At 41.3% G+C, this 72,089-nt stretch overlaps 1 protein-coding gene across 2 annotated transcripts; it reads right to left on the reverse strand.

Moving 5' to 3' along the window:
* On the reverse strand, nucleotides 18,498-52,716 carry YWHAZ (tyrosine 3-monooxygenase/tryptophan 5-monooxygenase activation protein zeta). Of its 2 annotated transcripts, none has more exons than XM_018058313.1 (6): nucleotides 52,556-52,716; nucleotides 49,276-49,580; nucleotides 26,012-26,135; nucleotides 25,110-25,273; nucleotides 24,933-25,028; nucleotides 18,498-20,677 (listed from the first exon to the last, which is right to left on the reverse strand). In XM_018058313.1, the coding sequence occupies exons 2-6, from the start codon at nucleotides 49,567-49,569 to the stop codon at nucleotides 20,618-20,620; spliced, it is 738 nt and encodes a 245-aa protein (XP_017913802.1). In that variant the 5' UTR covers nucleotides 49,570-49,580; nucleotides 52,556-52,716; the 3' UTR covers nucleotides 18,498-20,617. The 2 variants fall into 2 exon arrangements, with proteins under 2 accessions (XP_017913802.1, XP_017913803.1); XM_018058314.1 differs by lacking the exon at nucleotides 52,556-52,716 and adding an exon at nucleotides 52,046-52,067.

The raw sequence follows: 72,089 nt of genomic DNA on the forward strand, positions 1-72,089 counted from the left end.
CCCACTCTAATCTGCTCCCTCTTGTCCACTTGCAGTTGGAGCCTGTACTAGGTTGCTAGTATTGATGTAACAAATATAATTGAGCTTCAGTTCCCAGAGGAGATTGGTTGCAGGATCCAAAATCCTACAGTCAACCTCCTACACATGCCATTTTGTATCCAAGGATCAACCAACTGGGATAGTTTCATGCTATATTTGCTCTTCAAACAAATCCACGTATAAGGGGTCCCACCTCGTTCAAACCTGTGTTGTTCAAGGGTCAGCTGTACCACAATCTGGGTGACTTAAACCACAGAGGTCTATTGCCTCAGTTCTCGAGGCTAGTAGTCTGTGATCGAGGTGTCAGGAAGGTGGCTCTGTCTGCGGATTCTGAGGGAGGCTCTGTTCCATGATGCTCTCCTTGCTGGGGGTGGTTTGCTGGCACTTTTTGGCATCTCTTGGGCATTTCCTGTTCCATCCCATGTCTACCTTTATGTCATCTGGTATTCTCCGTGGGTCTGTCTCCACATCCAGGTTTCCTCTTTTTATAAGGACACCAGTCATATTGGGTGTCCTCTAATGACCACAACTTGATTATCCATTCGACGATTCTATTTCGAAATAATTGTCCAAATAGGGTCGAAAATATCCTATTACCTCAGTGTGAAATATAGAAGCGTATCAAATCAACATGTTGTACTCCTTGTTGTTGTCTGTTGTTCAGCCGCTCAGTCGTGCCCAACTCTCTGCAATCCCATGGACTGTGGCACACCAGACCTCCCTGTCCATCACCAACTTCCGGAGCTTGCTCACACTCATGTCCACTGAATCAGTGATGCCATCCAGCCATCTCACCCTCTGCCATCCCCTTCTCCTGCCTTCAATCTTTCCCAGCATCAGGATCTTTTCCAATGAATCAGCTCTTCACATCAGGTGGCCAAAGTAGTGGAACTTCCACTTCAGCATCAGTCCTTCCAATGAATATTCAGGACTGACTTCCTCTAGGATGAACTGGTTGGATCTCCTTGCAGTCCAAGGGACTCTCAAGAGTCTTCTCCAACACCACAGTTCAAAAGCATCAATTCTTTGGTGCTCAGTCTTCTTTACAGTCCAACTCTCACATCCATACATGACCACTGGAAAAACCATAGCTTTGACTATACGGACCTTTGTCAGCAAAGTGATGTCTCTGCTTTTTAATATACTGTCTATGTTTGCTGTACACCTTACATTTACACAATGTTATATGTCAATTATATCTCAATAAAATTGGAAAAAAAGAAGCAGCAAAAAAAAAAAAAAAAGACTCTATTACCAAATAAGGCTCCATTCACAGGTGTGGGGGCTTATAACTTCAACACCTTCTTGAGGGACACAGCTCAACCTGTAACAGAGCCCTTTACACCAGATCTCTGCCCTGATTCCTGTCCTTCTTCAGAAAGCAGACTCTGTATTCTGTTTGCTTCCTTGGCCCACCCCAGAGGCATCCCAGCTCACTCCCGGAGCTCCATGCCTATTGGCACCCAGCTGGCTCCAGAGGACTCTCAGGTTAGCACCCCAATGCTGAAAGCCAGGGTTTTTGAACAGTAGAGTGCCCTGGGTCACTGTTGCTAGTCTCGTCAGCTTCTACACAGCCCAGATCCCTTCTGATCCGCTAGCCCAGCTAAACTGCTGAATCACACAGAGCATCAGTTAGTGCGATAATCAACATCAAGAAAGTGTTTTTGCTACAAAGCTCTTGTTATCTCAGAAGCTAAGAGAAAAAATAGAAAACCCTGGATTTTCTCAATCTCTAGGGTAGCCACCAGAGCAAGCACAGAACTAGCTCTGAAAGAAGCTGTGTACCAGCCCAGCCCCCACCTACCACTGGAGTGGCTTTGAGCAAATCACTTAGCTCTCTGGCACTTTCGTCTCTCACCTGGAATGGACGTGCACTGAACTAAGTATTTCCAAGCTCTTCAGCTCTGCGATTCAAGGCAGACAGGCGGGGATCAGGCAGGAAGTACATGTGATACATGTGATATCTATTTTTCCTGGAAGCTACACAGGGCAGATAAAGTCTCTGTGGTCTGTTGGTGAAACTTTAGGGCCCAGCATACTGTCTGGGGTGGGTAAGGTGCTCAAACTCCTGCACAGCGTGCCTTTCAGAACTGTCTCATCTGGCCTGGGACCCCATGACCTGCTGCCTATCTGGAACACTGTCCGGAGAGCTGGACCGAGGGGCTGGGGTGAGGGTGCAGCTGCCTTGGGGCTGGTACTGCAGGCTAAGGGCCAGGTCAGGAAGATCTAAACCACAACCCACTCCAGTATTCTTGCCTGGAAAACTCCATGAACAGAGGAGTCTGGCGGCTACAGTCCCCAGGGTTGCAAAGAGTTGGACGTGTCTGAGCATACATGCACGCACCCGGGCTGAGTCTTGGCGATGCTCAGATGGAATGGCAAAGGCGACAGCAGAGGACCAGCAGGCACCCCGGGGCCCACAGGAACCAGCTCCTAATTTTACGTGGGGGCATCAGGGAGCCTTCGCAGAGGGCCTGAGATTTGGGTACTGAGATAGGCATTTTGTTGTGTTGTTAGTCATTCAGTCGTGTGACCCCATGGACTGTAGCCCGCCAGGCTCCTCTCTCCATGGGATTTTTTCAGGCAATAATACTGAAGTGGGTTGCCATTCCCTTCTCCAGAGGATCTTCCTGACCCAAGGATCAAACCCACATCTCCTGGATCGTAGGCAGATTCTTTACCATCTGAGCCACCGGGAAACCAAGGAGAAATTAGTGTTTGCCAAGGAGAAAAACAAGGAGGGCATTCCCATCAAAAAAACAGCATGTGCAAAGGCACCAAGCAATGATGGGAGCTGGAATATTCTGTCACCAGAAGCAGTTAGGTCGTGCTGGAGGGCACACCTCAAGGTAGGAAGGAACAGAAGGTAGGGTCAGGGTGAAAGCTGTGAACTGTTGTTTAGGTGCTGAAGGAGGAGGCAGGAATGGACCTGTGAGATCTGCGATCTAGCTAGAGCATGACCTGAGGTCAGGTGACCGGGAAGCGGAATTACTACAGTTTGAATATTTGTGCATCCCTACACTCTTTTGTTCACTCCTAACCCCTAAGGTGGTGGTATCAGGAGGCGGGGCTTTGGGAGGTGCTTAGGGTATGAGGCTGGAGCCCTCCTGAATGATACTGACCCAGAAAAGACCCCACACAGCTCTGTGGCCCCTTCTGCCATGTGAGGACACGGGAGCCTGATCCTGGAAAAGGGGCCTCACCTGACATGCCTGCACCTGGTCTCAGTCCAGACCCTGATAAATAAATCCCTGTTGTTTATAAGCTACCCAGTCTCTGGTATTTTGTTCTATAACCTGAACAGACAAAGGCAGGAGCCAAGAAGAGAGTGAGCTTCAGAAGCACTATAGCAGGCGGTGGGCCCAGGGGCTTGGTGGGTGGTGCTCCCTGGCCCTGGGACAGTCCCTTAACCTCTCAGGTCTCTTCTGTGAGATGACAGGGGATCTACAATGAAAGGTATTGTGATTCAATATATGAAGTGTCCAGAATTGGTAAACCCATGGAGACAGAAAGCAGATGGGTGGTTGCCAGGGGCGGAAGGGAGCAGGTGTTCAATGGACATTCTATTTCCTTTTGGAGGGATGAAAGTGGCTTGGAACTAGACAGAGGCGATATTTACACAACTTTGTGAATGTGCCAAGTGACACTGAATTGTTCACTCTGAAATGATTCACATTGTGTAACATGAATTCACATCAATAAAAAAAATAAGAGGTGGTTGTTTTTGTGGAGCATAAAGAAGTGTTTCTTGTAATTTGGGGATTATTTTTCCCCTTGTAGAGAGCTTCAAAGAATATTTTTCATTTGCCAGAAATGACACATACTGGCCTGTCATAGAAGACAGTGTAGAATAAGAGAATAAGTAATTTTCTTTGACAAACTCGGTAGCGTTTCCAAAATGCTAAAATGCTTTTAATTGCATTAGTTATTGTGATGTACTCAGACTACTGGTTCAGTATATATATATTCCTAGCATTGTAAATGTCTTATATGCAGGTGAAAAGCCACTACTGTAATGCACCTAAAATTTGGAGATTCCACTTGAAATGCTGTAGAGAATTGTTCTTTTATCAAGCGCATATTGACTAAAGGGTAACATTTTGAGGACTAGACATCCCACATGTTACTGCTGGGAGGTGGGGAGGAGTGGCTAATAGAAGCAAGGAAGGATGAAGCTTGCTTCTGGAGCTTGGATGCTTTATTCAGCATTCTCAGTGGTACAAAGACAAGGGAATCATGGGGACTGCTTTGGTAATGAAATGGATGAGCTGAGGAGGGATTCTGGGGAATGGAGAGAGCGTGGAGCTCAGAGGCCAGATTACTATGGTTTTGTGCAGGGTTATAGCTGGGGAGAGCAACCAGGGAGCCAAGTGCTTCTTTGAGAGGGCAGAGCCGCCCCAGTTCCTAGAGAGCTGATGATGTCCTTTTAAAGCCTTGCCCTAAATTTGCTAAGCAGGCAGTCCTCGGAGCAAGGTGAGAATGCTCAGAGGTGGGACTGAAAAAGCCTTCTTCAAGGATCATCTTAGCATTTCACGGAGACCATCACAGCCTAAATTTCATTAAGGTGGAGATAAGTGCAAGGATTCAGATTACAAGTACAGGAAATACCCCCATTCGAGGTCAGGAGACCCAACTTCCAGTCTCAGTCATGTCACCAACTGTGACGTCAGGCAGGTCACTGAACTGGTCCGTTGCCCACGTGAGAGGGGCCTTGGAAGCCCTCTCCAGCAGTCAGCTCTAACTAAGTCTGTGTCATTCTAGAAGAATACAAATAGTCAGGTTGACCAGGTCATCTATGAGCTAGAAGCCTGGGAATGAACGGGTTCTATAAGCTACAAAAGCCATGCAAAGGTAAGAATTTTTTACTGGAGATGGGAAACATTAAGATATGCTTAATTCTCTCAATCATCTATGGGGCAACAGATATTTAGTGAGCTCAGTGCTGGGTGCTGAGAATACAAAGAAACATAGGATAAGCCCCTGACTTGGAGGAGCCTTGGACCTAGAGAGGAAACAGCCAAGGACAGTGAAAGTTGGGAAGGGTGCTGGGTGGTGGTGGTTGGGGGGAGTGGTCCTTGTATGAGGCGGCACTCAATCTGAATCTCAAAGAACAATATTCTAGCCAAGGCTGATTTGACTTCAAGGAATAGAAAGTGAAGTCACTCAGTCGTGTCCGACTCTTTGCAACCCCATGGACTGTAGCCTATCACGCTCCTCCATGCATGGGATTCTCTAGGCAGGAATACTGGAGTGGGTTGCCATTTCCTTCTCCAGGAGATGAACCTGGGTCTCCCACATTGTAGGCAGACATTTAACCATCTGAACCACTAGGGAAGTCCTCAAGGAATAGAAATCTCTTCAAATGAGGGATTGAGGGATTGAGGGACTGAGGGATCTCCTGGAACCTAAGCCAGGAAATGAGTTATGTAGTCCAGGGTCATCGATCTGAAATGGAACACTGGAAAGAACAGAGGAGACACATGGTCTCTCTCTTTTTGAAAAAAAAAAAAAAAAAAAGTTTTAAAACTGGTTTTGGCTGTGCTGGGTCCTCATTGCCGTGCAGGCCTTCTTCTCTAGTGACGGCGAGTGGGGGCTGCTCTGGGTGCTGTGCTCAGGCTTCTCGCTGCGGCGCCCTCTCTCGCTGCACAGCAGAGGCTCTAGGGTGCATGGGCTCAGTAGTTGCAGCCCTTGGGCAGCCCTTGGGCTCTAGGGCACAGGCTCAGTAGATGCGTGGGCTTAGTTTCTGCACAGCATGTGGGACCTTCCCAGATCAGGGATCAAACCTGTGTCTCCTGCATTGGCAGGAACCACCTGGAAACCACCCTCTGAACCACCAGAAAGAACCCACCTCTTTTTCATTATGTCTCTCCTACTCCTCGCTCCCCTCCTCCATCCCTCACTCTCTCTCATTTCTGACTCCCTCTGTACATCTCTTCCTTTTTCTCTGTAGATCAGCTTCTCTGTGGGCTCATCAGCCTGTAAATGAGCCCCAAAACTGCTGCCTTAGGCTCCAAGCCCAGAATCTAGATAAACTTCTAGTACTGTTTCTGATTTGCTTTGTTTTTATTTGCTTTGTCACTACCTGACCACAAGGTACAGAATTCATTTGAATTCTAGAATGATTGATCTAGCTCAGTAGTCCAATCCAGGACACCCAACTCACTAGCCAACCACTGGTCAACTGTTTGGGGCTCAGCTGACCATCTCTGGTCCAATCAACAGAGTGCATAGTATTGGGAAGTCTGTCTTCCAAGGGCCAGGCAAGCTACAGGGGAGAATCAGGCTTGTTTGTTGATGCTGAATCTAGTGGAGAAGAGAGAAGGGAGATGGCAAGGAAGAGAGAGGGCAAGGAAGTAATATGAGTGAAGGACCTTTTGGCATCATGAAGTATAAGTTCCTTTTGGCATCATGAAGCATCTTGAGAGGTTCAGTAAAGGGCGCCTCCATCTAGAGGTACTATAACTGGAAAGGCCTGGCTGCCAGCCTATTAGAACAGGCAGTGGCTGTCAACAGCGACAGCTGGACTGGTGCTTGAAACTGATGCTTGAATCCAGCATTCAAGGCTGAATATCACACGTCTTTAACTATTATGGAAGCTTTTCACGCATCTGCATTTTTACTGAAGGTTGTGGCCCTCTCTTATCAGGTTCCCCTGCTCTCACTTCCTCCTTTACCAAGTGAACGGTTCTCAGCCTGAGGAATAAGAGTCGGCTCTGCGGGCTGGGTCTGGACTGGTTTTCACCTCCAGGCCACCTGTGGAGTACACAGCACAGCTGTTCCTTCTGTCTGCTGCTTGGATCTGAGGGGACTTGACTTGCCTGCAAGAGTTTTGAAGCTGCATTTTCCCTTTTCAGCCTTTCTGGGGATAAGAAGGAGGAAGCTAATGTGGTTGGATGGCATCACCGACTCAGTGGACATGAGTTTGAGTAAACTCCGGGAGTTGGTGATGGACAGGGAGGTCTGGCGTGCTGCAGTCCATGGGGTCACAAAGAGTTGGACACGACTGAGCAACTGAACTTAACTGAACGTGTTTTAGACCCATGGAGGCTGCAGAAAATTCTGGGTGAGTGAGCACTAAAAACGGGGGAAGTTTCTGAAAAGCGTTTCTCAGCCAGCAGTACTTTAGCCCTGGCTGGGGTGAGTCTCTACCATGCTTTGTGTACAGGTGACTCATCTGAATGACTCCTTCTCTCGCTAGAGGGGCTACTGGTTCTTATGGGGCATCTCGTATGTGCTAGACACTGAGCTATATATGACATATATCATCGTATTCAATCATCTATAGTCCACGCTCAGATTCACTGCACAAACTTTTCCATCCCAGACATCCTCAGATTTCCCACAAACATCCCACAAACTTCCCCACCTATTTCATATGGAGGTCTGGATACGCTGTGTAAAAAGCACCATTTGGAAATAAGACAGAGAAGATGAAAATGGCACATCCTTTTCACATCATAGCAGGTAAAAGAGCACCCAAGAGTGTCTATAATTGCCCTGCCCAATGCAATAGCCACTAGCCACTCTGCCTGTGAGTTTTTGAATGGTGGCCTCTGGATTGAGATGTGCTGTTAAGTGGAAACTCTACACTGGACTTCATAGACTTAGCATGGAAAAAAATTGCAACATAGCTTATTAAAGGCTTATTAGCCTATAAGCTAAAGCTTATTAGCCTTTTTAAATATGGCTAATCAGAAATTTTAAATTGTGTCTGTGGTTTGTATTTTATTTCTGTTGGGAGGACTGGTCCAGCAGAATGTACTTAGTGCATCTCATTGTTTCCTATTGATTAAAAGTTCTAGATGTAATGAAGTTACTTGTTAATTTATAAACTTTTTTCCAGTAGAGATGCAGATAATTTCTGTTGAGTGGAACAAATAACCCTTAAGATTTCACCGGTTTTATATCTAACCCAGCAATTGTGTCCTAACATTTCATTACTCAGTCATTGTTAATTCCTAACATCTTGGCTTTTCATATGTTCTTTGTACTGGTCATAACATCTTATTGGTTCCCTAATTAATTAATGAGTTTTAAAAAATCCTTGACACATGTTCATTTTACGTTTAAGAATTTTTTCTTAACTTTTTGAAAAGTTTTTTTTAAAAAATAAGTGATTTTTACTTTTTAGGCCATCATGAATAGCATGCAAGCCACATATATTATTTTAAATTTTCTTGTAGTCACATTAAAAAGTAAAAATTAATTTTAAAAATATATGCCTTTTAATTCTGTATGTGCCAAATATTATCATTTTTACCTATAATCAACATAAAAACATTATCAAGTGTATTTTACATTCTTTTTTCATACTAACCCTCAGAAATCTGGCCCATCTCAGCCTGGACCAGACACATTTCAAGTTCCTAATAGTCACACGTGGCAAGTGGATCTTGCATTGGACAGTGCAGGTTTTGACTCTAAACGTAGAAGTAAAGGAATATGACCAACAAATAAAGTCAGCTCCAGACATCCAGGGTCCACATGTGAGCTGGAAGGCGGTTGTCTCTACAAATACAACCAGAGGCCCCAGGGCAGAGTAGAGCTGTACCTGAGGAGAGTGTGCCCCAGTGCTCAGGAAATACTCATCCTGTCCACCCACCAGCTGGGTCCATCTGAAGAAAATCACCTCTCTTTTGGGTTTCTCTCATGCATGCATGCTAAGTCACCTCAGTTGTGTCTGACTCTTTGCAACCCTATGGACTGTAGCCTGCCAGGCTCCTCTGTCCATGGGGATTCTCCAGGCAAGAACAGTGGAGTGGGTTGCTGTTTCCTCCTCCAGGGGATCTTCCCGACCCTGGGATCGAACCCATGTCTCCTGTGTCTCCTGCATTGGCAGGTGGCGCCACCTGGGTTTCTCGGTTTCCTCGTTTGTAACGTGGAGGGGTTGAAGTTCTCTGAAGTCCCTTTTGTCACTGATGTGCCATCATTCTCTGAACTCCTCCTTGGGAGCACCCTCTGGGGAAGTCAGCCACTCTTGGAAGCTTCTGGGTACTTCTGAGTCTTCCTCTTGTCATCTCTTGACAAGAGGCTGGGAGGCTGGGAAATGGATATGGAGCTGCCCACTCAACCCAGAAGAGGATTCTCCCTTTGGGACGGTGGGTAGGATCTCTTGCTTCATGAAGTTCTATAGTCAATCTTACACAACAGAAGATGAAGGAAGTTAATTCCCTTCTGAGGATTCCAAGAGACTGTGAAGAAAATTAGGAGCCAGGATGTAACAAAGAAGAAAGAGAAACTGCAGGTTGATGGCTCACTTCAGGAGCTGTTAACTGTCGATTTCTGTAGGAGAAATTCTCTGGAGTCTTAAGACCAGGGAATTTGTCTGTAGATGTTCTTGCGTAAATCAATGAGGGGAAGCTAAACGGATATGCCTTCTTCCAGTCCAACAACATGTGTATCCTGTGAGGATCCAACAACTAAATAACAGGGAGATGCCTCACCTGCTGGTGCCCAGAGTGAGGGGCTGTGGGACAGAGGCTCAGGGAGGTCAGTTTCTGTCTGTAGGTATAGGGACTGTCTGAAGATGGGAACTTCTGTGAATCAATGGACAGCCTCCGAAGGCTGGGAGATACAGGCCTTTGAGGTTCCAGGCAAAGTCTGCTAGGAGAAATGTTCCACGTGGAGGCTTAGGACCTGTCCAAGTGCTCCCCTGTTTAGATCACCTTATATTAATAACAGTTGTGCTTGAATTACTGACCACACGTGGGTTGTACGCCTTTTATTTCAGCTTCTCCAGTGACCGGCACATTATCTGGTCCAGAGCAGCTACTCACTAGATGCTGAATTCATGCACGAATCTATCAAACAGTTCATCAGTGGATAAAGCAATGAATAAATAAATACATGATTCTTTCATCAGATGGTTGTTGGACTAAGTGTTTTTTTCCAGGCTTGAGACTGGAGAGTTTAATGAACTAGGAAAGATAGGAGAATCACCCCTTTCTCTGGCGCTGCACAGTCCTTTCTTCTGACATTTCCACAGAGCAGAATGGCCAGGAGCTTGTGAAGCAAAGGCTCCCTTTCCTCCTGGCCCACGACTTACTGAAGCCATCTCCGGACAGAAAGAGGTGGCAGGGAGGGAGAAGCAGGGGCCGAGATATTTTCTGTCACATCTGGACTTATCCATTCAGGCCAGTTCCACGTGTCACATCAAGTCACAGCAGGGTAGGCGCCTTACATACAAGGGCAGCATTATGAGTTGTGAGATGCTAGGGAGGGCACAAAAATAGCTCCTCCCTTGTTGCCTGAAATCCCACCATGAGGAATGCACTGATAATTTATGTCTTAAAGAATAACTCGGATTTTAGGAGTTCTCTATTACACTGCATAAAAACCTGGGTGAATAGGCATCCTTCGTGCTTTTCAGCTCATGTCTCGGGGTCCTGTAGGAAAAGTCATAGCACAAGATGCCTGAAATAAACTCTGCCATCTTTGTCCCTTAATGCTGCAGAACACTGGGCCTTTTCCTCCCTGGAGCTTAAGGGTTTAACATCGGGCCAGTTTCTGGTGAGGGAAGGCGGATATAACACTCTGACTGCAGGCTATTAAGAGCCAGACAGATCCTCGTGGAGGTCCTTGTGTGAACAAGAGCGGACCCCACCAATCCTCAGGGCACAGGACAGGCCCTTTATTATTATAGGTAATAAAGCCTACCGTGGACTAGAACCCTAGGAGCCAGGTACATCTTTAAAATACACCCTAAGCTTTCCAAATTTGCCAATAACTCAAAGTGATACTACTATTATCATTGTCCCTTGAGGCTATTTTTTATATTAAAAAATAGCTGTTAAATATAAAACAGACTTCATTCTGGAAATACGGTCTTGGGAGCAAATTACAAGTGAGACTCATTCTTCTAACACAATATATTTGAACACCTATTTCTAGTAAGTCATTGTTGCTTACTATGTATGTGTACAAAATTGCTTCAGTAGTGTCCAACTTTTTTGTGACCCCATGGACTGTAGACCATCAGGATTCTGTCCATGGGGTTCTCCAGCAAGAATACTGGCTTGGGTTGCCATGCCCTCCTTCAGGAGATCTTCCAGACCAGAACCCACATCTCCTGCATTGGCAGGTGAGTTCTTTAACACTGGCGCCAACTGGGAAGTCAGGTAGGTTTTTGAGAGTCAAAAAGGGAAAAATCTTTTTGTTTGTTAGCACAGATGCCAGAAGGTTCAGGCTTATTTACAATTGTTTGCTAAAGATCTATTTTGCGCCATGTTCTATGCTGAGTGAAGAACAGAATGATCAATAGAACATAGTTGTTGCCTTCTTGCAGCTTAATTCACTGTCCCTATTGGGTGTAACTTGGCTGGGGTGTCTCCAGAATGCTTGCCCTGAGTAGGGAGGGTACACTTTTCCTGATGTCCTCTTGTATGTGCAGACTCTAGCTGAGGATGGTTTTTTCATTGTTGAATTCCTGCTAGAGGTCAGGATAATTTTGGGGTCTCCCGTCAAGAAGGAGAGTGTGGTATTTGGGCAATTTATTTACATAATTTTAAAACAATGAGAATGTTGAATAAATAATGTGCCCTCTACTTTCTTAAGAGAGATTTTTTTTTTCTTTAACAGCATCAGTAATGGGGTGGGGATATCACATGCCTCCTGTTACGATACCCTAAGGACCACAGGTCATTTCAGTGCAACTCTTTGAAAAAAGGGCACAAGCTGGAACTAATGAGAAAACATCAGGGAAAAATAAAGTACACAATCGAGAAAAGAGACATACGAATCAATTGGTCTGCACTCTGAAAACATGCCATGAAAACAAAAACCAAGAAACTGTTTCAGGTTAAAGGAAACTAAGGAGATGTAACTAAGATCCTGGATTGGATCTTAGACCCAGAAAAGAAGTTCCTTTCTTCTGCCACAAAGGTCATTAGCAGAACAGGCAGATTTGAATAAGGTCTGTAGATTATAGTATCACAGATGTAAATTTCCCGGTTTTGATAATTATATAGTTTTATATAAGATTATCTTATTTTCTTTTGTTTTGGCTGTGTGGTGGCTTTCAGGATCTTAAGACCCCTGACCAGGGATTGAACCCAGGCGCCCCCTGCAGTGAAAGCGTCGAGTCCTAACCATTGGACTGCCAGGGAATTCCTGTGACTGTCTTTTTTCTCTTTTCAAATAAACACTCGAGCATACACTGGTAAAGAGGCATCAGCGCTCAAATTTACTCTCAAATGATTCAGAAAAATTACTTAGGGAGAAGAATATGGCAATATATTGACATTTGGAAAGCCTAGACGAAAGGTACATAAAAATTCTTCATATTATTTTTACAACTTTTCTCTAAGTCGAAAATTTTACAGAAGACTATTTCATGTTTGCTACTCTTAAGAATATGCAATCAAAAAAGGTTTTTAACTCTAAATCACCTAAAGTTCCACAACGTTGATCCTATTTCTTTGATGAGAGGACACTCTCAAATTTTGCTAAATGTTTTGAAAGTAAGATGCACAGACTATATTAATCAAAGTTTTAAAAGTAAGATACACGGACTATATTAATATGTTTTTTCTTAATGAAAGACTGATTATAAGGCTTTCTTCTCAGGAAAAAGTAGTTGCTGTTTGGTGTCATTAGACAGAAATATTTTATTTTCTGGGAAAAGTAAAATTCCTCACTGGTGTTTTTGCTTGTTTCTTGAAAGAAAAAATAATCAAGTAGGAACATGTTTTCTCAATTTACTGAGCTGTTTTTTTAGATTACCTGCAGATTATTCAAGTATTATTCAATTACCTAGTCAGTTTTTTTCAGTGTCTTCCTTATTTTCTTCATTTTGGTTTCTATTCTCTTTCACCTTCTTAGTCATATCAAAAACCGTTTTTTCCAGTTTCTTTCAGATGGCTCTTTCACTCAAGCTCTTAGAGCGCTAATCCTTCCACTCTTTTGCAGTCTCACCCTTGTCATTTTTCACTGAGCTGAGACTGTTTTAAAAGTGGAGATGAAGATCTAATTGCACATCCTGTTAAGTTTCTTTCCTTCACCGTGCACTGATGGAGGGATGGGTGGGTAGCTTCGTTTTCCATGTCCTCACCTGGCCCACTCCTCCTTTGGCGGCCAGCTGCGCTGGCTCCAACGGGGTTGCATTAGGTGGGGGCAGCTCTCACAGGACGAGAACCAAAAAATGAGCATTGCTCTCCTCTGACCATGACAGATATTAAAAGCCAACTTTCCTAGCCATCCGTTGATTCTTTGGAGACCAGTCACAGATTAAATCTTGAGCGCTCTCTCTATCAGCTGCTGCTGCTCTGCCCTTCAGCCAGGCAACGCTTTTAGACCAAGTTCCTGGTCTTGATCCTGGCCTCCTGGAAGCATGTCCACGTTCTTTGTCTTCAGAAATCCTGAGATAGCAAACCATTTCAAATGCCATGACTGCTCCCCATCTGCTATCAGCATCACCAGCTAGACATTGTCTCGACTCGAGAAGTCCCAGTGAACCTAGCTTCACAGAGCATCACACAGTAGATTCCAGAAGTTTTTGAAATGCCCCCTCCTTCCTTCCCCTGAGCAGGCAGGTGGTGGTGGAGGGACAGGCCTAGCACTTTAAAGCTTTCTCTGAAGAAACTGTCTTTTTCAATTTTTCTGGCTCTTCAACTTTGATCCTTAAGATCAAGTGTGGACTAAAGTCTCCAAAAATGATTACCTGGATATCTATCTTGCAAATTTTGGGAAAGAAAACAAAGGACCAACAGCTGTATTTCTATTTGACCTAAGTACTTCTGTGTACAGATCATAAAAAAGTCGATTTTGTACTTTAAACTCAAGTCAGTAGACTTTCCCTACAGAAACCAATTAAGAACTCCTGAAGAAACCAAGAGATGAAAAAATATTGAAAAATTTAAGAATTGGCTACACATAAGGTACAAAAGGAGATGCCTCAGTGACTTAGGCCTGAATGCAACATGTTTCCTCTAAATATTAAGGAGTGAGGAAACTCAGGCTGAATTCGCTGAAGTGGTTTGGCTGGTATGACAAAATTCTTCAGACCCCAAAAATTCTCCAGGATAGACCCAGAATGTGCTATCAAAAGTTCCTGGAGACGTTCCTCTTTCATGTTAAGAGACCCTTCATTTCTCACTTGTTTCAGTGTTTCCTGACATACTTTACCGGCTCAGTTGTTCTTCCGGCCAAAGCTCTGGTTCTTGCTTCTTGCTCCTGCACAATTAAATGGAAAGGATGGGAGTTTTAGGGTGTAATGCACGGGGTGGCGATTTTTAAGTATGGACAGCTTCACGAATCTTGCTATTTTCCGTATTTTTAAAACTGCCAATCATTTTACCATTCAAGCAAGCTTTTGACTAGTTTATTGGCCCTCTGTACTTTGTTTCCATTTAGTTCCTTTCCTTTGATTTTCAATGCCCAGAACTGGGTTAATCATAATCCTCGTTTCACCGCTCTTCTTGAATGGATCTCTGAGTGTTTATGAACCCACTGCCCTGCTCCCAAGCAGACAACCAGTGACGTATTCACCCTGTCTTCCCATCCTAGCCCATCCCTCTCCATAGTTAACCTCTTCTACATTTTGTACTGGTCATACGAGTCCTTGGTACAGAAAGTTTTATCACGTGTTTGCCTAGGCAAAAGATCTGCTGTTTTGAACTTTATATTGTACTGTATCATGTAGTTTACTCGGAGAAGGCAATGGCAATCCACTCCAGTGCTCTTGCCTGGAAAATCCCATGGATGGAGGAGCCTGGTAGGCTGCAGTCCATGGGGTCGCTAAGAGTCAGGCACAACCGAGCGACTTCACATTCACTACGTAGCTTACTGAGGCTGTTTTCTCAGTTATTAAAATTCAACCATGTTATTGACAGGACCGTAGTTGACTTACTCTCATGAATGAAGACTATCTCATCGGGAAAATATTTATCCATTTCCTTTCAATGAACATTTGGATCGTCTCCAGGTTTTTTTTCCAATAGTTTAGCTCTGAATACTCTATTTCAGTTTCTTAGGGCACACATGCAAGTATTTTTAAGAGATGTGTTCAAGAGAGAGAACTGCTTGGCTGTAGGGGTATTAATGTTTAACCTTACAAGATAACGCCAAATTGTTGTCCAAAGGGATGGGATTTAAACTCCAATCAATACTGTATGTGACATTTCCATCCACACCATCTCCAATGTCTGGTATGGCCACTTTCAAACTGTTATTAGTCAACTGGAGTAAAATGGTAGATAAACTGTGGTCTTGGTTTGCATTTCTCTGTTAAGCCTCTTTGCATGTATTTAATGATCAGATATTTTTCTTGTATAAAAATATTCTCAATCTGCCCATTTTGCTATTTTTATTATAATTCTTTACCTATCTATACTCGCTTTTTGGCCAGTCTTTCCTCAGTTGTTTCCTTCCACTTCCAGGTGTAAGAATTCCTATACAGTTTAATTTATATTAAAGTTCATATATTGACTGGGCTTTAATGTTTCTAGTTTTCTGGGTCCATCTTTACCAGACTTTTCCTTACAAACTTCAAGGTCAGCAAGTTACTCACTTAAACATCTTATGACCATTCCAAAGTTTGCTTTTAAATCTTTCATCCTTCTGGTTTGATTTTTGCTGCCTGGCTTGCGCGATCTTACCCAACAAGCAATTGAACCTGCAGCCTCTGCAGTCTAAGTGTGAAATCCTGAGCACTGGACCACCAGGGTACTCCCTGGATTTGATTTTTGTGCATGATTAGTTAACAAAACCAGTAGAACTTGCGTTCATTAAAACAAAACATAAAAATTATGTTACCTCTCTCCTCTTGACAGAAGTTTTAATCTAACTGCTCCCAAACTAATTCAGAATCAGTAAGGTGAAAAACCTGTTGTGACATGATCTGCTAAGCAGACTTCTGTTTTGCAGACTGAAGCTTTTTTCTGGGGGTGGGGGTGGGGTGACAGTTGTTGAAATGTTTTACACACCCTTGTTTTCTCAAATACCCAAACATTACATATTCCCTCTCCACCTAGACTTCAGCAATGTGGACACTAAGTTATTATAGCTCAAAATTAGAATGCCTGAGACTGGCTGCTGGTAGAAAGCATTTTAGACAAGCTCCCCTGATGTGATCAAAAGCATTACAAGTGAAAAGCCACAGGTGTTAAGAAGGCAGAGCCTGTTTCTTCCTACAATCTCACAGGGCGTCTCACCTGAGTGCAGGGAAGTCTTTCAAGTTCTGTCTTGATGCCTTTGTGCAGACTGTAACCTCCATCAGGTCCCATCCATTTTCCAAGTCTGACTCCAACATAAAATCTCTAAATAAAGTCCACCTTAAACACTCAGAACAGTGGCTGGCCCTAACCAACCGCTAGTATTAAAAAATATAAGTACTGAAATATTGATAGGTTTTAAAGTTCTTGAATTGGAAATAATTTTACTAATTACTTTTTAGTAAGTTTGGGTTTTCAGAAATTTATGGTACTTATGAGTACTTACATGAAATACTCAACTGAATCCCTGGCATCACGGGCTGCTTTTCACGGGCTGCTGCTGCTAAGTCGCTTCAGTCATGTCCGACTCTGTGCGACCCCATAGACGGCAGCCCACCAGGCTCCCCCATCCCAGGGATTCTCCAGGCAAGAGTACTAGAGTGGGGTGCCACTGCCTTCTCCGTGGCATCACCTAGGATTGATAATAGCTGTGCCTAAGTATATCCATTCAATATATCTTGGTTTCTGCATCCAAGACACACATACTTGCTTGACCAGCACGATGGTTGGATATTCTTACATACTATGGGTACACAGGTCAGAAGCAGATGTCCTTGATATACTTGGGGGTTGACAGTCAGACATAGACTTCAAAGGACCAGGTGGGTAGTATAACCAGACTTGGATGTACACAAGCAACTTTTTTAGTTTTCAGACTTTTAAAGTAGACCTACCACTGTAATGGGTTCTTAAATACCATTTCTTGATACCAAAAGTATCGGTTTCCTTAGAGGCATGTTGTAGTTTCCGAAACATTAAAAAAACCAGAAGACCTATGAAGACCCAGTAAGCAGATCTTATGTTTAGGTCTCTTGTATTTTTACAGGACTGCGATTGCTGTCAGTCCCATCAAGGTAACAGAAAAGTACTTTATAGATGCAATTTCACATTCAGGAAAGGATCCAAGTCCAGCCATTTCCCAGGTGCCTAGTCTAAGCCACCATTTTAAGACTGCAAGTATTTTGATTCCACTATAACTGCCTATATGGTATGTGACAAAATAAACTGGCTTATTTCTTGACCTGTTTTTCTACAGGAATGTGTCGCTCTCTGAGCACATAAGGCCATTTAAAGTTCTCACATACTTCAGGCTCTCCTCTAAGGGAATAGACTACAATGTTCCTGCATCCATAAAATGCCACCCTCCCCTACTGGCAACATAAACCACTTAGAATGACACTACCACCACTAGAAGTCTCAAATTCTTAGACCTGCACTTAGTCAACTAAAGACTTAAACCTCTCACCATCGATCAATAAAGTCAAGTCACTCAGTCGTGTCCAACTCTTTGTGACCCCATGGACTGTAGCCTACCAGTCTTCTCAGTCCATGGAACTCTCCAGGAAGAGTACTGGAGCGGGCTGCCATTTCCTTCTCCAGAGGATCTTCCCAACCCAGGGACCGAACCCGGGTCTCCCACATTGCAGGCAGACGCTTTACCATCTGAGCCACCAGGGAAGCCCAATAAAGTTAAGACCTGATCACAAATAAATCTTTGACTGCAGATTACAAACTGGCCTTAAGTAGTTTTAAAAATATGCTCTGGGCCATGGCAAGATTGGTGACTATTTTTAGAGAAGACAAGAAAACTCCTATAGTTACTAAGCCCCTTGACATTACCTTCTTTTAATCCTCTTTGACCCCCACCCCAACTGGAAAAGCTAGGACCACAGGCCCAAGTGGCAGCAAAATTCAGACTTTAACTGATCACACTGCTGCCCACTCACGAGGCACAGCTCTCAAGTGGATATATACATTTAACAACTCCACTACTACACATACACCAAATACAAAACGTTGTTGAGGTCTCCAAATTCCTGGGAATGTTGACAGAAACAGACATGAAGCCTGAATTGGGGGCAATTTAAGAACTGTTATAAAAAATTTATTATTCGGATCTCAAGGCAAAAAAAAGTCTCAGGTTGAAATCTTCCTTTATCTACTGGGCACTACTATGCAGAAACATAGTAAAAGCTAATATTAATGAAATTTTATCACAATTTCAGAATCAAACTAGCTTAGCAGATGACTGAGGCACATAAGTAGGCAAATGAGATAAGCTTTAGATTTTATTTATAATTTAGGTGAATAAGATCCATCTCCTCAGTCTAGCTTCATTCCCTGTAGCTATAAAAAGATTATTTCATGTCCTTGGCCTGGTGGTCAGCAGAAATTAACAGAAAGAGAAAAGAGCTGTGAGTGAAGATGCATTATCATGTTGTCCCAAATGCATAAGAGATCTTTTACTCCTTGAAAGAAAGACCCCAAGGCCTCCATTGCACTTTTATTTGAATGTAATATTTGGGACAGTTGTCCCAGAGGGCTAATTCCCAATTTAATCTGAGGTCATAATAAAACAAACAACAAAACAGTATTTGGGATTTCAGTTTCTCACCCTTATCATCAAGACTCACTGCCTCCCATCATCAGTATTTATTGAGCATTTACAGTGTACTAGGCACAATAGAACATACAGAAAACATTGTCCCTGCTCTTGAGGAGCTTACATTCTAGAAGAAAAAAAAAATACACCTCTTTTAAAATGGTTATTTTTGTTTGGTGTTTTCTGCAAGGTACTGAGGAAATAGTTGGTAGGGTGAGCTTTGGGTATTACTTAGCCCCATCATTATTTAAAGAGAGGAAGGGGAGGAATTTAAAGGCAAAGACAATGACAGACCATTCAGGATAGGTAGGGTGTATAGGGAGATAACACAATCTCATCGACTCAGGAGAGATTCACTGCAGTGAATAGGAAGAGGGAAATAGTCTGTGGGATGCAAGCAGAGGAAGCAGGGTGTCCTTAGACATTGAGTGGAGCCAGAAAGATCATGCGGCCTTTTCCCCAAGTACATGGCCACCAAGTAGGAATGGTTGGTGACAAGACAGAGGCTAAAAAAGGTAATCCTGTGCACCTGACAAATAGAAAGAAGAAAGGATCAAAACTGAAGGCAGGCTATAAGAATACCGAGAAATTCTTAAAAACAAAAGTGATTTGGAAGCACAAAACTTACAGTTAATGCTACCCAATGTCATGATGGGCCAAGAACACTGTGGCTTCCTAAGTTAGAAAATGCCATATACCAAAATTTTAAATGGAATAACATTACTTTTTTCAATCAACTCCCCGTCTCTGAAAAAAATTTTCAGGGGGAGGGGGGAGTATAGGACATGGTTGGGAACAGTAGTAGTTATCTTAGTAGTATTTTACTGTTATGATAAACTTTGTATTCAAACTTGGTAAAAGCCCATTAGCTGCCAAGAGGGAATAAGGAATGAATTTCCAAAAATGTACAATTTTCTTTAGAGAAGTTTCAGAACCAAAAGACTAATTTACATGAAAAGCTGTAGAGAAAGTAGTTGAAAAGTCCATTCATAAAACTTTTATTCCACTTACATGAACTTAATACACGTGTTCTTAACAATTATGCTTGGATTGTTCATGAAAATCTCATAAGACATTAAACAAAGCTAGCCATCATCTCAAGTTATTTCCCTGTTAACTATTTTTTACAGCACATGCATGTTAGGCAAGTATCAAAAAAAAAAAAAAATCACAAAAGCAAAAAAAAAAACCAACTAAAAAAAGTTAAATACATGGGTTTTTGTTTTACTGCTGTGCTTGATACACATGAAGTAATGAATATCAAGCAATTCATTTTTACTGCATCTTTACTTGTACATTTGTTCTTAGGTTGCCTAAAACATTTAAATACAAATAAAATGAGTGTAGCAAAAATAATGAAAGCAAACAGCAGGTAACTTTACAAATAATGGAATGTGAACCGTTTCTGCCCTTATCCAGAGTAAATTGGGTCACAACTAAAGGAACACTTCTGTAGCTGCAGTCAACGGTGTGCACACTGAGTCTGAGTATTCCACAGATAACACATGGTTTAACATGCAATATCCATGGGATATCCATTTCTACTACAGCTTTGTAAATGCTCCAAACCTAAAAAGTACCCACAACTACACCTGTGATTGGAACCAATTATCCCTTTTATTCCCCACCAGAACATACCAATATGCAGGCAATTTTCTTTGCTTAGACATGGAAGCAGTTTTAACACTGGCCCTCATGAAGCCACAATGTACCAAAAGTACTATGCCAAACATTTATAACTTGTATAAAAATTCCACATCCCCATATTGGCCACCTCAAGATGAAAACAGGTAACTCCCTAAATGTTAACTGGCTCTACTCCCCTAATATTAAACATAAAAACCACATGGGAAATATAGAAATTCAAATAGAAGTAACATAAACCTGTCATAAATCGTAAACAAAAAACTATTTGTGGGACAGCATGGATGACAAATGGTCTACTGTGTAAATTTTAGAATGAGGCAGACAAAAGGTGGAAGGCAGGTTAATTTTCCCCTCCTTCTCCTGCTTCAGCTTCGTCTCCTTGGGTATCCGATGTCCACAACTAGTTAAAAAAGAAAGAAAGAATTTTTAGTATATTTCAGCTTGAAAATTTTTTATTATATACGCCAAGGTACCGGAATGTAAGCACAATTACTGGAAGGCTTAAAAAACAGCAGCACTGAAAACAGCCTCAAGATATAAAACACCTCCAGGAAACTATCCAATATCCTGTGATTAAATCATAATAGAAAGTTAATATGAAAAAGAATGTATATGTGTAATTTAATCACTTTGCTATACAGCAGAAATTAACACAACACTGTAAATGAACTATACTTCAATAAATTTAAAAAAACACCTGAATATAACACATTTCCTACCTAATCATTCTCTCAGCACAGTAAATACATACCAGAGTTATCTTTAAATAACAATATCAGATTAAGGAAATTCTTGGCTATTCATAGAAGGTAAAGAAAAAGTAGGTGAAATCATAGAAATGCCAATTCTAAACATCAACGGCTATCCGATTATAGCCTGTCTTCAAACGCTGCAGTGTGCGAGTTCAGTGCAACTAAACCATACCCCTCACCCCGGCCCGTGCTCAAGGCTGACTTGACTACTTCCACCTCGTAGCTTTAGACTTCCACTCTAAAGAGAGTGCCACACTCTGTGACATTCAAGAGTCAGGAGCAAGTCTGGACTAAAATACAATTTAACTTTACTAACATTTTTAGTTTAGGAAAACACACCTTTTGTGAATCTGTCTGATTCAAAATATATAGTTAAACACAAAACAGGTTAGAACCAAATCTTACAAGAGGTAAAAATTGAACTGTCTCAAAGTGGTAGGACTATGAAGCCTATTGATTTTTAGATTAATATTACAGCTCTTCGTCAGGTTAAAAAGATGATTTTTTAAATTATCTCAGCTGCTTCAAATATCAACAGTTTTTCTAAGTCTTACCACCCTAAAATGATTTTTAGAGGTAATTAGAGAAGGACTATTTCAAGATGACCTTGAAATTCTATACTGCTTCACACTGGAAAATGAAAGAAGGGGAACCTTATTAATGTTTTTCTATCCCCTAAATTACCCATTAGTTTTACTAATCAAATACATTTCTGGCCTGGAAAGGAGACTCTTGGAACAATCATACAGTTAGCTGAATGATCTCTAGAAGTCTGTACTGCTTTTATTAAACTGGGAGTCTTGTAAGACAAAATAAAATTATCCTTCAACATTATCTTTCCACTTCTAACTTTCAAGGATCTTTGTATTTTTCACATAAACATGAAAAATTGGATAAAATGTGTTTCTCTTCCCAGGGTTATGTGTTGACAGTGTATGTCAACTGGATTCAGACTCAAATATTAGTTTCTACAAAAAATTTCTTTGCTTGACATGTGAGTGAGTGGATGATCAACCCTATAATGGTAACAGGCGATACAACCAGGGCTCAGAGAAGGCACATAATAGTGATAAAATCAGAATCTGAACCTTGGATTTTCTTCTCACTCAGCTCTTCAAGTATGCTCTTCAAGCTATACAGATACCAAAATTCAGCTGCAAGTACATATTTCACATCAGGCCCTCTCAAAAAGTGCCGACAATACAATTCAGTAGTGATTGGGTCTCAAATTCTACCTTTTAGAAGTACCTCATCATTTCAAACCAGAAAAATATGAAAAATTAGCTAACAAACTGCAGTACTTCATTTAATGTACATAAAATTATTCGCTCTTTAAAATGGACTATACCATACCCTCTTGAAAATAATAACCTTCCAAGTGTATAGGAAGCCCTCAATTACACTTTCTAAAATAACTTTCAGTGTTTAATAACAACTATACAATATTGTTCAAAAAACTGCTGAGAACATTCAACACTAGAATATATAAACTGGTTCAGAAAATTGGCAATGGACTAGATAAAATAAAGCTGAGAAAAGTGAAATGTATACAATGACATACAGTCCCCAGAAGAAACGGACCTAAAGCTAATAAAAAACCAGTAGCACTAAACTATAATCTTCACTCCTAGCTCTTTATCTGGCACGTAACAGATGCTTAACACTCTTTTCACTCAAGCCTCGTAACTTCAAATTTAGTATCTATGTGAAGAACATGAAAACCCTGACATATCAACCACCCGCAATATGTAGACTATTTGGATCTCAATGCAAGTTTAAAAAAACTATTAGGGGGGAGAAAAAAAAGACAATATACAACAAAGACAATACAAAAAAACAAGCGATAACTGAATGCAAGAAATTCACTATTAAGGAATTAACTGTACTTTCTCAGTGTGATACTGGCATTGTGGTTTTAATGTTTTTCAGTCTAGAGCAGCAGGCCTCAACCTCTTTGGCACCAAGGATCAATTTAGTGGAAGACAATTTTTCCATGGACCAGAGGCAAGAGATGTTTTGGGGAAGATTTAAGTATTTTACATTTATTGTGCTCCTATGAGAATCTAGACAGCATATTAAAAATCAGAGACATTACTTTGTCAACAAAGGTTCATCTAGTCAAGGCTATGGTTTTTCCAGTAGTCATGTATGGATGTGAGAGGTGGACTATAAAGAAAGCTGAGTGCAGAAGAATGATGTTTTTGAACTGCGGTATTTAAGAAGACTCTTGAGAGTCCCTTGGACTGCAAGGAGATCCAACCAGGCCTTCCTAAAGGAAGTCAGTCCTTGGTGTTCATTGGAAGGACTGATGTTGAAGCTGAAATTTCAATATTTTGGCCACCTGATGTGAAGAGCTGACTCATTTGAAAAGACCCTGATGCTGGGAAAGACTGAAGGCAAGAGAGGGGGCGACAGAGGATAAGATGGTTGATGGCATCACCAACTCCATGGACATGGGTTTGGGTAAACTCCAGGAGTTGGTGATGGACAGGGAGGCCTGGCGTGCTGCAGTTCATGGGGCTGCAAAGAGTCGGACATGACTGAGCGACTGAACTGAACTGAATGAGAATTTAAGTCACTGCTGATCTGACAGGAAGTGGAGCTAAGGCAGTAATGCCTGTAAAAACAGATGAAGCTTCACTCACTTGCCCACCCACCACTCACCTCCTGCAGTGCAGCCCAGTTCTTAACAGGCCACAGACCAGTACCAGTCTATGGACCAGGCGTTGGGGACCTTGGTCTACAGTATACCAAAAAGGGTAATCATGACCTGCCACAGTAATTCTTTTTTTTTCCCTAAGAGACTAGACAAAATAGATGTCAAGACTATGCAGGGTATCTGAAATTTTATAAATAAAGTTATTAATGCCCTACCCCTAGCTACATAAATACTGTTGCTGTTTAGTTGCTAAGTCATGTCCAACTCTTTTACAGTCCCATTGACTGCAGCCTGCCAGGCTCCTCTGTCCATGTTATTTCCCATGCAAGAATAATGGAGTGGGAAAAAAAAAAAAATAATAATGGAGTGGGTTGCTATTTCCTTCTCCAGGGATCGAACCTGTAAGTCTCCTGCACTGGCAGGCGGATTTGATCCACACCAGAGAAGCCCTACATGAATAGAGGCAACTTTAGGGTCACCATTTTTAACACACTTCAAAGATAACTTAAGCATACTTTTGAAACTAAAAGCAAAACTCTCCTGTGACTAAAATGGAAAGAACAGAATTCTTTGCATTGAAATGAAAAATAAAATGGCCTATACAACTGAAAGTCCAAAACCATGAATTACAAAATTATTTTAAAAACATGAATTTTAATAAATATGTAACTAGTAAAAGGGCACATTTTTAGTCCTTGGTCTAATATTTCAGCTTCTGTTGGTTTTCTTCAGTTTTTAAAGCAGATAGTATCTTACATTAAAAACAAAAAAAAGGATTAGAAATATTCCTGTCATAGTCTATAAAACATATATAAGCATACTTCAGAGATATTAAGAGTTCAATTTTAGATCACCGCAGTAAAGCAGAAATCAAAGTGAGTCACATAAATTTGTTTCCAGTACATATAAAAGTTATATTGACACCATACTGCAGTCTATTAAGAATGTATTACGTGTTTAAAAAAACCAATGTACATACCTTATTAAAAAATACTTTGTTGCTAAACAAAAGTTCATCATCAATTGAACCTTTAGCCACTGAAATCTTTGTTGGAGGGTTTGAATCACTGAAAATTACCAAAATGTGACCCAGAAACATGAGATGAGCAGAGAACCCTGCTCAATAGAGTTTCAACAAGCCTTCAATTTGTAAAAACCACAATATCTGAAGTACAATAAAACAGAAATGCACCTATAATTTCTTCATTATTAATTAACCATTCACAGCGCTGTTAGGTACTTACTGTCAAGTTATCTCTCAGTAACTGCATTATTAGCGTGCTGTCTTTGTATGACTCTTCACTTAATGTATCAAGTTCAGCAATGGCTTCATCAAATGCCTGTGACCAAAAAAATACACAATTCAGTGCTCAAATAATGACGACTACTGAATTTCCACGTAACAGGTAAAAAATACATACTGTCTTTGCAAGAGAGCAGGCTTTCTCAGGGGAGTTCAGAATCTCATAATAGAACACAGAGAAGTTAAGGGCCAGACCCAGTCTGATAGGATGTGTTGGTTGCATTTCCTTTTTGCTGATTTCAAAAGCTTCTTGGTATGCTTGCTGTGACTGATCCACAATCCCTGGATAATAAAAGGCACCAAAATGTATCAATGAAAAGTACTTTGTTTCCATCCCTCGAACCAAATCTTTACTCATCCAGTAATAAATTCTGAATACTAAGCTGCAGCAACTTTAAAACTGGCCCTTAAAAAAATAAGCTTCTGCTAGAAACCTACCCTAGTCACTGATCAATGTCAAGACAAAATAACTCTGTAACCATCTCAGTATAATTTTTAATTAGTCTGTACTGCTCTACAGTTATGCTGTAATTACTATGTCTTAAAATTGTGAGGAAACATTCCTATACATAAAATTGACTTGTGAGCAATCATACATTTTACGAAACCAATTACTAGGCAGTAGGTATACAGCTGACCCTTGAACAACACGGGGCTCAGGGATGGATACCAACTGTTGATGCAGCTGAAAATCTGAGTATAATTTTATAGCTGGCCCTTCACGTCCAACCTTGTATAATGTAGTACTATAATATTTACAGGAAAAAAAATCCCTGTGTAAATGGATCCGTGCAGCTCAATCTGTGTTCTTCAAGAGTCAACTGTACAGTCTTAGGAAAAAGGAAAAAAAGAAGGGAAGGGACAGGGACTGGGGGAAGAGAGAGAAACAGAGAGGAAAAGGGAGAAAGAGCAAGAAGAGTGAGCAGAGTCCATTTGCTGCTCTTCAAACAACAGAACAGAAGAGACCACCTCTGGCCTCTGTGACTTTGTAGCGCCCAGCAACAGGCTGAGGCAGCATACCTTTCTTGTCATCACCAGCTGCAACCTCAGCCAAGTAGCGATAGTAGTCTCCTTTCATTTTCAAATAGAAGACTTTGCTCTCTGCTTGTGAAGCGTTGGGGATCAAGAACTTTTCCAAAAGAGACTTGGGGAGAAAAGAAACAGTCATAATAAGACTAAAATATTTATAAAATTCAGAGAATCTGCATTTCCAAAATACACACCACAACTTAAGTGATAAAATTTTAATACCCACTCATTGCCAATAATACTACTTTTGAAAGTAGTAGGGTCATAAATTTGTGGTTTAGAAGCAGAAGCAATTTGGACAGCAATACTCGAAATTTGAAATTTGTATTCAGCTTACTATTTAAGGCTAATCTGAATACTGGCCTTTCCCTCATAATGCTTATTAATTTACAAGCTGATAAAGACTACATGTTTCAGTGAATGTGAAAGCATGAAAGTTGACAAAACTTTATTATCATGTGTTATTATGTTTTATTAATATATATTTAACAAACTGGCAAACTTTTCAGTTTCAAGGCAGTCATGACACTAAAATGGAAAGAAGACAGAAATTAACCTTTTGAGACTATGAAGCTATATGACATAGGCAGAAACTGTTAATATAATACACACTACCGGAGTCCATGACAGAAGAAGCAGAATAAAACTTTATTTGTAAAACTACAATTAAAGTAATACCTTCTAAGGTAAAAAGCTGTTCAAAGTAAAAGTTCTATTTTTCCTATCTAAATTAAGACACTGGTAGGAATATGACAATTAAAGATCTGAAGAGTAAACCTTTAGTTCATTAAAGTGATTCTCAGCTAACAAGATAAATGTTTACCAATCACCTCAAACAAGTAAAACTTCACCCTACATGATTCTGTTCAAAACTATAACAATCTAATTAAATCCATACATGCTAATAATTACACTCTGCAAATGATTTCAGAAAACCTTGACTTCACTGTATTAGGGGGATTAAGGCACAATAAACAAGTGATTTTTTAAGGAGGAGAAAGATAATATTCCAGTAGTAGAATTAGGCAAAATGTTTACTGTTTTTTAAAATTCTCCACGTCCTACTAAATATACTCTACAAATCAAAGTCAATTTTCAACTGGGCTTAGCCCCAAACAAGTCTCAATCTTTACAAGGAATAAGGGTATTTAATTCTTGGTTTCTATTCTTATAGTTGCCCAATAGTTTAGTCTATACAGCACTTCCTTATATGCCAAACAGTTTGAAAAATGCTTTTAAATAGTAACTGTAACTTTTTATGTTTATCCCATTATCATGTTCCAAATGGTGAGTGGGTGAGTAAGCTTTAATCTAGCTTCTCTCCCCTTCCTACAACTTAAAACTACATATACTCAAATGAACTGGGTAGCTCCAAGTTGGCAGTAGGACCAGGTTGCAATGCATTACAGGAAAAGGTTGGAGGTGACAGAATTCAACCTGAAATAATGTTTCCTGTGATTATTAGCTGGCCTGAAATCAGAAGAGCACTTTGGTTAAGTAACAAAATTCTTATCACACGACACCTCTCGGCTGCAAAAGTGTTCTGTCATTCATTCCTTCATTCAGTTTTAAGGCTTCCTAGGTGGTGCTAATGGTAAAGAATGCACCTGCCAATAAATGCAGGAGACGCGGGTTTGATCCTTGGGTGGAGAAGATCCTCTGGAGTAGGAAATAGCAACCTACTCCAGGATTCTTCTCTGGAAACTCTCAAGGATAGAAAAGCCTCATGGACTACAGTCCATGGACACCCACACACGCACACGCACACGCACACACAGTGTGAAACCTCAACCAGCCTCAAAATACAGGGACCCTCTGGGGTTGGAGCACCACTGCCTTCTCTGACGGAGGATGCCCACAACCGAAGACTTGGCAGAATTCAAACTTCTGCCGTCTTGTCCCTTAGACGCCATCATTCTCTTTTGAGGCATGAACACTCTGAACTCTAGGGCTGGTCTTTGAGGATCTGCCTCAACAGCATAAGAGCATTCCATTTAATATAGTGGTTTTTAAAATTAAATGCCCAGGCCTCTTCAAATTTTATATCTTAATACAAAATGTATTCATTCAACTATGGGAGACCGTACAGCACAATGGCTTTGGAGTCAGTCTAGGTTTAGACTATGGCACTCCACAGCTGGAAGGGCCAATTCCACTTCTGACTGGCTAGGCTAAAGGTTATGCTATGAAGTCTAACTAAAGAAAACGTGTATTGCGATTAACCAGAATTCACAAATAACTTTAAATTAAACAGCATGAAAAGAAAAAAAAAATATGTATATAAATTTAAAGAAGTCTCCATGTATTACTCAATTGTGAACTGCTCTTTGGCTCATTTATGTAAATTTATGATTATATGAAGAATATCTCCAAATCAAACAAGTGACAAGTAAAAGCCTAACCATGAAATCAGTTCTCTAGGTATTTCTAATTCATATTTTACTGCTTCAACATTTTTTTAACATTGACTTATTCTCCAAAACTTAAATATTGTGTGAGGCACTGAAAACAGTGAGCAAGACAGAACAAGGATAAAATGTCAAGCAGGGAAGGCACTATAGAAACTAAGGATTAACACAGCCTGGTCATGTCCTTCCACTTTTCAATGACTTTTATCTAATCCACTGTGTGTTTGTAAAAATAAAGGACACAAACGTGCAGTTAGTTAAGGGAAAATCATTTAAAGTAAGAATACAAACTTGGAGAAGTTACTTAGGCAAGGTGTCAATCAATGTCGTGAGAATTTGTAACCCATCTTTTATGAGTGGTAGCTTCTCTCTCTCTAAAACTACCATTTTACATTAGGGTAACTCACACTGAGAATTTTTCAATTAGCAATTAAGTACCTCTTCCTCCAAGGTGAACACTGAATTTATCCAAAACATCTGATAAAAATAATCTATTTTTTAAAGCCATTAACTGGAAGCACTCATCTCACACACTAATAAAGTAATGCTCAAAATTCTCCAAGCCAGAGGAACCAGAGATCAAATTGCCAACATCCGCTGGATCATCAAAAAAGCAACAGTTCCAGAAAAACATCTATTTCTGCTTTATTGACTATGCCAAAGTCTTTTGACTGTGTGGATCATAATAAACTGTGGAAAATTCTTCAAGAGATGGGAATACCAGACCATCTGACCTGCCTCTTGAGAAATCTTTATGCAGGTCAGGAAGCAACAGTTAGAACTGGACATGGAACAACAGACTGGTTCCAAATAGGAAAAGGAATACGTCAAGGCTGTATATTGTCACTCAGTTTATTTAACTTATATGCAGAGTACATCATGAGAAATGCTGGGCTAGAGGAAGCACAAGCTGGAATCAAGATTGCCTGGAGAAATATCAATAACCTCAGATATGCAGATGACACCACCCTTATGGCAGAAAGGGAAGAATTAAAGAGCCTCTTGATGAAAAAGGAGAGTGAAAAAGTTGGCTTGAAGCTCAACATTCAGAAAACTAATCATGGCATCCAGTCCCATCACTTCATGGCAAACAGATTGAGAAACAGTGAAAACAGGGACAGACTTTATTTTTTTGGGCTCCAAAATCACTGCAGATGGTGACTGCAGCCGTGAAATTAAAAGACACTTGCTCCTTGGAAGGAAAGTTATGACCAACCTAGATAGCATATTCAAAAGCAGAGACATTACTTTGTCAACAAAGGTCTGTCTAGTCAAGGCTATGGTTTTTCCAGTGGTCATGTATGGATGTGAGAGTTGGACTATCAAGAAAGCTGAGCGCCAAAGAATTGACGCTTTTGAACTATGGTGTTGGAGAAGACTCCTGAGAGTCCCTTGGACTGCAAGGAGCTCCAACCAGTCCATCCTAAAGGAGATCAGTCCTGAGTGTTTATTGGAAGGACTGATGTTGAAGCTGAAACTCCAATACTTTGGCCACCTGATGCGAAGAGTTGACTCATTTGAAAAGACCCTGATGCTGGGAAAGACTGAAGGCAGAAGGGGACGACAGAGGAGATGGTTGGATGGCATCACCAACTCCATGGACGTGGGTTTGAGTGAACTCCGGGAGTTGGTGATGGACAGGGAGGCCTGGAGTGCTGCAGTCCATGGGGTCACAAAGAGTTGGACTTGACTGAGCGACTGAACTGAACCGGAACCTACAAGTAACAAAAGGCAAAAGCCAGGCTGCTTACTGGCCTAATGACAAACCAAAAGGACTGAGTGCCAACACAGTGGTGAATGTTTCTGATAAAATGGTGACTACAAAAAGTTGAAAAAGCAAACTCATCACTCTGTACCCATTAAATAAATACATAGAGTTCTTTCTGTCACTTATATCTCAGTAAAGCAGTTAAAAATAAAAGCTGAGACAGGGATACATGACAAACTTAAAATCTTTTGATGACATAAAAGTAAAAACCATTAAGATTTAAACAAAAAAAGCAAGAAAGACTGGATTAAAGATTAAATTTGGTTTCAAAGGCTAACTGTGAAAGAACAGAACTGTGGTAGACTGACTCCAGAGATGGCCTCCACCATGCTCCTGAGTCAGGGTTAACTTTGTTGATTAGCTTTAACCAAACAGAATGTGATAAAGATGACTCCTATTCCAGTTCCAGACCTAACCCTTATGAGGACTAGCAGTTTCCCCTATTGCTCTCTTTGAACCCTAAGCCAGTGTTAAAACAAAACAAAAAAACTATCCTGCTAGAGAGCAACGTCAAGTCAGCTCCAGTCATGAGACATGTTTAGTGAAGCCACACGCGTACTTCAGACCCAGCGGAAGACAGCAATGAATGACTACAGCCAACACCATGTGGAAAAACTGTCCAAAAGAATCCAGACAAGCCACAGAGTCATGAAAAAGAATTAAATTACTGTTTTAGTTTGTATCGGTTTGTCAAGCAGCAAGACACAATTGAGAAAATAAAAATATTACTTCAGTAATAAATGGCATTTTAACACTTAAATTAAGCACTTTATATGGATTAATTGATCCTTCCATAACCTTACCTCTGAGGGACAAACTACAATTAGCCCCGTATCATAGAAGACAACAAACAGGGCCCAGCAGTGTACGTGCTCAAACTACAGCTAAGCTGCAAAGGTGCAACTCCAATGAGGCAGTATGACCCGCTCTACACTGTCCTACATTTCCTCTGCCTACTAAGAAGCAGAACATGATTCAGAGATAGTAATCAGAAACCACAGTTAAGGATGATGTTTTAGCTCTACACTGTGCCGATGAGACCAAATCTAGAGTATGTTGTTCCTTTAAAAATAGAGATTTCACTGCCAGTCCAGTGGTTAAGACTCCACTCTTCCACTGCAGGAGACAAGGATTTGAGCCTTGGTGGGGGAACTAAGATGTCAAATGCCCCACCCCAAAATATCTAGACAGGCTTTGACAAACTGGAGAGTATCTAGGAAAGCAAGCAAGAATGTTGATGAAACTAGAAACAGTCATGAAAGCTGAAAAAAAAAATTTAACATGAATGGCTCCAGAAGACAAGGCTAAATTTAGGCAGAGGCAGATTTCTGCTCAGTATGAGAAAACTTATGAAACAAATTTGGAATAGGTCATCTCATTAGATGGCAAGTTCTACTCTTACAGAAATTTTAAAGGAGCAAATCACTATTTTTCAGAGATTCATAAATCAGATGTGGTTTCATTCAACTCTGAGATATGGAAGATACCGAATTCACTGAATTAAGTTAACTAGAGGTGATTTAAGTATGTTAATTTATCGGACTGAACAAAGAGAAATAAACATTCAATTTTCCAGATTTAAAAGCCAGAGGGGAGAAAAGCATGATGGAAGGGACAAGACCATGATGGGAATAAAAACAGAAGGGAAAAAAAGGAAGCTGCACTTCTTAGAAAGCAGGAGTGACAAGAAAAATTGGAGAACAGAAAACAAAGAGTAAAGAACTAATAGCTATTTTCAAAACATACGTAAACCAGAATATCTTGCGCTAGGTATACAATACAACCTCCTATGTTTCATTCATGTATACCAGGTACAATGAAGGTGATGACAGCTGGGACACTGTGACAATCTAAATTTAAAAGGAGACACAGCATTACACAAGGAAAGACGCAAATAAGGTGCCACAATTTCTATTTCTAAAATGAAGGTTAGGCTGACTACTAATGTACCTTTCACTTGTGAAATTCTCCATATAACATAGTACCCTGACTTTCTAATCTAATTTATAACAGGAAAGGATTTTCGTGTCAAATGCAAACTTTCACGTTGTGCACTCACACACTGGACAGGGGCTGCCATGTGAACACACAGGGACCTCGCTGAAACAGAATCTGATTTAGATTTACAGTAGTTTCTCAAGCACTTAAAAAAAAATCTGTTTTTGACGATAGCTACTGTCTTGTAAAGATAATCATGGTCATTTAAAAAATACCTAAAATCAATTCGCTAAATTAGAGTTAATGCATGTTCTGACTTTATGCAGTAGTCATCTCAATAACGGGATTGGAAGCATAAAACCTACATCTGAAACTCTAAATGGTTCATAATCCAAGCTAAATACATGATGTAATTCTGGAGAGGTTGCTGAACCTTAATCTCATCAACAGACAAAAGGGTTTGAGATTTTAGAGTTAAAAGATTTTTTTTTTCCTTTACAGTATCAAATACAATTAACTTCCTAGGTTGTAAAAACACTTAAGATATATAGGGTGAACTAATGATTTCTGCCCCCAAGTTAAACTACCCAAGGCAGAATATATAAATAATAGTTTCTAACACGTCTTGATCCAAAGAAGGTCAATGCTTTGACTTTGGGACTGTATTAATACTAAGGAACCTCATAAACTGACAGGTTATCTAGTTCTGATTGCGCTTCTTAAGGCTCAACCTGCCACCACACTACAATAAACATTTAATCCTAACCATGGTCAAATATTTCTAATTAAAGGTTTGTAAAGTGAAAATCCACCCTCTATTCTAATGATATACCTCTCTCTCTCACTGTCCTTCAATCTGACTACAGACTGAAATTAAGAGTAGAACATCAACTCTTTAGGAACAATTAAGACTAGAGAACACTCTAAAACACCAAAACTGCTGCTGACCTGGTGGTGGCAAGGCCCTAATTTCTGGGCATCCAAGCATTTCTTGGAGCAACAGTTTGGGGTAATAGAAACAAAATATAAACTAAAATCAGGCAAACTTATATCCCTGTCTCATCATTAATTTTGAGATCTCAGGCAAGTTAATCTCTCAGAACCTTAATTTTCTCATCTATAAAAGAATTAAACAAAATTTAATTTTATATAATGATTTATCCTTTAATAAAAACATACAAATTGATTAAAATGAAAATCTACTTCAAAAGGCAGCTATGAGGTCTGAGTATTAATATAAATAGGAAAGCACCAGTCACAGCACCTGACACAGTAGGCACACTCTGCTGCTGCTGCTGCTGCTAAGTCGCTTCAGTCGTGTGCGACCCCATAGACGGCAGTCCGCCAGGCTCCGCCGTCCCTGGGATTCTCCAGGCAAGAACACTGGAGTGGGTTGCCATTTCCTTCTCCAATGCATGAAAGTGAAAAGTGAAAGGGAACTCGCTCCGTCGTGTCTGACTCTTAGTGACCCCATGGACTGCAGCCTACCAGGCTCCTCTGTCCATGGGATTTTCCAGGCAAGAGTACTGGAGTGGGGAGGCACACTCTACTCAGACATAAATTTAAAGCCTGGGGATCTTGACATTCAAAAACCTGCTTTAGTGTGCTCCCTGGTGGCTCAGACGGTAAAGCGTCTGCCTACAATGCAGGAGACCCGGGTTCAATCCCTGGGGAGGGAAGATGTCCTGGAGAAGGAAATGGCAACCCACTCCAGTATTCTTGCCTGGAAAATCCCATGGATGGTGGAACCTGGTAGGCTACAGTCCATGGGGTCAGGTCTCAAAAGAGTCAGACAAGACTGAGCAACTTCACTTCACTTCACTCTCAATTTTAGTACTCTACTTTGGGTTCAGTCATCAAAAGTTTGTTTATCTAGTAAGAGTGGTGAAATAATGCACAAAAAAACCCTTTCATTTAAAACACAGGGTTAAATTACATCAAAGTACAAAAGATAAAGGAAACATTTTCCATTAGTACTTATTCTTTTTACAGCAAACGTGTAAAGGGCACAAACTACGGAAACACTGCTTACTAGCCATGTCAACTTGACGAAGTTCTGGAATTTCTCTGGGCCTCAGGTTTCTCATCTGTAAAAGAGATACTGGAAAATAGGTACAACTTCATGAATCTCTCCCAACGGACGCCCAGGGTCCAAAGATCCCTTTTTAAGAACTGCTGACTGACTTAAAGCAATCTGAACCATCCACCTTTCAATATACCAAGCTCTAAATGTATGTTCTCCCTCAAGCTAATTCTCAGCAATACACTAATTTCTGCCAATATCAACAATGGACTAACTAAATTATGTTACACTCATAAAACACTATACTGACATTACAAAGAAGCTGTGTGCCAATATGGAATGAAGCATAAAATATAATCAAAGTGTTGTGTGTGTGGATACAACTTACAGAACAGTTTCTATATGATCCTACTTGTATATATTCTTCAAGGACAGAACTGTTTGCACAGGCACTGTAAGTTCCCAGGATACAAAAAAAAAAAGACTGTTAGCGATTACCTCTGAATAACTGAGATGATGTAGAGAGAATTTAATTTTTTAACTTTATATCCTATGTTCTGCAACATCTGTTATTCAGAACAATATAAAGTAAAATTTAATTATGATTTTGCACCTTCAACTTTTCATGTATGTACTCTCAACCTGCTTACAGGTTCCTTAAAGACACATGTTTTGCACATATTAAGCACTCAAACATCAAATCCCAAGGCCAAATTAACATGCTATTTTAACAGCTTCATTTAAATATAACAGGAAACTTAGAACAATCTTGACTATCGAGAGCTCATCATCTTCGCAAACTTCTAAACAGTTTAGGTAAAATGTGATGGCAATTACTGAAGCTGATATTGAAGGTTAGATAATGAATATTTTGCTCCAAGAGGAAAAACGTTCTGTTTCTTTAAAGACCTAAAGTCAATAAAGTCGCTCAGTCATGGTCGACTCTTTACAACCCCACGGACTGTAGCCTATCAGTCTCCTCAGTCCATGGAATTTTCCAGGCAAGAGTACTGAAGTGGGCTGCCATTTCCTTCTCCATTAAAGACCTAATTGTTCAAAAATGACAGGTGTCTGGTTGCTGTTCTACGCACATATATTCAGAAATAGCAGCCAAAGGGCAAGCTAGGTACATCCCAATATGCTTTCAGGATCCTTGGATAAGCTCTAGGTTCTATGTAATGACTCTAGAGGGGGCAACTAAGGAAGACGAAACAACAAAAATTCACCAGAGATAGGGTGGGAGAATAGTCTGAAGCAGTAAAGTGAAGTAAATCTGTTTGGAAGTCAGAACACCTAGATTTCGGTAGTAAAACTCTGCCACCAAGAGCAAATAGAGGAGTTTCAGATAGAAAACCATGATACACCCCCTCATTCAAGCTACTGTATTTTATAACAGCATTCTTTTCAAAACCTTCTTTCCAAATTTCATCACAGGAAAGCTTCTCTAATGCGCTGAACACTTTCTAACCCACCATTCTTCCTTTATTAAGTGAGAATCAGACATTATATAGACTATAATGGGTATTTACTAATTTTTTGAAGTGTTTACTACAGCTCTGAAGAATGACCACCTGCCATGAAGAACTCGTATCACTGGGCTATAGGCTATGATTTGGCTTGTCAATTAGAATGAAATGAAGTGAAGTGAAAGTCGCTCAGTCATGTCTGACTCTTTGTGACCCCATGGACTATACAGTCCATGGAATTCCCCAGGTCAGAATACGGGAGTGGGTAGTCTTTCCCTTCTCCAGGGGAGCTTCCCAACTCAGGGATTGAACCCAGGTCTCCTGCATTGCAGAAGGATTTACCAGCTGAGCCACAAGGGAAGCCTGTCAATTAGAATACATGAAGCCAATTAATGAAAATAAATTTCAAAAGAAAATTACAAGTTATAAAGCTGGGATATCTTCCCCTTTCAAAAAAGTAATCCATTCATTATAAAATGACATTAGCACTTTGGCAAACTACATTTAGTTCTATGTGGCTCAGATGGTAAAGAATCCGCCTGCAATGCAGGAGACCCAAGTTTGATCCCTGGGTCAGGAAGATCCCCTGGAGAAGGTAATGGCAACCCACTCCAGTATTCTTGCCTGGAGAATCCCATGGACAGAGGAGCCTGGTGGGCCACAGTCCATGGGGTCACAAAGAGTTGGACACAATTGAGGGACTATCAAAAGGATCTGCCTACAATGCAGGAGACCCAGGTTCAATCCCTGGGTTGGGAAGACCTCCTAGAGAAGGAAATGGCAACCCACTCCAGTATTCTTGCCTGGAGAATCCCATGGACAGGGGAGCCTGACAGGCTATAGTCCATGGGATCCCAAAGAGCCTTGGACACAACTGAGCAACTTCACTTTCACTTTTCATTGATTAGAAAAAATCGTATTTACGGGGCACATCTATTGTAAAAAAAAATTAATGGGTACTTTTATACTATAGGGAGTTTTTAGAAGTCTCACTGCTGTTTAAATTTGAAAATATAATGTCCTAAAAACAATGGTTTGGTAACAGAACAACAGCATGTGTATCCTAATATGATACACCAAGGAAGGCACAGTGTCATTCCCAGGAATTCTCCCCGAAAATGCACAATCTGAATTTACTCATGAGAAAATCACCAGATGAATCCAAACCAAGGAATAGTTTACCAAAAACAGAAACTGGCCAGAACTCTTGAAAAAAGTGGCAAATGCGTAAAAAGGCAAAGACTGGAAAACTGATCCAGATTAAACTAGAGTAAGGAGACAAGACAAACTGTGATCCTGGACTGAATTCTGGACCAGAATTAGGCAATTATGGTGGTACACTTTGTAAGTGCTATGGGTTACGTAAGTTTATTTTATCCATTATTTTATTAATTTATTGATTTTGACCATTAAGAGAACCAGGTAAAGGATACATGGGAACATTTTAAATTATTTCAAAATAAAAAGTAAAAAAAAAATAACAGGCTAGAAAAGACCATTTAATTACCATATGGTAAAAGAGGATACTTTCCCTTTTGGTTATTTAATATTACAATTATTATATAAAAGTTTTAAAGAGGAAATTGGATTCTTTTTCTGGAAGATTATCATTGAGTTCTGCACTCCAACCTTATACCGTTTTTCATGCTCATCTGAGTTTTTCAAATTTCCTTATCAGGCTGGTAAAACTTGTGTTTAGGAGGTAATACGAAAACGAGTGATGTAGTTGTAAATAAAAATATGAGGGGTGGAGACGAGGTTCCCACTTCGTTTCAGACTATATTCCACCAACTGGTCACACTTTAATTTCCATTAATGTAAATATACCTTAAAAAAAAAATCACTAAGCAAATACTAAATAGTCCCAGAATATCAAAGCAAAATAATCAACTTCTAATGAGACATTTATGGACTGCAATTTGAAAACAGCTGGGGAAGCATCTCCTTTGACTTGCCCTCACTAGATATGTGTACACTGGAAAGACCAAGCCTCTACAACCCATTCCTCTCTTTTAGATTGTATAATCATAGCCCTTTTCCACGAACACAACAAAGATAAAGAGGTCAGGATATAGATATTACACATTTATACCAATCAAGCATAGAAAATGTTGATGGTTAAAAGGTGCCAAGAACTTGAAGCACAAGGCGTTCAAGTGTGATTCCTGTTATTTTCAAGTATAAAACTCTAAAAATGCAGTCTAAAACTAAAGCCATCACTTTTAATGAAAATGTTATTCTTCCCAGCTTGCAAGATGGGATTTAACCTTCACTAAAAACACACCTCTAACTTCTCTAATATCCAACTTATCAAACAATTCAAATACATGAAATTCCAATGAAACAAAAAGTGGTCACTCTTTGCAAATTAAATGCAACTGGAACTCTCCTAGATTTACCAACACCCATACAAGTCAAGCAACTAGACAAAATCTTGTTGTGCTTCAGCATCTTGATCTGTGAAAATGAAAAAACCAGGTAGGGCCTATGCTCCTTTAAGCCTAAAATCCATTGATTCAATAAAATTCACCTCCCAATTTATTATCCAATTTAAAAACTCAGAAGCCCCACAAATGTCATTTTAAATATCCTCAATATGAAATTTATTTCAACAGCACAATGCAGAAGGTCAAAATTCTGGTATTGCACAATTCCCTTGTGCACAGAGAATTTCCCAAAACTTTCACTTTGAGGAAAGAGAGTGAAAAGAAAGTGGCTACTGTAAAAAGAAAGTGGCTATTTTCGTTGAGATAAAAGGCCCATCAATTTGGAAATTATTCTCTTACTCCCTCTTGTGGCTGGATTGCTTTCTTTTCAATTACAACTTCATCAGTTGCTTTCAAAAGTGCTCCACCAAAACTGCTAGAGAATTAGGTGGTGTCAAGAACTGATTTGGGGCTCCCCTGGTAGTTCAGCTGGTAAAGATGGGCCCGCAATGCAGAATACCCAGGTCTGATCTCTGGGTCAGAAAGATTCCCTTGGAGAAGAAGACAATGGCAACCCACTCCAGTAACCTTGCCTGGAGAATTCCATGGACAGACCATGGAGTCGCAAAGAGTCAGATATGATGAAGCAACTAACACACACGCGCGCGCACATGAACTGATTTAGCTGGTATTTGTACACTTTTTGACTTTCTGTGCAATGCTGGCACAAAGTAATATTTTAGGTGTTTTATGAATAAGGTCACACTGCTATAAATGAGCAGAGTTGCTTAACTTCAAGGATGGAATCATACAGGAGTCTGACCAGCCACTTAACTGAATGCACTTTCCATTAGTTAAGAACTGGTAAATCTGCCCCATATAAGTTTTAGCATATCAACAAGAAATTTGATAAAGCCAAGATTCAAAATGTACCTCCTAAAAATTAAGATGGTGAAACATACCAAAAAGAACTTACCGAGTATTGACTGGTAACTGCTAAAACTGACACTAGGGGGTTTTCCTTCTCCCCTTCCCCAGAGCCCTTTTCAGAGCTGGCATTACTGTTGACCTGGGCTGAAGTTTCTCACCCATCAAAGCTCCATTTCCCAGTATTTCCATCACGAAGGATGTTTTGTTTAAAAAAAAACAAACTCATTTTTTATAGTGTTTTAAAAACTTGCATATGCACGCTGTATATTATGTACAGCTCCCTAGTGGACCAGATTTTATCAGCCACTTTTTAAATAGAAGGCTGAAGACCAGTTCTTCTGAATTTGACCAACACAGCACTTTCCCCTCTAGGTTGTTGAGATTTCTATGAACAGAGGCTTTTTTCCCCGTTAGTATTATTTTTTAATTTTACTTTTTACAATGTTAGTTGGTTTCTGCTGTAGGGCAATGTCAATCAGCCATAACCATACATATATCCCCCCCTCCCTAGTGGGCCTCCCTCTCCTCCCCCATCCCACCCCCTAGGTCATCAGGGTACAGGCTGGGCTCCCTGTGTTATACAGCAACATCCCACTATTGGATAGTGTTGAGTAGAAACTTTTTATATTTATTATGTTTTTCTTTATAGCACACAGCTTATAAAGTAGCAGGTAATAAATATTAAACTTATTAACATTCTCCTAAATTTAATATCCAATAAACTAACCCTCAATGCAGTGATATCAAAGAAGCACAGAAGTGATACCAAAGAAGGTAAGCAGTATATCTGCTATTTAATATCAACACAGGGGTGTACGAACTCTACATAAAATACCCTACAGGTAGATGCTACTATTATCATTTCCATTTTGAATACATGGAAACAAGAGTCACAGAGATGAAACACTTGCCCAAGGTCATAAAAAAATGAATCAAAGAAAATTCAAACCACCAAAGTCTACGTAGACTGTGCTAGGTTATGTCACCCTTTTAAAGTAAAGCAGCAGTTTACATTTTTAGAAATGTTACACAAGATTATTCTTCAAGTCTTATCCCTATGATCCAATTAAGTCTGATGATAATGGACTTAATGGTGGAAACGATCAAAGAGGAAACTGAAAGGAAAGGTCATTACAAGAGCATGATTCTTCTGATGTCATAAACATCTAGCAGAAAAATACTCAACAAATTAATGACTTGAGAACTTGCTTGTTCTAAGTATACTACAACTCACCTACATAAATCAATGTCCTCAACTGTCTATTTCCCAGAATAACATTTTGAAGGTAATGTGTTTTGAGTAAGATTTTTACGAAGTGCCCCCGGGTTGAATGTGGTTCAAGTGTTCCTTTGAAATTCTGGGCAAGAATGTATGTTTTAATGTTATATTTAAAGAAGAAAAAATAATTATGATCTGACAATTCACAAGTCTTGAATGTTGATTCAAGAGAAGCGGGTCTATCTCAGAAACACATTTATATTTAATCACCTGGATGAGAAACATTCACCTCACCACTGGGTTCCTTGGCAATACTGTTAATTTGAAAGAACCCCCAGGTCCCCCAACTTGTTTGCAAGACAGACGTTAACTTCCACTAAAACATTTCTAACTTCTCTAATGTTGTCCAACTCATTAAGCAATTCAAGTCAATCCCTGTACTACAAAAATTGGGCATTCCTGGGACTCCTGGTTTTAAAAGAACGAACATGCATACAAGTCAACCTATTGGACAAAGTCTTAGCTTGAGTTACTTCACTCTATAAATTAACATTTGGATTATCTTTATGTTCTTTCTTTGTCATCTGTTATAACCATATTTTTATTTGGAGGAGAACAGAAGAAAGCTCACAAATTCCATTGTGAGAAACTAAGAAAAAGATTATATGCTGAACTCTTTTACTAATCTATTCCAATAAAAACAAATGTGAATGTGTGTCATCAACAGGGCCACACTGCTAACAAGTCACCTATATTCATCCATGCTCTGCTGTCCCCCCAAGACCCATACTATAGCAAAAGAATGTCAACAGAATAAAATTAGTGAAATCTGCCAAGATATAAAACTATTTTATAGCACACTACTACTTATGTTATACGTTAACAGAAAATGTAAAACTGTCATCAATGACAAACTGCAATTGCATAGCAATTTTTACAGATACAAGTTTTTCATTATTATAGGGAAATGCTCACTGGAGAATAAAATGGAGAACAACCTGTTGCAAAGAAATGTACTTAGTACAATGGTAACTGATAAGAATGTCAGTTGGCTAAGCATGCCGTTTTTCCCAAGTCAAATTCAAACTTGTGCCATCTAAATATTAAGCATATCATATTCCTACAGTGTGTTTGACGAATGTCAACAGTCCTGTTTTTAAGGGGAATAAAGGAATAGAGCCAATCCTAAACTCAAAAACAACTCAGACATCAAGATTAAAGAAAGTTATTAGATTGCTGCAAAAGTAGTTGCAGCTTTGCGTTGTTGGAACTTTGGTATTGAAATACATTCTTAAAGTAAATGTGGTTATGTTATACATTATTTTCATACGCCTTTCTTGCTTTATGTTTCTTTGCTAATGACATTACTATTGCTATTTATTTTAGACTGCAGAAATGTTAGACAAAAAGCAAATTACAGCGATTTTTAAATTCAAGTTCAAAATGGGTGGTAAAGGAGCAAAGACAACTCACAACAACGAATTTGGCCCAGAAACTGCTAACAAAGGTACAGTGCACTGGTGGTTCAAGAAATTTTACAAAGGAGGTGAGAGCCTTGAAGACGAGGAGGGTAATGGCCAGCCGTTTGAAGCTGATCCCCTTACAACTACACAGGAAGTTGCTAAAGAACTCAACATCCACCATTCTACAGTCATTCAATATTTGAAGCAAATTGGAAAGGTGAAAAAGCTCAGTAAGTGGGTGCCTCCTGAGCTGACTGAAAATCAAAAAATCGTTGTTTTGAAGTGTTTTCGTCTCTTATTCTAAATGAATCTTTTTCTAATCTGATTGTGACGTGCAACAAAAAGTGGATTTTATGACAACCAGTCACGACTAGATCAGTGGCTAGACCAAGAAAAAGCTCCAAGGCACCTCCCAAAGACAAACTTGCACCAAAAAAGGTCATGGTCACTGTTTGGTGGTCTGCTGCTGGTGTCATACACTATAGCTCTCTGAATTCTGGCAAAACCGTTATATCTGAGAAGTCTGCTCAGGAAATCGATGAGATGCATCAAAAACTGCCACGCCTGCAGCCGGCACTGATCAATAGAATGGGCCCAATTCTTCTCCACAGTAACACCCGACCAACTCCATGTCGCACAACCAACACTTCAAAAGTTGAACAAGCTGGGCTATGACTACAACATCTTGCCTCGTCCACCATATTCACCTGAACTCTCACCAACTATCATTTCTTCAAAGCATCTTGACAACTTTTTGCAGGCAAAACATTTCCACAACCAGCAGGAGGCAGAAAATGCTTTCCAAGAGTTCATCGAATAATGAAGCATAGATTTTTATGCTACAGGAATAAACAAAAACTTTCCTCTGTTGGCAAAAATGTGTTGACTGTAATGGTTCCTATTTTGATGAATAAAGATGTATATGAGCCTAGTTAACAGTTATTTAAAATTCACTGTCTGAAACCACAATTACTTTTGTACCAATCGGAGTAAAGAAACCCTCAGGCCATAAGATGGAAATTGGCAATGGCTTGTATCAGGGACAAGAAGACCAAACAAGAGCCAAAGGCACAGAAGGAAAGCATTTGCCTTATAAAAAGATAAGAGTAAGAGCTATCTGTATGCAGCACAGAACTGGGAAAAGAACAGTAAAGGTAACAAGTCCAAGTGAATGACCACCACTAGCAACGTAAAGTTTGTAACTTAGCTTCTGTCCATTAAAATTAGGTCAAGTTTATTCTTACAACATCACTTTCTTGCCAATATGCTTCTGAGTGGGAGAGTAAGGGATAGAATTACTACTAGTAGAATGGGAGTGGCAAATAATCCTGGGTACTACCCACAGGAAATGCACCATACAAATGAGTATCAACATGAATGTAAACAGTTGAGAACCAATGATGCAGCCAACACAGCAATTAACTTACAATTAGAAAAAGAACTCAAAGTTGAGTCCAAGATGTCATTGTTAAAAGTCTAGAAAATGTGCTAAAAATTAAGAGGTTAGAAAGAATAGGTAGTTTCAAAAGGAAGAGGAGCTCCTGATTGCAGCACACTGAAGCTGACAGCAGAGGTTCAGCGCTCAAGAATCTGTCTCCCAATGCAAGGGAAGTTGGTTCGATACCTGGTCAGGGAACTAAGAGTCCACGTTGTCAACTGACAACTAAGCTCCACACTCTGAAGCCCGCACACCACTGCTGGAGAGGAGCCCACATGCCACGACGACATATCCTGCAACTGCAACACAGATCCTACATGACACAACCAAGACCTGAGGCAACCCAGTAAACAAATACCAAAAAAAGAAGAAAAAAAATTCCCTGAAGAGCAGTGTTTATGCTCAATGCAAAACCGTAATAAAGAGAGCCGGAAATCAGGATGAAATCACAATAGGGATTATCTCAGGAATTAAAAAAAAAAAAATTCTAAGGCCTATTAGCATTTCAGTGGACTACATTAAGTTTTTCTGAGCTTAGCTGACATCAGAACACCCATAATTTTGACTTCCTCTTGTAATGCAGGAGATGCGGATTGAATCCTTGGGTTGGGAAGATCCACTTGAGGAGGAAACGGCAACCCACTCCAGTATTCTTGCCTGAGAAATCCAACAAAGGAGCCTGCCGGGCTGTACAGTCCATGGGTCGAAAAACAGTTGGACACAACTGAGAGACTAGTCAACAGCAAATTATATTCATGGCAGGGGGGAACCCGTCTTTCACAGATTGAAGCCCCAATTCCAAAAACCCAAAGTTAATACTTAAATGATTATAAACTATGATGGAGGGTACTGAAAATCTGCTTCTGATGTTAGCAGGACATAGGTAGCTCTGATTTTCTTTATAAAAGCACAACTTTTTTTTGCATGTCTTGGAAGAGGCAAAATCTGGCATCATTTCCTTTGGGTAAAGTTTCTGCAAGGCCATTAAGTCCCAAATTCATTAATTTATAACATAATTGACCCCTTCATGCTCTAACCAGCACCCTCTCTCTCTTCCTAATCTCATCTCCTGCAAAATTACTGCAAAAGGCTTTTGAATAAAGCAACTGTTTCTACCTAATGCTCTGATAGAATGAACCATCACTTAATTTGCTGGATTAACCAAACCTCACTTAACAGACTGGCTTTAGGCCAGGCCTTTTTCATTCCTAGGCAAACACCAATAATGCCCATGTTGTTTTATCTTTGGGCTAAATACTTCAGATACATTTTTCAGCTACTCTCTGAAACCCCCTTTAGTTTCTATCAGCAGTTATACCATTATTCAGTCCTGTATTTGTTCCCCAAGCTACGCCATTATACTTGGATATAATTACTTAAAATGCTATGCTATTTTTGTTATCAAATTTAAGTATGAAAAGAAGCATTTCTAATGCAATTACACTGCATGTTTTGAAAGGAGACACACACACGTTAATCACTTGGGTTATCCAAACAATTGAAAGATTAGGAAAATTCTGATTACTTTCTTTTAGCTTCTGAGTTCTTCCTCTACTATGTAAACTCAAATTACATTTTATAAAGGTTACGTCTCTTTTAGCAGCACGTCTATGTACATTCAAAAAGGTCTTAGCTCCACACTAGAAATGGGCAAATGAACACACACATTTGTTTTAACTGAAAATGTTTAGAATACGTAGGAACACAATTTGAACTACTTTTCAATTAACCAATTAACTAGGATCTTCTACTGTACCACTACTGAGATGTTACCGTAAGATTTTTTTTATGAGTAAAAAAATGGGCATTTAATTTTTGGCCACACCCTGCAAAACACATGGGATCTTACTTCCCCAACAAGGGCGTGAACCTTCACTCCTGCATTTGAAGTGTGGAGTCTTAACCATTGGACCACCAGAGAAGTCCCCAAATTGGGTGTTTTTAGAAGAAAAACTGAAAAGCAAAATTACTCTTGGTAAACTATAAAGATACTTTAGGGTATCTTTATCTCCCTACCTCTCTAATTCAAATGCGTCTGCTGGGGCTGAATACAATTTCTTCCTCTTTCTTGGGCAGATCAGAAGAGTCAAAGAGTTCTTCATAAGCGTACATGTTCCTCCTATACTTTTAAGATTTTTCTTAGGTTTTTCTGCTTGAATTTCAATTTTTAATTCTGTAATCTATTCCTTAGTTCACTTTTAACTATCTTCATAGCTCATCTAATCACTAAACTTCTCCAGGTCATCTGTTTCTCTTTCTAAAACAGCAGGAAAGACTTCATTCTTATATTAAAGTATTGCTAGGCTGAAAAAGGATAAGTAACCCGTTGCTCTTGACCAAGCTGTTATTCTTCCCCTTCCCACCAAATAGTAAACACCTATCTTTCCATTGTTTCTTTCCTTTACATTTCATACACCTCAGACTTCCCAAATTTACAAACTACCTCACCAAGTACAACAGTTAACCGTTATCAAGAAAACTCTTAAAAAGACTGCTGAATTTTATTACCAAAAGACTGTCCAATGCAGTTTTTAAAGCCCAAGGCACTTCCCAGCTTGCTCCTGCTTAATGGCAGTTCTATGGAGATAAAAACCAGTGCCCAGCAACACCACCTTAAAAATGTAGAGAAGCATAACAAAATGGAACTCAGTCAGGTTAACTGAATCACACAACAAATACTGTTGCCAACTGTTATAAATGACAGACTCACAATTCTACTAATTCATGTCCTAATAAGGAAGCCATTCTTTAACTTATTCCAGTGGCTTTCATTTCTTAAAATGAAACCTTTGAAAACTTGCTGGCCAGTATGGGTCTCTGTCCTTGAAAGATAGAGAATTTTTAAGGTTTCTTGGATCCTTTAAATTTCATTCTTAGATTTCCAAGTTAGAGAGACGGCTATTAACTTATAGGCAGGTCTGTACCACTCTCACTGCTTTACAGAGAAGCCCCAAACTAAGATAATCAGGGCACCAAGAGCTCTACCTGATCTTCTCCACAGCCCTATGGAGTAGGTATTATTCCCTTTTAACTGAGCTCAGTTTTCTCTGATGAATACCTTCAGGCCACCCGGCCATTTAAAGGTAACACCACTTACGACTCAAAACCTGCTCTTTTAGGCCGCTATATTATTGAGTTTGAATTAGGTACAACCTAGTATGCATATGCTCATTTCATTTTACATTTCATCAGATTCAAGATAAAACCACCTAATTTTTGGCTTCTTGTGACTTGAGACAGAAGAGGTATCAACCCCTTCCCCCACTGACACAAGAACATTTGGTCTAAGATCTGCTAGGAAAGGCTGACTGCATTAGTTCACATACCGTAATTTCAAATTTAACAACACAAGGAAGAGAAGAACCGTAATTTCGCATAAAGAGAAGTTCATGTTGTGAAGAATAAGGCCAGTGACCATGTTCTTCAGTAATGCTCTAAAACTTCTGTATAAAGTAACATGGTCCCTGCTCTTTCACTGCTTAGTAAATAGTATAAATTAAACAAACATTTGATAAGTACATATAACCAAATAAGAGTAAAGAGCTCTTCAGAGAAACTTTGAACCATGGAGATTAGTTCCTACTAATAGGAAGACAATAAATATTTTCTTAGGAAGTACAGAACAATGAAGTCTGGTTCATTAATGATGCTATCAGCCAATAATATCAATTCTGAAAAGCAATCTGCTTATTTTTCTCAAATTAAAAGTCAAAGAAAAAAACTAGAGCAATAAAAATTACAACTGGTTACATTTTTATTATATAAGATATTGAGATATAATTAGGCACACGTTCACTAATTATCAAGCAAATCAGGTCAAATCATTTTTTCTCTAGAAGCAACAGTTCTGCTGTATTTTATTCTTTCATTTTACTTAACAGGAAAAAAGGAATTTTATGCAAGATGTTTCCCGAGTCAACAGGACCAGTGTGAAGAAAGATGATCGGGAAAAGAAGCCTGCCTGTAAAGAATCACAGTATCTGTAAATATCCAAGTTTCCCCAAGCTGAAACAGAAAAGGCTTTGGAAAATTAGCCGTACTGCTGACCTAGTTTCACCTCTTTTTCAAAAGAAGCCAAAAGCTCATTAACTTAACAAATAATTTGAATATCTACTATATATTAGCAGGGATGAGCCATGCAAAGATCACTAATGGAGCTTCACTTCTGAAAAGACTAAGGTTGGGAGCAAAAGCTTTAGAATTCTCTGAGCCTTTTACATAGTAAAGGAATTAAACTTTCATTTATCTATACTTTCAAAGTGGAAATTTCATTTATACTTTCAAACTGGAAATTTCATTTAGATTTGGTGCGAAGCCAGTGTGCTATTCTGAAGAACACAGTGACCAGCAACCAGTATCAAACTCCCTTAATAATCATTTCAACAAGAAAAGCTATTCAGAGATTAATCCAAATATTCTCATCCACTGATCCAATGCAGTATTGTTTTTCCTTGATAACGAAAGCAAAGGAAAGTAAAGCTAAAACTGCTACAGTCTTTTCCCAGGAAAAGTCTCACGATGGGAGCTTTTATACTTTTTGTGTGGAAAACATGCAAATACCTACCTGGAATTGCAAATAAGCTGTTAGTAGAGGATGAATGTTACCACATCCCCTTTTATTCCTAAAACTGACTTTTGTCTTAAGGGAAATAACAAAACTCTTAATTATTTAATCTATCAGATATAATAACAGGGGGAGAAACATTAGAGTGAACAAAATTAAACAACACACTCCGGTTCTTACCAGTAAACAGAGCAAGGAAGGTGGGGAAAAGTCCAATAGCATTTTTTTAGTTGTAGGGAAACAAGGTATTTCCAAATTTTGAATATTCCTATCACATTAGCAAAGCATAAGATAAGCATTTGTCACTGAGTCTCAATAAAAGCATGGAACTCCCTTCTCATTTTAGTAATGAATGATAGCTATCAATATAAAGATTTCAAGTAAGGAATCGAAAACAAACTACCCACAAGATAGATACCACATGAGAAGACTGTAGCCCACATTAAGATAGAAAATGTTATTCTTCTTTAAAAAGACAGTCTAAAGTAAATTATCATTTGAAAAAAATACTCATAATTTAGGAACTGAAGCTATTCCATCAGCGTTAGACTACTGTAAAGGAATCATAATACCATTATAATTTTAACAAAAACTCCAAACCCCATCAGAAATAATTCTGTATTGCTTGTTATAGTACTTCTTCCATGAACAAGATTCAAATATTAAGAAATGCAGCTGGATTTTCAGAGAAAGTGGGATTCAGCCTCTCTATATATACCAGAGCCCTGTCAAACAGAGACTCAGTGTATGTAAGAGTACCCATCTGCAATGTAAGAGTAATCATTTAGTTAAACCCACATTAAACATTATTCCACAAACTCCCTGTTCATTAAAATATGAAAGTGTTAGTGTACATAGGCTGTTATATGCTAAACAGTTGCACTGTCCACCAACTTATCCTTATATTTCAACTTTTTTGGCACAGAAAGTCACCATTTGTAAGAAAATTTAAAAATTAACCAAAATGTAATGTTCAAGTCTTTTAAGCTATTTAGAGAAGCAGTGCTTCAACGGAGTAGACACTGAATTCTTAAAATGCTTCTTGACTGAACCTGGAAAATCAAGCTTTGAGTTTTTCATAATCTTTTAATGTGGTTGTCAAGTTCAAAGTCGACTTCCAACACTTAAATGCAGAAAGGCAAAAACAACTGTCAAGCCAGTTTTCTGCACGGCTGACTCATTATATTAACATTTCAGTGGCTAACCCAGGGAAGGCTACTAGGTCTACCATGTCTACTACATCTCACATAAAGCAAGAGAGGTAAAATGTCTGCATCTATATACTTTTAAGAAAATCAGCTCTAGAACTACTACAAATATTCTAACCACAACTGAAATGATAATTTGATTACTTTACCTTTTCAATTAGAACAAAATATACTACCAATCTATTTGAGCTGACTGATAATCATTACAGAATTCATTTTATACAAATCTAACCACAATTGTTCTAACATTTTAGTAATGACACTCTGAAACACTTGGAAATCTAGAACACCCCATTTTTAAAAGGAAAAGAGAAACCAAAGAAAGAAAAAGCTGAGAGTAATGGAACTGATAATCGTTACAGAAACTCTGTATTACAGTGACACTAGACTGAAAGGTTTCTCACCAGTACATCATTGCAGATATCTCTTAGCTCGGTCTCTATTTTCTCTCTGTATTCTCGAGCCATCTGCTGTTTTTTCTCAGCACCTTCCGTCTTTTGCTCAATACTGGAGACGACCCTCCAAGATGACCTACGGGCTCCTACAACATTTTTATAAGCAACTGAGAGAAGATTCCTCTCCTCATTGGATAATTCAGCTCCTTGCTCAGTTACAGACTTCATGCAGGCTGCCATGTCATCATATCGCTCAGCCTGCTCGGCCAGTTTGGCCTTCTGTACCAGCTCGTTTTTATCCATGATTGGATGTTCTGCAGGGGAAAAAAAGTAGCATTTAGATATTTTTTCCAGTAAAACAGACTAAAAATCATACCCTTTGTAAACATGTTAACACTTCAAACTTAATTACCGATGGAAGATTCTCTACGTGTGGAATTCAACGGAACTTCACAAAAAGATGCTCAGAATAAGGAAAAAAAAAGTGGCATACTCAATGAGCATAGTGTACATTTAAAGCCATTAAAATCAGTTTAGCAAAACTAAAATTACATTATCTCATCTTTGTTCACAAGATCCTTAATTTCACATCAAGCTGAAGCACACTTGACCAAAAAGGCTGCCTTAAAAACCAATCCTTATCTTACTTTGTCAAAATCTCAACTGTAGTTTCAAATATCACTGGGTAATCAAAAATCAAGCAGCTTTTCTTTAGTGAAAACACCATCTATGAAGAATACGACCATACTTTCAGAATCACGACTCCTGTCAGTTTTAATGTAATTCATGTCCTATTACAGTTAGTATCTGCTCTTGTCAAGTGTTTAAATTTTAGCTAATAACACTCCCACCCCAAGTCCACTGATCTTTGCAACAGTTGATCAGCATGCCAATTTCCTGGAAGAAATGACCATATTGCTTATTTTAATACTGTGACTGTAAAACCACCACCAAGGATCAATAACTAACCCTAAGGCTTCATTCATCTGTACCTTGTTACATGCACATGAGCTTTAAAAAAAAAAACAACCGTGAGTCCTGGAACTTCAATTCTTACTATCTTTGAGCACTAAAATGTAGATACTAAATGCTTCCCAGTGTGATCAGTGTTTCTGATGTCACTGTTCAGTTTAAATGCAGACTTACTGCCTTGTTTCTAATAGTCAAAAATTAATTGAATACATTATCACTCAAGCTGCCCTTATCAAGACTTCCTAATTCTTTCTCATTTTAAAGCTCTGGACTTTTCAATTTCCCCCTTATTCTATTCCTTAAGACATCCTTCTGAAAGATCCTAAAGCAGCACAGGAAGATACTAGCCCCTACAGTGGTCCCAAAGGGTATATGACTTACGATGAACAGAGGAGTCACTGTCACTCACTATGGGAACTGACTCCCTTTTTTTACATTCCCAGGGAAATCCCACAAAACATTTCTTTTTAAAAAACCAAATCGGAACCAATCCTTTGTATTTAAACAAGTAACTAGCTAGCCTTAATAGGAAGTATACTGTTTTCAATGTCAAACCCAAAATCTATTGTCGCATAACCTTCCTAGCCCTTACTTCCAATTCCCAATTCTCCCCCCTAGAAATTAAAAAATGCTCTCCGGCTAATGCTACTTCTAAAGAAAATTATCTACAACCAGTAAAGGTTCCTCTCCCAAACCCCTCGGTAAAGAGGGGAAGTGGACTAGTTTTCTCAAAGAATAAGCAGCGCTCCCAGGACTCGCCGCACCCATTTAACCCTTCACCGGCGGAAGACTTCGAGGTGGGTGAAACGACAACGGGCCGCCTGTGACTTTAAAGGGCAAACCCTTCCGTCCGCGCCAGCCGCAACCCCCCTCCTTGGCTCCGCCCAGGCTGGTGCCTCCGCGCGAGTCCCCGCGTCTCCCTCTTTGTCATGGCGGATCTGTGTCAAGGAGCCCAACCTACAGCCTAGTGTTAATTCCCGCACCGGGCCCGGGGTGGGGTGGGGTGGGGGCGGGGGGCGCGGGGAGGAGAGGCGAGCCCCCGCCTGCGCGGGGAATGGGGAGCCGCCCGCCCGCCCGCCTCGGGGGCACGGACGCCGGTGCCGCCCGCCCGCAGAAGCGGAACCACGAGCGGCCGGCCGCGGACACACCCCACTGTCCCGTCGGCGTCCGGCGGCCACCGGCCGCCGCGGGTGCTCCTTTAGTCTCCGGGGGCCCGACAGCTGCAGCCGGTGGGGGAGGGGGCGAGCCACACCCAGGCGAGCCCGGCCGCCGCCGGCTGTTACGCGCTGGCTCACCCACCCCGGTCGACACACACGCGCGCAGGAACCCTCAGGTCTACCAGGTCCCCGCACCCCCGGGAGGACGAGCGAGCCCCGTGGTCCCCCGTCTTCCCTACCCTCATCGCTCTCCCCTACCTGGGCTCCGAAACCCCCCTCCTCCACGCGGAGACAGAAAGCCAGCTCCATCCCCCCCACTCCGCCGGAATATTCAAGTTCTCCCCGCCCCCCGCCCCCCCCCCACCCCCGCGGAACCCGGGAAATTCGGCTCGAGGTCTCAGGCGAGCCCCACCCCGGGGCCGGCTCGACCCAAGCACGGCCTCGCCCCGCTCCACCTGGCAGGCGCTTCCGGGCCGCCTTGGCTCGCAGCCCCGTGGCCAGGGCCGACCCTCCCGCCGCCGCGCCGCCGCCGCCCGGGTGGGGGAGGAGGGCTGGGTGCCTCCGCAGCGCGGGGCGCGGAGGCTGCGCCGCCGAGAGGGCGGGAGAGGCGGGGGGAGGGGATGGGGGGCGGCGGGGAGGGGGCGGCTCACCTGCGCCACTGCAATGCCCGCGGCCGCCGAGTCATTCTCTCTCGGGCGGAAGCGGGCAGCGGGGCGGCGCGGAGGAGGGGGCTGCGGGGGGGTGGGGCGGGGTGGGGGGGCGCGAAAAAGAACGGATCGCGGCCGGCGCTGCCTCGGTCACCCTCGGGAGACCGGCGACCGGTCGGGTCCCTGGGGGAAACCTGGAGTGCGGGCGCCCTTCCCACCCCCCCAACCCCCGGGGACCGGATCAGACCGGGCGCCCCTCCGGGCCGAGGCGTCGATCCGGAAGCAAGTAGCCGGAGGCGGCCGCGAGCCGCCCGCCAGAACCCAGCGGAAGAGAAGCCGCCGCCCGTCTCCGCCTGAGGAGACTCCGCCTCAGCCCAGCGCCGCTCCCAACCGCGGGCGAGCGGGGCTTGAGGGGATGCGGAGCGGGGACTGCTCCCGCGCTTTCGGATGTTTGGTCTGGGACAGGAAGAAGCGGCGCGAGGTGGCGGCGGCGGTGGAGGCCGAGTCCCTTACCTGTGTCCGGAGTAGGTGGCGACGGACGGATGGGGCTCAGCAGTCTCTGGGCGGCAGCGGCGAGGCTGAGACTCTGTCCCTGGATCTCGCTGCTCACAGGCTACAGCCGCTCCGCAGACACGGGGTTTCCTCCAATCACCAGCCCCGGCAGCAGGGGCACCACACGCACGATGACGTCAAACGCTGCTATGGCAACCGTTGATTGGTGCCCACAGCTCTGGGGGCCCAGAGCAACCGCCGCTCCCCAGCGCGCGGCCGTCCTGCCCGCCCGCGCTGGAGGGCGAGTGGAGGAGCGCGCCCGTCCCCTCCGCTCCTAACTCTCCTCCCTAGCCCTCTCGGTTTCCAACTTCTCTACTCCTGTCCTGAGGGTGCCCGTACAGAAAGCCCTTTTTTTCTTCTTCTGGTCACCAGTATCCCCACCGTTTCCCTCGCCTTCCCCACGGATCTCCCGCAACCCTTCTCCGGCTCGCTCCCCCAAAACCAGCCGGGAGGCAATTTTTCCCCACCCCCACTTAGGGTTCGTGCGACCCTTCTGCGCCTGCGCCAGTTACTCCCTCAAGAAGGGGCGCCCGTTCGGCAACATCCGGGACCTTTCACACTCTCCCCCCCCCACCCCCTCCCATCCGCCTGGCCCGCCCCGCCCTCCGTGCTTCTCGGCGGTAACTGCCCCCCGGGGCCATCCGCGGGGCTAGATTACGAGAGCGGCTCCACGGCGCGGGCATTATGATCTGGACTTGGGGGTGGGGGCGATGTGGCGCGCTAGCCCCCCAGCTTCCCCCGACACACACGCCGGGCGGGGCGATCGGGGCGCGCGGCCCCTCCCTTTTTCCTTTCCGCTGCCGCCCTTTTACCTGCTGCCTCAGGGACTGCGGCCGGAGGCCTTTTAAGGCTCGGGATAGAGGGAGGCGTCCGGTCCCAGTACGTGGGCTGAGCCACCAGTTGGTTTTTCCAATCGGGGCTGGGGCATCAGTGCGCAGTGACAGCTGCGAGGGGACAATGGGTGGGCACCAAGTGGGAGTGAGGTGTGGCAGGCGGAGCTGGCGGGAGGTGAGGCCTGGGAAGAGGCTCTCAAAAGGCCTTCAGCCTCTGAGAGGGAAAGACGGCGTCCTTAGGTGGAGGCTTTGAGGGGACCCTGGAGGCCGTAACATGACAGGAGGCATAGAGGTTTGACTGTATTCCCTCATTTTTCGTAGGCTGAATTTTTTCTATCCAAAATAAAGCTTTCCCTTAGAGACCTCATGCTTCCGTGGTTTAAAACGTGATGATTACCTGTTTCCTCCTGACAGGGGGACGCGCTATTCCCAGGGCCCGGGTTGACCCAGCGGGCGGTGGGCCGCGGGCGGAGCGAAGAACAGGGACCCGGAGCCAGGAAGAGAGGAAAAGAGAAGGGCGGAAATTGCAGGTGCCGCGTTAACGTGCCAACCTAAAACGGTAGGGCCTCCACCCAGTCAACTTCAGGAAGTTCAAAGACATGCATTCACTGTGTGAAATGTCTTTGATCCGTCTTCCTTTAGGTAATTGTTAGAACTTAGAAAAGATTAGTACCTGGATGACCTACCAAACCAATTGCAAAAGTCATTGAGAGTTTCTAGAACTCAGAACTCTTCTTGCTACCCATGTGTGAGCTCCATCTTGGCCTCGTTTACTTTTCCAACATCACTTTATTGAGCACCTACTGTGGTGGTTTGGTCGCTAAGTGGTGTCCAACTCTTTTGTGACGCATCAATTGTAGCCTGCCAGGCTCCTCTGTTCAGGGGATTCTCCAGGCAAGAATACTGGAGTGGGTTGCCGTTTCCTTCTCCGGGGGATCCTCCCGACTGGTCTCCTGCATTGTAGGCAGATTCTTTACCAACTGACCTAAAAGTCGCTTCAGTCATGTCCGACTCTGTAAGACCCCAGAGACGGCAGCCCACCAGGCTCCCCCATTCCTGGGATTCTCCAGGCAAGAACATGGGAGTGGGTTGCCATTTCCTTCTCCAATGCGTGAAAGTGAAAAGTGAAAGTGAAGTCGCTCAGTCGTGTCCGACGCTTAGCTACCCCATGGACTGCAGCCTACCAGGCTCCTCCGTCCATGGGATTTTCCAGGCAAGAGTACTGGAGTGGGGTGCCATTGCCTTCTCCGCTGAGAACATAGTAGGGCCCTGCTTTAAGCACAGCTGACAAAAAAGCCTTCCAGGAGTTCAGCCTCAAGTTCCCCAGAGGATTGAATTTATCAGTAACCGTCACGTAAAATGTTTCCTCACTCTTCCAGCGCCTGGTGCTCGGAGCGCCTTGTCTGTTCTGTATGATGGGTTCAGTGTGCCACAAGAGTGTTCTACAAGTAACGTTTGGCCTGAAGTTCCAGCTGGCAGTTAAATAGTAAAATATAAACGAGAAAGAGGATTTTCTACTGACCAGTTCAATTTCAGTGTTTTTAATTTTCCCGTCGGAACAGATTAATAGTGGACAGAGTGGATGAATAAATTGATCAGAGTTTTGTTTCTGGGATATTAAAGTCACCTTTCTTTGACTCCCAAGCAAATTCTTTTAGGGAGTGACTCACTTAAAATGACTAATATTTCAAAAGCTTTCTTTAAAAGAAATTCTTGTCTCTAGTTTTATACCAGATTTCAGCACCAGAAAGACGGAAGATACCAAGTTTAAAAAACATTTCCTAAAAGGAAATTGATGGGAGTTCCCTAGTGGCCTAATGGTTAGGATTCCAGGCTTTCACTGCCATGACCTGGGTTCTATCCGTGGGATGAAACAGATTGCTCATAAACCTCACTCCATCAAAAAAAGTGAGGTTGTTTAATATCTCAAGTATATATATAGATAGAATATATGCCCTTTGTTTTAGAGGAAGTTTAGGGATTTTGCTGCATAAATAAGTTGTGGATTTACCTTAGGAAACAGCTAAATTAGATTTATGCCTCCTGCTTTTTTGGTGAAAGGACAGTAACTATTAGGTTTTACAAACTCAGATCAATGTGTTCATGGAATAAAGTGTAATGAGGTTGCAGGGAAGCAAGAATAGGGAATGCCATGGAAGCCCCAAGTGATAAATACTTTGAGGAATAGGAATAACATATGGCAAGGATAATTGAAAACAAATAGAACCTATGAACTTGAACGCTAGGACATTTACTAGAAACTTTCACTAGTAGTCTGACTTGTTTTACTTTCTTCAGTGCTCAACCCTGTTGGCTCAGTCAAGTTGCTTAACTTTCTGTGTCTTGATATTCAGTTCAGTTCATTTCAGTCGCTTAATCGTGTCCAACTCTTTGCGACCCCATGAATCGCAGCACGCCAGGCCTCCCTGTCCATCACCAACTCCTGGAGTTCACTCAAACTCACATCCATCGAGTCGGTGATGCCATCCAGCCATCTCATCCTCTGTCGTCCCCTTCTCCTCCTGCCCCCAATCCCTCCCAGCATCAGAGTCTTTTCCAATGAGTCAACTCTTCTCATGAGGTGGCCAAAATATTGGAGTTTCAGCTTTAGCATCATTCCTTCCAAAGAACACCCAGGACTGATCTCCTTCGGAATGGGCTGGTTGGATCTCCTTGCGGTCCAAGGGACGCTCAAGAGTCTTCTCCAACACCACAGTTCAAAAGCATCAATTCTTCGGCGCTCAGCTTTCTTCACAGTCCAACTCTCACATCCATGCATGACTACTGGAAAAACCATAGCCTTGACTAGACGGACGTTTGTTGGCAAAGTAATGTCTCTGCTTTTGAATATGCTATCTAGGTTGGTCATAACTTTCCTTCCAAGGAGTAAGCGTCTTTTAATTTCATGGCTGCAATCACCATCTGCAGTGATATTGGAGCCCAAAAAGTCTGACACTGTTTCCACTGTTTCCCCATCTATTTCCCATGAAGTGATGGGACCAGATGCCATGATCTTCGTTTTCTGAATGTTGAGCTTTAAGCCAACTTTTTCACTCTCCTTTTTCACTTTCATCAAGAGGCTTTTTAGTTCCTCTTCCCTTTCTGCCATAAGGGTGGTGTCATCTGCATATCTGAGGTTACTGATATTTCTCCCTCCGGCAATCTTGATTCCAGCTTGTGCTTCTTCCAGCCCAGCGTTTCTCGTGATGTACTCTGCATAGAAGTTATATGCAGACTCTTATATGCAGAGTCTTGATATTACTGTCAATAAAGTAGTGGTAATAAAAACACAACTCATTAAATGGTATTGAAGATTAAATGAATATATATTATATATGGCTTCTCAGATGGCACAAGCAGTAAAGAACCTGCCTGCCAGTGCAGAAGACCTGCCAGTGGAGGTTCGATCCCTGAGTTGGGAAGATTCCCTGGAGGAGGGCATGGTAACCCACTCCAGTATTCTTGCCTGGAGAATCCTTTGGACAGAGGAGTCTGGGGGGCTACAGCCTGTAAGGTCGCAAAGAATTGGACATGACTAAAGGTGACTTAGCACACATACATGTGACTGAGCACTAATAGGAATATCCAAAGCCATGTTCTCCTCTTGTGGCTTTGGTCCGTAAAAACCTCCTTGTCTTAACCTCTGTTCAATCCATTAATGGATCACTATTTACCAGCTGAAATAGAGAGGATTCCAAGGCTTTAGAGGGGAACCATAAGATAAAAGCAGTCTGAGTCCCTGAAGGCCTTTAAAAGCCAGCCTTGATCCTATAGGACTTTATCGAAGGATACCTTTTCTTTTTTAAGCCACTGAAATTTAGGTTTTATCTGTTATAACGGCTCGCATTGTAATGTCTGTAGATATCATTGGCAAATCCAAAGCATGGTAAGGATTTTTTTTTTTTTTAAGAGGAAATGTGAAAGAAAAAAGGCACAGAGAGGGAAAAGAAGTGAGAGTAAGGGCCTCTGCTCTTGTGATAAGAGGTATTTTATGTATTCTCAACTAATCTATTGACTCCTAGAATGACTTTAGGAAAGTAACATTTTCTCAATTCTTAGTCACTCTAATAGTCTCACTACTTTTTAATTTAGTATTCACTTGATGCCGTCCTTACTCTTTTGTATACTGTTTTAACCTTGTTTTTCTTTAAAAAAAAACAAACTTGTTTTTCAATCCATACCTTTTAACTCTATCCTGACATCCCAATCTCTAAACGGTGTTCTGTGATACTTTGATCACAGACTGAGTTTTTCACATGCTGATTAAAAAAATGAAAATATAAACCAATAAGAATCCGAGGTCTTCGGTGAGCTCTCATTTCATACCTTCACCAGACCCTTAACTAGGGCCCACTGATCAGAGATTATGCTGCTTTGGAGGGATAGAAATGCATGATTCATACTCCCTCCCTGAAGCAACACATGGTCAAGGGACAGACCCAAACACCAAATGCAATTACAGAGAAGCACAGCGAAGTAAGGGCTCATAAAGGTAAGCAGATTGTGTTTTGAGAAATCTGAGCTGTGAGCACTGTCCATGGAGAAGCAAGAAATGTTCCCGAAAAACAAAACCTTATATTCATCCTACAAATTACTTATTTGACCATCAGCAGAGTCAGTTTTGCTTTTTTGCCTCCAATGGCATTTTTAATTCCACAGTGAAATTTTAGTTGCCTTATATTTTTAATTTACTGATGATCAATAAATAGACACGATCTCTCCTGCCTTCCATTAAGTACAGAGAGACATTTTCTAAATTCTTCTTTTCCCATAATAAAGTCTTATTTTCCCATCTTCAGTTGTATGCTCTTCTTTGGAGTCTTCAGCTAGCTCTCTATTTCCTTGCACTATAGAGTTTTTTTCAATCTTGTGTTGAGGTGGTGATTGTTTTTCCTATTACAGATCAACAAGAGAAATTCCTTCCAGTCTTAGAGTTGGCCAACCAGCAGGTGAAATGTCCTCTGCTTCTCTTTGCCATCCTCTTGAAAAGATAGATAGATCTAAAGTTGTAGGAGAGTACAGGAACACACTCACCTACCCAAATGCTGGAATCCAGCAGACATTTACATTTATCACTTGCGGAGCAGCCGCCATGACAAGATCTTCCCCTGACCCATTGTCCAGTTATCTGCAAGGAGGGGAATTTATGTTGTCAAGAATCAGAGGCTATCTGGGGTTTGTCTTTAATCAGCTGTGATAAATGAAAAAACTGCAGTCTTGAATACTGCGGGCTGTCAGGGTGCTTCCCCACAATGCTTTATCTGCAGCTCCTTATGCCAGGGGTCTATCCATCACATTCTGTAGCCAGCCACCCCTGCCTCCCTGGTTCTCTGTAATTCTCCTGTGCCTTCTCCTGGGATCTAGAGATTCTGATTGAATAACAGTGTGAAGGCTTAACTTCTTCCTACCAATTTTGCTCTTCTTTCTTGAGGATAAAGTATTCATGATAAAGTTTCTTGATTTAGTTCCCTCTGTACTGTAGTTAGTGGAAATACCTCTTGCAAATGATTGATTCTTAATTTTCAAAAAGTTTTTCATGTAACTTTAATGGGAAAATGGGAAAGATTATAGCAAAGATTGTAACTTGGCACTATTTTACTATCTTAAGCTTTAAGTCTCTATTGCAGTCTCCAGTATTGTAGGATTTATTTTAGATTCATAACAAAATTGAGAGGAAGGTACAGAGCTTCATATAGTTCTAGCACCCACTTATGCATAGCTTCCCCTATTTTTGACATCTCCCACAGAGTGGGATATTTGTTAAAATGAATAAAATTGAGTGGTATTTTCTTAAAATACATTTACAGTCATTATCACCCAAAGTTCAACATTTACCTTTAGGTTGACTCTGAGTATTGTACATTCTACAGGTTTGGACAAATGTGTGACGACATATGGGCTTCTCTGCTGGCTCGACAGTAAAGAATCTGCTTGCCAATGCAATTGGCAATTGGGTGCAATTGCAATCTGGGTGCAATCCTTGGGTCGGGAATATCCCCTGGAGAAGAATAGCAACCCACTCCATTATTCTCACCTGGGAAATCCCAAGGAGAGAGGAGACTGGCAGGCTACAATTCATGGGTCACAAAAGAGTCAGATATGACTTAGCAACTAAACAAAAACAACAAATTATAACATATATCCATCATTATAGTGTCATACAAGGTACTTTCACGGTCCTAAAATTCTCTTGTCCACCTGTTCGTCTCTCCCCCTAACCCTTGGTAACCACTCATCATTTTACTGACTCCATAATTTTCTCTTTTCCAGAATGCCATATAGTTGGAATCATAAAACAGCAGCTGTTCGCATTGGCTTGTTTCACTCAGTAATTTGCATTTAAGATTCCTCCTTGATTTGTTGCTTTGCTGCTGTTGGTGTTTTAAGGATTGAGTGATATGCCATTGTCTGGATGCACCACAAAACTGTGATACACCCATTCACCTACCATAGGACATCTTGGTTGCATCCAAGTTTGGGCAATTATGAGTAATGCTGCTATAAACATCCACATGCAGGTTTTTGTGTGCACATTAGTCTTCAACTCCTTTGAGCAAACACCAAGGAGTGCCGCTGCTGGATCATATGGTCAGAGTATGTTTAGTGTTGTGAAAGTGAAAGTGAAGTCGCTCAGTCGTGTCTGACTCTTTGCGACTCCAGGGACTGTAGCCTACCAGGCTCCTCCATCCATGGGATTTTCCAGGCAAGAATACTGGAGTGGGTTGCCATTGCCTTCTCCAGGAGATCTTCCCGACCCAGGGATTGAACCCGGGTCTCCCACACTATAGGCAGATACTTTACCGTCTGAGCCACCAGGGAAGTCCTGGTGGGAAACCACAAAACTATCTTTCACAATGACTGTATCATTTTGCATTCTCACCAGCAGTGAATGATAGTTCCTACTGCTCTACATCCTTGTCAGCATTTGATGTCACTGTTCTGGATTTTGGCCATTTTAATAGGTGAGTAGTGTTATTGTTGTTTGAACTTGCATTTCACCAATGACAAATGATGTGGAGCATTTTTCATATGCTTATTTGCCATCTGTATATCTTCTTCGATGAGGTCACTGTTGAGGTCTTTGACCAACTTTTTAATCCAGTTGTCTTCTCATTGTTGAGTTTTAAGAGCTCTTTGTGTAATTTGAAAAGCAGTCTTCTATTAGTCTGTTGCAATTATTTTCTCCCAGTCTGTGGCTTGTCTTCCCATCCTCTTGATTAATTATATTTTTAATATATTTTTATATTTTGTAAGCAAAGGTAAAAACTTTAATTTGGTGTTAAGCATTAAAATAACTTTTGGAAGGTACCATTGAGATTAGTAGTGCAGAAATGAAGGTACTTGTTTATGGTACTTACCAGAAATATTTTCTGAATTCAAAAATCATTTTGTATGAGAGATTCTCATTCATACAAAGCAAAATGAAAAATGGTACAGGTACTGCCATGTCTGATTATCCCTTGGAGCTTTCCATCATTTGACAATTGTTTGAGGCAGGTGAAAGCAGCTGGGAATTCACAGTTTCAAAAGTGCATGATTTACAATTCAAAAGTAATCATGCAGTGAAAAGGTTAGAAGAAGAATTTGTCCCTTTCTGGACTGTATTTCAGCCCTGAGGACCCAAGAATAAGTGAAGGGAACATTTGGGATTCATTAAGGGTTGAAAATAGAATAATGCATATATATTAGAAGACTTAAAAATCCTCTCCCTCCCCCTCTCCCCCTGCCTGCCCCTGAACCTTTAGGCATCTGGAAAAGGAATCAAGGGCAATGTGAATTTCTGGCAGTTTTCCCAGGACCTGATATAAAGTTTTTCAGGACCTAAGAGCAGAATTTCTGTATTGTAGTTTTCTTGGACTGGGGCAATCTCTCTCAACTTGAAATTATTCTTAGGAATAGTTTACACACTTTCTTAACCATGAAATCCTAAAGAATCCCTGAAACATTTACTATTTCAGCAATTTGACAGGAAATTTAAACCAAATCCACTCTATGGGACAGGAGATGGTTGTTTTGGGTCAGTCAGATGTGTGTTTTTAACATGACTAACTTCTGTACAGTTAATGCCTCACTTATTCATTAAAGATTGATTTTTTTAAAAAAAGCTAGTATAGTCAGAAGACTTCAGACTTGGTCAACTAAAAAATGAATAAGCAACAACTATAAGAACATTTAAATTGGTAAGTGACCAGTAAAAGGAAAGGACACATGTGTTGAACTGTTTCTCTGAATCACCATTGGCCAAAAGATCTAGCTAAGCAATGTATAAGATGAAGTCACCTTCTTTTTGTGACTTTCCTATCATAACAGTGCAGCCAGCAATAGTTTATGCATGCAAGCAGCATAAATAAGTCAAAATATTCTGCTAGGCAGTGGCTGTAGATATGAGAGGGTAGGGATTAGAAACAGTACGAAGGTCAAGCTTTAGAAAGAACAATTAACCCTGAGCTGCTGACAAAGAAGACTTGATTATTTTATTAGGGTAAGTTGAGTGTCAGAGGTCAGGGAGAAGTGGGTGTTGGTCTTGACTGAGAATTGAGGAGACTATAGATGCAGGAAAAGCCCCAATGTCTATTGCAGAGAGTCAGAGAATGGATAGTGAGTTCTAAGACAGGCTTTTGTATGGTACCCTACTGTTCTTTGCTGAAACATCTCAGGGCCTTTCTGGAAGGGCAAATAAATATTATCAGGACCAGGGGATTCTGGAATATCAGTGAAACACTCAACATCATCATGGATGGTCTTCATTGTCTTTAGGAAAATAGAACCCCATCAATGGATCTGGGTTCTAGAAAAACCACATTTATTCTTTCTTTCATTCTTGAACAGATGTTGTTGAGTAGCTACTTAATAAATATCAGATGTAACAGGTGCTGAGAGTGGGAAGATGGAAACAAAAAAGACACTGCTGGACCACAATAGAGTCACATTTTGGTGGGAAAGCCACTCTTTGTAGATAATTGGTAAAGACTGGTTGAATGGGGGAATAATAACTAAATAAATGGATTTTTTAAAGAGAATAGCATGTTGGAGATTAGTAATATTGCTATGTATGAATAATAAGCTGAATAAAGGAAATTCACTGATAAATTCTCTTTATTTAAACCTAGAAATAGTAGGAAGTATTCCTTTTTAAAGAAAAACTGAGTAATTTTTCTTTATGTTCATTTCTCTGTAAAGGACTCCAAGAGAGATTTGGTTAGTGATGAAGTGAGATAGGAGAGTCAAAGGAGAAGAGAAACAAGAGCTGGATAATCCAGTTATGTATAAATATTGAAACTAAAATGGACATTGCCATTTTTGAAATATTTACTTTATTCAGACCCTAAGACACAAATTTAAAAGAGGCTATTAGAATTAAGATATCACCTGCAGCATGCCAGGCTTCCCTGTCCTTCACCATCTCCTGGAGTTTACTCAAACTCATGTCCACTGAGTCAGTGATGCCATTCAACCATCTCATCCTCTGACTCTTTCTTCTCCTTTTGCCTTCAATCTTTCCCGGCATCAGAGTCTTTTCCAAAGAGTTGGCTGTTCACATCAGGTGGTCAAAGTACTAGAGCTTCAGTTTCAGCATCAGTCCTTCCAATGAATATTCAGGACTGATTTCCTTTAGGACAGACTGGTTAGATTTCCTTGCAGTCCAAGGGGCTCTCAAGAGTCTTTTCCAGCACCATAATTCGAAAGCATCAATTCTTTGGTGCTAAGCCTTCTTTATGGTCCAACTCTCACATTCACACATGACTACTGGAAAAACCATAGCTTTGACTATATGCACCTTTGTCAGCAAAGTAAGAATTTTCTTTTTCGACTAATAATTAGGAAGTTTTCCCCCTTGAGTTTCTTGAGAAAGTAAAGTTATGTTTATTAAATGAATGATGAATCAGTTAGTGAGTACTGGGTGTTTTGTATTTTCATAGAAAAATCATCATATTTTTTGTTCAGACATTTTAAGAAGATAAAAGCTTGAGAACCGAAGAAACAAATTTAAATGTGGTCTGCGGAAGAGTTTGCAAGTTTGCTCCTATACACCTTCTTCCTTTCTTCTAGAAACATTGATAGAATTTCTGATAGTCAACGGGGCACAATGCTCCCTGGAGTAAAACAACACATTTCTTACTGCCCACCCAGTTAAGTGGGCCTTGGAAATAAGTGACACCTGAGAGATATAAGGGATGTTTGATGTGAGACTTCTGGGAAGTGTCCAGAAAGGGAAAGGATGCTCACTACCTGAATGTGGACAGCCTGGACCTAAGTGGAATATCAAGGAGAGTGGAGCAACCAAGCAGAAGGGGCCTGGGGTTCTCACAGCATCCTGGAACTGCTGTACTAGTCCTAACCTGCATTTCTGTTGTTTTTGTTAGAAAGATTAAGCATGTTTGTCATATGCAATCAAATGTAATCCTAGCCAGTAGTGGCATGCTGCTGCTGCTGCTGCTAAGCCACTGCAGTTGTGTCCGACTCTGTGCGACCCCATGGACAGCAGCCCACCAGGCTCGTCTGTCCATGGGACTTTCCAGGCAAGAATACTGGAGTGGGTTGCCATTTCCTTCTCCTCTAGTAGTGGCATAAATAGTTCTAAAATTGTTACCTATTTTGTATGCTTGTCATGGATTCTATGACACTAGTTTGAGATTCATTTCTCTTTTTTGCCTAGCTACAGTTTTTCCAGTAGTCGTGTACAGATCATAAAGAAGGCTGAGCACCACAGAATTGATGCTTTCGAATTGTGGTGTTGGAGAAGCCTCTTGAGATTCCGTTGGACAGTGAGATCAAACCGGTCCATCCTGAGGGAAATCAGTGCTGAATATTCATTGGAAGGACTGATGCTGAAGTGGAAGCTCCAATGCTTTGGCCACCTGATGCAAAGAACTGATTCATTGTAAAAGACCCTGATGCTGGGAAAGATTGAGGGCAGGAGGAGAAGAGGGTGACAGAGGATGAGGTGGTTGGATGGCATCACCAACTCAATGGACATGAGTTTGAGCAAACGCTGGGAGACAGTGAAGGACAGGGAAGCTTGGCATGCTGCAGTCCATGAGGTTGCAAAGAGTCAGATATAACTTAGTGACTAAGCAACAACGTTGGCTGTCCAGTTGCTCTAGCATCATTTTTTTTTTCTTTTTTGGAAAGGTATCCTTTCTCCATTGAATTGCTTGTGCACCTTTGTCAAAAAATCAGCTGGGCACATTTGTGTGGGCCTCCAGTTGGGGGTTTGATCCCTGGGTTGAGAAGATCCTCTGGAGAAGGGAATGGCAACCCACTTCAGTATACTTGCCTGGAGAATCCACAGACAGAGGAGCCTGAGAAGCTACAGTCCATGGGGTTGCAAAGAGTCGGACAGGACTGAGCTACTAACACACACACACAGATTAGTTCATTCCTTGTTATTACTGAATAGTATTCCATTGTATGGATAGTCCACAGGCTCTTTATCCACTCACGCATCGTTCAACATCTGGTTGTTTTTTTTGCTTTTGACTTCTGTGAAGAAAGCTTCTGTGAACGCTGACATATCAGTTTTTGTGTGGACATCTGCTTTCATTTCTTTGGGGCTAATATCTGGGAGTGGGACTGAGGGCTCTTATGGTAGGTATATGTTTAATTTTACAAGAAGCTGCCAAACTGTTTTCATACACAAGCAGTGTATGAAAATCCCAGTTGTTCTGAATCCTTGGAAACAGTATTGTCAGTCTCTTTGATTACAGCTACTCTAGTGGGTGTGTGGGTGCTATCTCATAGTAATTTAAAAATGCATTTCCCTAATGACTAATGAGGCTGGGTATATTTTCATGTTCTTACTTGCCATTTTTATATAATCTTTTCTACATGTTAATGTTTTTTGTCTTATTAGGTACATATTTTAAAAAATCAAATAAGTATTTTGAGGAGATTACCTTTAAAGGAATGCTGAAGTGGTCCTTCCCAGCTTCAAAGTGTATTAGGTCTTTAAGAAAACAAAATTTTTTCCTCATTTTTTTTTAAAAGAGAGAACTACTTTCCTAATTTATTTGGTGTATGTATTTAGATTCTTGTGTATAATAGTAAGTTATTTAAAGAAGATATTCAACAGAATGGGCTTCCCAGGTGATGCTAGTGGTAAAGGCCCTGCTGCCAGTGCAGGAGATGCAAGAGGTACGGGTTTGATTCTTGGGTTGGGGAGGTACCCTGGAGGAGGGCATGGCAACCCACTCCAGTATTCTTGCCTGGAGAATCACATGGACAGAAGAGCCTGGCAGGCTGCAGTCCATAGTGTTGCACAGAGTTGGGCACAACTGAAGCGACTGTGCGCACACACAGCGTAAGCACATGCAGCAGAATAATTAAAAAATATATAGTGCTTAGTGTTCAACCTTTGTTGAATTAAAGTGAAAATGATATTTTGGTGATCATATTGCTAACAGAAGGGGCTTCCCTGATGACTCATCGGTAAAGAATCCTCCTGCAATGCAGAAGATGCAAGAAACTTGGGTTCAGTCCCTGTGTTGGAAAGATACCCTGGAGAAGAAAATGGCCATTGACTCTAGTATTTTCGGGAATCCCATGGACAGAGGAGCCTGGTGGGCTACAGTCCACGGAGTTGCAAAAAACTGGACACAACTGAGTGACGAGGCACACGTTGCTAACAGAATGTGAAGGACTTAAACTCTTTAAGCCTGCATGTTAGCAAATAACTCTTCTTAATAATTTTTCTGACCCTTTTCAAAGGTAATCTTTCTTTCTTCTAACTTTGAAAAGCCTCTCAACATTGTCAAGATGTGCCTCGAGGCATGCCCCTGCTAGATGGCAGTAAGTGCTATGATCCAGTAGGGTAGAGACACTGGAGACAGATAGAGGGTAGTGCAATCTCCCATCTTGCTTTTTGTTTCAATCCAGTGGATTGAAAACCAGCAGTAGATTTGATGCCAGAGTCCACCAAGCACATCTGACAAGAATGATGTGGAAGTCAGCAGTTGGTTACATTGTTAATTAACTTTATTTATAGACTATTTGGTGGCATCCTAACTCAGAGGCAATATGGCAGAGTGAATAGGGATTAGATTATAGAGCCACTTACAACCTCTCTGAAAGAGGAGAGTGAAAAAGCTGGCATAAAGCTCAACATTCAGAAAACGAAGATCATCGCATCTGGTCCTATCACTCCATGGGAAATAGATGGGGAAACTGGAAACAGTGTCAGACTTTATTTTGGAGGGCTCCAAAATCACTGCAGATGGTGACTGCAGCCATGAAATTAAAAGACGCTTACTCCTTGGAAGGAAAGTTATGACCAACCTAGATAGCATATTCAAAAGCACAGACATTACTTTGCTAACAAAGGTCCGTCTAGTTAAAGCTATGGTTTTTCCAGTCGTCATGTATGGATGTGAGAGTTAGACTGTGAAGAAAGCTGAGTGCCGAAGAATTGATGCTTTTGAACTGTGGTGTTGGAGAAAACTCTTGAGAGTCCTTGGACTGCAAGGAGATCCAATCAGTCCATTCTGAAGGAGATCAGCCCTGGGATTTCTTTGGAGGGAATGATGCTAAAGCTGAAACTCCAGTACTTTGGACACCTCATGAGAAGAGTTGACTCATTGGAAAAGACTCTGATGCTGGGAGGGATTGGGGGCAGGAGGAGAAGGGGACGCCCAAGGATGAGATGGCTGGATGGCATCACTGACTTGATGGATGCGAGTCTGAATGAACTCCGGGAGTTGGTGATGGACACGGAGGCCTGGCGTGCTGTGATTCATGGGGTCGCAAAGAGTCGGACACGACTGAGCGACTGAACTGAACAACCTCTCTGACCTTCTGATCCTCAGTTTCTTCATCTATAAATAGAGATAATAATATCAGATAAATGTGAAAATTAGTGATATGTAAATAATGTCCGCCGCTCTCCTGGGCTAATAGTAGATGTTCAATAAATAACAACTCTTATTCTCATTTTTCAGTGATCCTAGTCTACAAGCTAACCACTAAAAAAGTCAGAAATGACTTGCAATAAGACTTTAATTTTACGTTGTGTTTTGTTATAGGTTGTTTTCATTAATTGGACAGTTACTGTGTACCAAATTGTGCACCAAGTGCTTTATATATGAATTCTCACAAAACTAACATGAGGTAGGTTTCCTTATTCTTTTTTTTAAAAACAGGAGAAAAGTATAGAAATTTTATTGAATTCTTACTTATACATGGGAGCTGTCAGAAGAAAATGGAGACCTGAAGAAATGACCAGAGCAGGATGCTTTTATACCAGAAACATTTTAATAGCCTGGTTTCCCTCTTGCTGTAGGTAATCCACTTGTTGTCTGATATGAAAGCTGCAGCTCACCCTGGGGATAGAGGCACTGGTTTTAGACATATTGGGGAGCATTTAGCCACATGAGCAGTTCTGAAGGCTGGTATCTTGGATCTTCTCCTTATTCTTATTTTATAGCAAGTATAGATACACAAAGGTGAAGTTGTTTGCCTTTCTTAAATTAAGATCCTTCAATTAAGTAATGGGCAAAGCTTGAATTCTGACTTTGTGTCAGAATCTGACACAAAGCCAGATTCTGACACTGGTATTTTAGCCCCTACAATCCCGTGTCCCATCATTATTTTTATTTGCATTCTACGCTTTACTTAATTTATACCTCATCTTGCCTTAAACCCCTCATCTGTGTTTGCAGATATGATTGCAAATATTTTCATCTAAGTTGTTGGAATGGTAGCACGTATAAACTTGAACAAAATGTGATCTGTTTAGCATTTCTAAGTTTTCTCCCTGACAGACTCTAAAATCTACAAGCTTGATTCTTCCAAGTCATTATTCCATTCAATTAAAAATAAATTCCCAAGGACTAGTGTAGAGAATGAATATTGGTATTTGTTGGTATAACTCTGATTTTTAACTAACATATAAAAAGAATGAGTTTAATAAGTAGTACTGTTATAACTTTTTCTTATTTCTTCTTTTCTTTTTCACCTTTAAACTCTTTAAAATTTTAATTTTCAAAGTATGATCTCAGTTACTCTTTTAAAAATTAAAATTCCCTACAACACAACCTCTTAATGGTTGCCCTTTTCCATTTTAATCTGGCTTCTGCCTGGGAATAGATGATTCTTATTCCATGAACTGAAGGCCAAAGAATTGCAAACCTGTAGGAGAGGCAAGGAATTATCAAACCTGAAACCATCTGTCTGATTCTAAGCTGTACATACACATGCCGTGTGTGTGTGTGTGTGTGTGCATGTGTGTGTATGTGTGTGTGTAGCTCAATTCCAATTTGAAATCAGGCTTTTAAGGCTTTACATACAGGGAAGTTACAGAGACTTGGTATTAAAGATAGTATTATAAACAGTTTTATGTATACAGAATGACTTTAAATAAGGTCTGCTGGAGATAACGTCCTGCTAATTAGATGGTGAACTGTTAGTGTCAGCTGTTCGTATCACCCACAGCGGCAGGCAGATCAGCCTGACATTCAAAATTTAGAGACATGACAGCTCCTGCTGTGGGAAAAACCACCATAGGAGGTGAGGAGCAAGTTGGATGAGCTCAAGGTTTACGAAAGTCGCCCAAACCCAAACCTAAGGGACAGTTGTTAGAGTTTCAGGGTCAAATCTCATCTTTTCACTCACTCTTTTACAAAGAAGAAATAACTGTCACTGTTGTCATTTTGCAGTTCAAAGGACAGATTTTAAGGAAGTGACATCCCCAGATCGCCTGTGATGACAGAGTTTCTCATTAGGACACTGGGTAGCGAAGGACATGGTGCCTCTTTAGGCAACAACAGGGTGGATGTCCGCTGCCCTCTGGTCAGCTCCGTGACGCGGGAGAGAAGGAAAAAACACTCAGTGTCCTTCAGGATGAAGCCTGAGCACCTGCTTAAACCCCTCCTTGAAACTAACTAGAGTTAGTTTGTCCCCATTCAACATGGGACCGTTTCACATCAAGCCATCCCCACCCTGCATGTAACCTCCGGGGGCCGTGAATCAGTCCCCTGGTGAGCCCTTCATGTTGCCACTAAGGAGCGTGGCTGGTCACTCAGTATAGAGGGCACAGGCAACTTAGGCAGAAAATAAGTGGGCTGCTTTCAGTAGAAGGCTGCTGCGGGTCAGGTGAGAAGAGGTATTATCTCAACCGATCCACGTCTGCTGATGGCCATGCTCTCCTAGTGATCAGGAGTCTCTTTAACCTCTCTCTGTAGATCTGACCAGTCATCAAGAGTTGCCCTGACTTTTTGAAGAACGTCTTTCAGATTCTCCCATCCCTTCCCTCCTGAGGCAGAGAGGCGTGTTGCTCAGAGTCCTCTTCAAGAAATGACTCACTGACCAGCCATGGGGTGGGTGATTGTCCAACAGCCTGCCCTTGTCAGGTCCTTCAGGACCTGCCTCAGCTCTTCAAGTCAAGGTCACAGTCCTCTTGGGGGGATCCTCAGACAAGGGCTGAGCAAGGTGGCAGTGCTAGCCTAGCCATGTCCTCTCAACTCGAGACACCTCTAGCAGGCAGTCCCTGTGACTGAGCTTGTCGTGGGGTTGGCAGATATAGTCAAGTCTGATGGCCTTCCTGCCCAATTCGGCTTTCTCCCCATTTCCTTTTATAGATGTTGACTGCTGCTAAGTCGCTTCTTTATTTTAGGGGGCTCCAAAATCACTGCAGATGGTGACTGCAGCCATGAAATTAAGAGACACTTGCTCCTTGGAAGAAAAGTTATGACCAACCTAGACAGCATATTAAAAAGCAGAGAGAGACATTTACTTTGCCAACAAAGGTCTGTCTAGTCAAAGTTATGGTTTTCCCAATAGTCATGTATGGATGTGAGAGTTGGACTATAAAGAAAGCTGAGCACAGAAGAATTGATGCTTTTGAACTATGGTGTTGGAGGAGACTCTTGAGAGTCCCTTGAATTGCAAGGAGATCCAACAAGTTCATCCTAAAGGAAATCAGTCCTGAGTGTTCATTGGAAGGAATGATGCTGAAGCTGAAACTCCAATACTTTGGCCACCTGATGTGAAGAGCTGATTCATTGGAAAAGACCCTGATGCTGGGAAAGATTGAAGGCAGGAGGAGAAGGGGATGACAAAGGGTGAGATGATTGGATGGCATCACTGACTCAATGGACATGAGTTTGAGTGAACTCTGGGAGTTGGTGACGGACAGGGAGGCCTGGCGTGCTGCAATCCATGCGATCGCAGAGTTGGACACGACTGAGTGACTGAACTAAACTGAAGTCGCTTCAGTCGTTTCCATCTCTTTGCAACCCTGCCAACTGTAAGTTGCCAGGCTTCTCTGTCCATTGGATTGTCCAAGCAAGAACACTGGAGTGGGTCGCCATTTCCTTCTCCAGGGGATCTTCCTGACACAGAGATCGAACTTGCCTCTCTTCTGGCTCCTGCATTGGTAGGTGGGGTCTTTACCACTAGTGTCACTTGGGCAGCGTCCCCCCTCCCAAAAGATTCATACTGGAGTGAGTAGCCAGTCCCTTCCCCAGGGTATATTTCCAACCCAGGAACTGTCGATCTTACCTCCCAATAAACCTTCTATACCCCCAAATCTTTCTCAGCATCTTCTTCCCAGAAAACATAACCTACAACCATGTCTCCCTTCCCTAACCTTGAGGTGTGGCATATCTCACCATGAGACCTGCTATGGAGTTTGCAAAAGTCTCCCAAGATCCCTCACCCACCCCAGTGATGCTGCTATTTCACCCTGGGAACAGAGGAAAGTACTGTTCAATTTTTATCTAGAGAAAGAAAGTGAAGTCACTCAGTCATGTCCTACTCTTTGTGACTGCATGGACTGTAGCCTATCAGGCTCCTCCATCCATGGGTTTTTCCAGGCAAGAATACTGGAATGGGTTGACATTTCCATCTCCAGGAGATCTTCCCAACCCAGGGATTGAACCCGGGTCTCTCGCATTGTAGGCAGACGCTTTACCATCTGAGCCACCAGGGACGTCCAGGAGATATGTAAAGGAAAACACAGAAGATGGGCTTGACACTTGAATAACCATCATGCGAAGAAAATGGGAACAAATCACCAGGTTTGGGTTCAATATTGGAATTTTTTCTTTCTTCTGTTCTTGTATTCATTTTTTGCAGGTTCTTTTTCAGTTTTTCGATAATAATATTCACCATGGGATCATCTTAGAATGTCTGCAGGATGCATTTAAACTCATTGATTTAAAAAATTTGAATTTTTACTTCTCTTTTCTCAGAAAGTAGCTATTAAGTTAAGTAGCTCTAATATGCTCGAAATAATTGTTCTTCAAGATTGTAGATGACACATAGTAATAGAGTTGCTTTTTATTTTTACTTTTATATGGCTAAAAATACTTGAAAGAACTGAAGAAACACCAAAGTGTGACTTGAAAGAAGCCAAGAGGCTCTCAAATAGGGAATGAGAATCCAAAACAATCCATCAAGTTTTGTTGTGCAAACAATGACAGTACAGCCAGCTTTGCACTGAGGGTGAATGAGATATGGTGAACAAACCTTTTGCATATGACAGTCATGTAAAGTAATGTTGAGACATTGGAGCCAGCTTGATTTATCCCATTTGGTGAAAGAAGGGAACTGGCCACCTTTTTCTTTCACTTTTTGATTGTTTTAAGTAGTTATTATTTTCACATGACTCAAAATGCAAAATGTACAACACAAAATATGTGGGCAGCCCTCCTCCTTACCCAGCCCCA

The sequence above is a fragment of the Capra hircus genome, chromosome 14, assembly GCF_001704415.2.
Source record: "Capra hircus breed San Clemente chromosome 14, ASM170441v1, whole genome shotgun sequence".
In the NCBI taxonomy this organism is placed as follows: domain Eukaryota; kingdom Metazoa; phylum Chordata; class Mammalia; order Artiodactyla; family Bovidae; genus Capra; species Capra hircus.

What these genes read in the sequence shown, in the direction of transcription:
- YWHAZ (XM_018058313.1), bottom strand. Translation starts at nt 49,569, where the DNA reads ATGGATAAAAACGAGCTGGTACAGAAGGCCAAACTGGCCGAGCAGGCT. An exon ending in AGCTGGTGATGACAAGAAAG is followed by an intron (nt 25,274 to 26,011) that starts GTATGCTGCCTC and finishes TTTATTATCCAG; the next exon opens with GGATTGTGGATCAGTCACAG. An exon ending in CCTGCTCTCTTGCAAAGACA is followed by an intron (nt 25,029 to 25,109) that starts GTATGTATTTTT and finishes TTTTGGTCACAG; the next exon opens with GCATTTGATGAAGCCATTGC.